This window comes from Telopea speciosissima, chromosome 6 (genome assembly GCF_018873765.1).
Source record: "Telopea speciosissima isolate NSW1024214 ecotype Mountain lineage chromosome 6, Tspe_v1, whole genome shotgun sequence".
Taxonomy (NCBI): Eukaryota; Viridiplantae; Streptophyta; class Magnoliopsida; order Proteales; family Proteaceae; genus Telopea; species Telopea speciosissima.
The window spans coordinates 13,227,143-13,299,231 of record NC_057921.1 but is presented as its reverse complement, the minus strand read 5'-3'; the positions used below and the strand labels follow the sequence as shown (position 1 = coordinate 13,299,231).

Sequence of the window (72,089 nt, the reverse complement as noted above, 5' to 3'; positions counted from 1 at the left end):
ATTTTTTAAGAATCATGTTTGGCCAGACCCATAAGTTGGGCAACACTAAATTGATAATTTTGAGAAGGGAATAGTCTCTCTGAACGTAAGGTATAAGAAACACTCACCCCCATTTGTGTTTTTTTTAATAATTTATTCTCTCAAGAAAATGAATTAAAAATAAATCCATGTATGTAGTTATTACCGACACCTCATGGTTAGAGAACTCAATCCCTTTTGAGATACAATTGTTTGTTGTTTAAGTTTAAAAATTACCGCAAGCGTACGGGTCAATCGTAGCTACGGGTCGAACACGAGGAGATATACGCCACTCTATTTAACTAACTTAAAAGTAATGCAAAGTGAACCAAATTAAAGTGTTAAATTAAACTAATGAAAATTAATGCAACCTAACTCATAAGCATCTAACAAAATTAAGGGATTAAATTGGCGTCCTAACACATTAGCATCTAACCTATCAAACTAACGTAAATTGAAAGGAATAAAAATGCAGCCACACATAATAACCACAAAAAAAATGAATAAGAGAATAAAAGTGCATCCACAAACCACAACCATATAAAAATAAAATAAAAGAAATAGAGGGAGAAGAAGAAGAAGATAGAGAGAGATAGAGGAGAGGGAGAATGAGATTAAGGGTTTAGAGAATGAAAACCTGGATGTGCTTGAACCGGACTGAAATTGCTTCCTCTTCTAAATCTTCAAGTCTTGTCATCAACTTAGAAACTTAGACTAGAAAGCTTGAAACTAAACTAGAATTATTACAACCATATTGAAGACATAAAGTTAAAGCATGAATCAAAAGCATCACAACCATGAAATTGAAAGCATGAAATCAAACTAGAGCTTAGAAAGTCAAAAACTAGAAGAAGAGAAGAAGAAATTTCACTAATTAATTGAAATAAAAACTACACTAAAAACTGAATTAAAATTGAATTAGAAACTAACTAAAAACTGAACTAAAAACTAACTTCTTACAACCCAAAGGGCAAGGGGTATTTATAGGGGAAGAGAGGAGAAGAGAGAAGAGGGAAGTGTAGGAGAAATATTCCCTAAGAAAAGAGAATATTCTCTTCTCCTTCCTCCTTTACATTGCCTTGAATCCCAAGAAAAAGGAAAAAAATAGAAAGAGGGAGAAAAAAGAATCCTAGATACATAAACCTTCTATTTATTAAAAAGTAATTTTGTAATTCTAACTTTTGCTTCCTTTTCTTTGTAGATATCTTCTCCAAGCAATGAGATCAAGGTATCTTTGACTTTTCAACTTTCCATAGGTGAGAGAATATCTTTCAAAATAAATCTATCCCAAGTAGAATTCCAAAAGTGCCCTTGGAAAGTTGGAGGAGAGAGAGAGAAAGAGTAATGACTAGGATTTCCACTCAATCAAATAACACAATGCCCATAATGTCCTCAAGTAAAATCGTGGAGCACTGGGTGTAGCCCAATAAAAATCGTGGATAGTAATGGGCCTTCAAAAATAATGGAATCTAGTGGCGTCCCTCCATGTGGGTAGCAGTCCTTCTCTCTCTTCAAAAATGAGAAATTACCATAACGGTCCTGTACTTGCAGTAGATCTCCACCATTGCTTAGAAATATCTTCTATAATGTCAAAAATGTCCTTGGGCTGTGGTAGAATGACTATGGGCTTGCACTACAGCTCCTTTCTGACCCATTATCCTTTCTTGGGCTGAAAAGAATAATCAACTGCATGGAGGCCTAAACAAATGCGTACTTACGTTCTGCAATGTCCATCTTACTCCAAATTTAATCCTCTTTACAACCATGGAAAGAAAAATGGCAACTTTACGTGTAACTTGGGACATGCAGCTCCCAATAGTCTAGAATAGCCCAAAATAACCCAAAACCTGAAAAGCACAAGAAATCACCAAAGTAACTCTGTCCAATGTGGTAAAATGTATGCTTTATGCCCTAAGATTTCACACATAAATGTGCTCATCAGATTCCCCCACACTTGAATGTTACTTGTCCTCAAGTAAAGCAAAAGAAAAACTAACCTAGAATGCAAAAAATCCTAACTCACTTTCGTAGGAATCACGGTTGCACTTAACATGTGCAACAAGCCTTTGAATCCCTAGGTTACCCCTAGTGGATGAGTTGTGTCTCGTGGGTGTTTGCAATGAATATACACCCAAAATTCAATTGTAAATGAATACTGTAAATTTTAATCATGGCATAAGTAGGACAGTGCACATAATCCCAAAAAGTGCTCAACTAAAGATCAAGGAGCCAAAGGTTGCCCCACACTTGAATTTTATCACCCCACATCAATTCAAGTAATAAGCATACATCAACATTAAGGGATCTCCTCATATTTTCTGAACACTACTCACCTTCAGATAAACCACTCATAATATCAATGGAACCAAAGATTTAGGCTTTGAGTATTTTTTACCACACTTTCTTTTCAGGCATTAAGGCAAAAACTTTTTTTTCTCAACAACAAACTCTATTTCTACTCCACTACTATTCTCTGAATGACGTGGTGGATCATACACTAGACACCCAAATACTTGGTAGCTTCGCTTTTTGCATATATCTGTAAAGACTTTGAGACATTGATGCAAGAGTTTTTTGAGTTTCCTTCCAAGGAATTTCGATCAAGTCACCCTGCTTCATGAAGCACAGTGCTCTGTCTAGTCCCAAGGAATTCCACTTTCCTTTCTTTTTCTTTTTTTTTTTTCCATTTACTTTCACTTTCATGCCTTGCCTTGCCACAAACAAATTGGTCTCAACTACTAGCAAAAAAATCAAAGGGTCCATAAAACACATAGAGGAATCTAGCCATCAAATGAAATAATGCTCATATTTTTCAATTCAATCCCTCTCACCGGATACAAACCAACTACCGTCCTTGAAAAGGGATTTTTTATTATTTCGCATGCTAGGGCACCTAATTCCCTCTTTCTCTTGCTTCGCAATCAAAGAACATATGCACAACACCAAACTACTGCCACAATCAAAATTTACCAATTAAGCCCAACATCCCCCCCCCCACACTTAATTCATGCAGTATCCTCAATGCATGCATAAAAGAAAGAATAAAGACAAAGGAGGAGATGAAGGGGCTTACCAGATATAATCAACAAAGAGAATCATGAAGAGTCATGAGCTCTACAAAAAGTGCTAGGAGCAGCAACAAAAATCTCAATCCATGGCCAGTAAATGGAGAAATCGCTTTAGAACCAGAAAATACTTGACCATGAATTTTAGTAAAGTAAGAAATAATATGGAAGTTAAGCACAACTGAGACATATCCAATAGAAAAATCTGTCCTCATGGGACAGTGGAAAATGAAGGCATTAAAACTTAGGCCATAAATCCGTCCCTTCTCTCCCGTTTACAATGTAGAACACCTATCATTCTTTGAAAAACCAACCAAAAATGGAGCACAATAAGCATCAAAAGGATCATAAATATCAGTATCCTCATCAAAATAATCATAAAAAATGGGAGGTTTACTCAAATCAATCCTAGCAATACAACTATCCGCTCTTTGCATAACTTGGTTTGCCAAATAAGGATCATGGAAATATGCTTCAAAAGCATCACGACTAACATTGTCCTCCTCAATAAAATCATCAAACCTAGGAGGTTTGGACAAATCAACATGTGAGATAATGGAATCCTCAAAATGACAATCATCTGGGTTTTCCAAAGAGAGAGGGGGAGATCGAATTTCTTAGGTTTCTATGCTATCATGAAAATCAAATTCCAAATCAATAAAAACACTAGGCTCACTAAAATCAGAAATTTCAGGCAAAATGTGGACTTCCCTAGGTAGCTCATCAAACCTCGCTTCACTAATATTTTTAGGAGACTCAATCTCAACAAAGAAATCAGCTTAAAAATCATTGTGTTGGGAGTGACTCTTATTAACCTCAAACTGGGGTGGTGGACTTTCAACATCATTAAACTAGGGATGAGGTGGTTCATTCAGAACAGGAATCTGGTAACATAGACTAGGCTCGGGCTGACTAGGTAATGTACCCATTTCCTCCTCCTGTAACATGGTGATCAGTTGAGAGAGTTGCTTATCCATTCTATCCATAGTCCTTTCTAGCTCATTCATTCTTGTGGAAAGCATTGGAGGGTTGGGCATTGGAGGATCAAACTGACCATGACATTGGAAATTTGGTGGTCTAGCTTGGTTATTCCATTGATCCCATGAGAAATCGGGATGATCACTCCACCCCTGATTGTAAGTGGCAAAAGAATTGTATTGAAATTGAGGACTCACATTCTCATCACCATAGCTACCCCCATAAAGATTAGGGCATCCTTCCATAACATGGATTGTCTAGGGATGCGACCAATCAAAATTTCTCGAAAGCCCATAGTTGGGTTGAGGAGAAAAATTGTACTGGGGTGGTGAAAAATTGTTCTCTATCTCACTACTTTGGGCTTCCCTAGCTTGTTTAAACATTTCCTCCAAAGTCATGGTTGCCTTAGCATAGTTCCATCTTTCACTCAAAGTCATATGTGGAAGTGTATCTCCCATTATTCTAAACTAACTACCTATCCCAAATTGAGGTCTCCCTTAGAAAAATTAAAGAAAAAATAAAAGACTAAAAAAAATTCACTAAAAACATGAGGAAATAAATAGACAGTTGGTGCATTGCCCTCAAAAGTCGAAACAATGGTTCCAAAGCTGTAAGGTTGTCATATAGGTTGACAGCAAGGGAACCCGTATAGTCTTCAAGGGCCACCTACGGGTGACTCCAATTGGATTCTAATGTAGGGTGGAGGACTACTATACGTTTTTGTCTCCAAAATCTCTCACTATGTCGCTTTCCTGTTATCAAGAGTGGTCACCTCCAAATATAAGTCACATGCCAAACCACCCAACCAAGTCAAGATGTAGCGTCATAGGTGGCCAAATCCTATGAGGGACACCAAAAGAGGTTGGGGTTGAGCATAAGACGGACTTTAGATTGGGCTCACAATCTTTGAAACAGAAGAGAAACAAGATGAGGTTTTCAAAAACTGATCTCTTTTTTTTTTTTTTTTTTTTTTTTTTTAAGAAAAGGAAAAGAGAATAAACTAAGCACTCCGAATTACTTAAAAATCAGAAAAATAAAGTGGACTTTAATCTGCCCGGCAACGGCGCCAAAAACTTGTTTGAGTTTAAAAATTATTGCAAGCGTACGGGTCAATCGTAGCTACGGGTTGAACACGAGGAGATATACGCCACTCTATTTAACTAACTTTAAAGTAATGCAAAGTGAACCAAATTAAAGTGTTACATTAAACTAATGAAAATTAATGCAACCTAACTCATAAGCATCTAACAAAATTAAAAGATTAAATTGGCATCCTAACACATTAGCAGCTAACCTATCAAACTAACACAAATTGAAAGGAATAAAAATGCGGCCACACATAATAACCACATAAAAAGGAATAAGGGAATAAAAGTGCATCCACAAACCACAATCATATAAAAAAAAAATAAAAGAAATAGAGGGAGAAGAAGAAGAAGATAAAGAGAGATAGAGGAGAGGGAGAATGAGATTCAGGGTTTAGATAATGAAAACTTGGATGTGCTTGAACCGGACTGAAATTACTTCCTCTTCTAAATCTCCAAGTCTTGTCATCAACTTAGAAACTTAGACTAGAAAGCTTGAAACTAAACTAGAATTGTTACAACCATATTGAAGACATAAAATTAAAGCATGAATCAAAAGCATCACAACCATGAAATTGAAAGCATGAAATCAAACTAGAACTTAGAAAGTTAAAAACTAGAAGAAGAGGAAGAAGAAATTTCACTAATTAATTGAACTAAAAACTACACTAAAAACTGAACTAAAAACTAACTTCTTACAACCCAAAGGGCAAGGGGTATTTATAGGGGAAGAGAGGAGAACAGAGAAGAGGGAAGTGTAGGAGAAATATTCCCTAAGAAAATAGAATATTCTCTTCTCCTTCCTCTTTTATATTGCCTTGAATCCCAAGAAAAAAGAAAAAAAATAGAAAGAGTGAGAGAAAAGAATCATAGATACATAAACCTTCTATTTATTAAAAAGTAACTTTCTAATTCTAACTTGTGCTTCCTTTTCTTTGTAGATATCTTCTCCAAGCAATGAGATCAAGGCATCATTGAATTTTCAACTTTCCATAGGTGAGAGAATATCTTTCAAAATAAATCTATCCCAAGTAGAATTCCAAAAGTGCCCTTGGAAAGTTGGAGGAGAGAGAGAAAGGGTGATGACTAGGATTTCCACTCAATCAAATAACACAATGCCCATCATGTCCTCAAGTAAAATCGTGGAGCACTGGGTGCAGCCCAATAAAAATTGTGGACAGTAATGGGCCTTCAAAAATAATGGAATCTAGTGGCAGTGTGGGTCCCTCCATGTGGGTAGCAGTCCTTCTCTCTCATCAAAAATGAGAAATTATCGTAACGGTCCTGTACTTGTAGTAGATCTCCACCATTGCTTAGAAATATCTTCTATAATGTCAAAAATGTCCTTGGGCAGTGGTAGAATGACTATGGGCTTGCACTACAGCTCCTTTCTGACCCATTATCCTTTCTTGGGCTGAAAAGAATAATCAACTGCATGGAGGCCTAAACAAATGCATACTTGCGTTCCGTCACGTCCATCTTGCTCCAAATTTAATCCTCTTTACAGCCATGGAAAGAATAATGGCAACTTTACGTATAACTTCGGAGATGCAGGTCCCGATAGTCCAAAATAGCCCAAAATAGCCCAAAACCTGAAAAGCACAAGAAAGCACCAAAGTAACTCTGTCCAATGTGGTAAAATGTATGCTTTATGCCCTAAGATTTCACACATAAATGTGCTCATCATTTGTGATAATATTGTCAAGTTCAACCAAAACAAAAAGTCTGTTAATCAAAACCCCAAACGCCCATCCTGCTTTGCTCAGCTCCCTATTATAGTGCCCTACACATATTGAAATGGGATGTCTAAGTTAAATTGTTAAGAGGAATAGAAGAAAATATTGAAATAGATAATGTCTAAGATAATTACGACTATAGTACAGGATAACCACAAACAGAACAACAAAAAACTCAATTACAAACCATTACCAAGAGAATCAAAAAGTCAAAAAGAGAATGGAGGATGAAACTATCAATTATTATATGATTCAACAAATAATCAAATTCATAGAATGCAACAGTACAAAGCACCAATGAGTTAACATTCCTCAATTTTTCCTCAAACAGGGTAAAATTTCACATGTTAACCTGGTAGATGACAAAAGGTGTTTCTTATTTAAGTTTCAGCTATTCTCTCACTTTAAGTTGTGTTTGGTTGTCTAGAGATGGATAGAAACGAAAAAAGTAACTAGAAAAGAAAAGAAGTAAAAAAGAGATCAAAACGAAAGATTCTTGGTGTTTGGTTGCCAACAGAAAAGAAAAGAAAATATATGGGAAATTACTCCCCCCCTCCCCTCGATGTGCCTGAATGACAAAATCCACCCCTGGGTATTGGGTAATAACTCTCCCCTCCCCTGAACTCAAAAGATTCTATGAACCGTACCCATTCCGTCATAAATGACCGTTAAGTGATGACATCACCCTAAATATATTCATTTAAATACCAAAATTCCCTTATGTTTATGATATTTCAATAATACCCCCTAATAATAACAAAAGAGAAAAATAGAGAACTTCAGGAACTTCTTCTTCCTTCATTCAAAGGATCCTATCCCCTTTCATTTCTTTTCCCAATTTCTTATGGAACGATGGTACAAACATTTGGATTTTGGACTTTCCTCTCCTTACATTTCCAGTAAAACCCTAAAACAGATCATCATCCTCATCGACCACCGACCGCCCAACCACAAATAAAAACCCAAGGACAATGATACTGCGGAGAACACACAACTTTCAAGATCTGGGTCCGTTAGGAAATTGCATAGATATTGCTCTATCTCTTTCTTCAGTTAATTCCCCTCTCTCTGGTCTCAGTACTATTTTGTTTTTGAGAATGTTACAACTGTCCAGCTCCAACGGTTAGAAGACAAAGTCCAGCGTCCAACTCAGCTCCAACGGTTGGTAGGAGAAACGGGTCCAGCTCCAATTCTTTTAATGTAATAGTAGTTTATGTTTTTATCCAATATTATTAGCCTAGAATCTCTCCATTAAGTTAGTTCCCAATTGTTTGTTCTTTTCTTTATTTAAAGAGGAAGTAGCAAAGTTGTAATGAAGTTAAATTTTATCAACAAAGAGTCGTTACTCGCTGGAGGTTGAGGTCCCTCGAAGCAACTCTCATCTCTGTCATTTCTTCTATCCTTTCTCACCATCACTCACCTCTAGTAATTCCATCTCTTCAACGATTGGTCCAAGCAAGAAGACCCTGGCTACACCAAAGTGGTATCAGAGCCTAGACATGGAACAAAGAGTCGAAGAAATTGAAAAAACAATGGACTCACTGTCCACGGGTTAGCAAGACGTCATGCGGAAAATAGATGAACTTTTCAAACAACTCAATGCTCGAATAGATCAAATAGCAGCTTGCCCAATAAGAGAAACTGGAGAAAATTCTCATGGACCAGCAATGTTACATCCGCACCCGGATTTGCTAATTAATTATAGTTTCTCTTTCTTGTGACGTGTAGAAACTGCTGCCGTGTACGCTGGTGAACTATTTTCACTTGTGGTCAAACCCAGCTACAAGATCATTGACTAATACATGGGTCTACCTGTCGAAGAGAGGTTCCTCAACTGGCTATGGGGGAGATTTGTCGATGGCGATTTCCTCGACCTTCCTCCTAGCAAGAGTCCCCAGAGTGAAGAGTACCGGAAGGCGTTTCTTGTGTCCCCACACTTAGACACCTCATTCGGCAATAAGTTTAGCATCGCGGTCGGGAAACTCTTAGGAATCACGAAGGACACGTCATGACGGTCGAGGGGTAACATACTTCTTTGATATATGTTAGTGTACCCTCCCCTCTGTGGCCTTGCAGTGTGGGCCAAAGCCCAATAAATTTCCCTAAGGTTCTGCCCTTTACAACAACGACAGAGTCACGAACGGAGTTACAAGACTGCTTCCGTCCGTGAGTCCATCCATACTATTTTAGGCTTTTGGGTGTTTTCCTCATATGGGACCCACACCCCGTGCCCCGAGCATCCTACCTAAGCACCCAGACAAGGTGGACCCCACCCTTGATCTCCTTGAATTGTGCATGTGCTATATAAGTGGACCCACTTGCCTATGGTGACACTTAATGAAGTTTTAACTCTTAAGCCCCCAAGCCAAACTGGCCCTAAGTGGGAGCTTAGCTATAAAGGCACAACCTAGTCATTTATGGCTTTTTCATTTCTCCTACCAACCCAAAGCCGTGAAAGCTTGGAGAGCATTGAAGACATTGAAGAAGGTGATTAGAGGGAGTGGCTGGAGGTGGAACCCCTCTATTGGCTCATCATTTAGGTGAGTACTCTTCCCCTCTCCCCCCTTCTTTCCATTTCAAACTTGGGGGATCCCTTTGGAATCGATTCTAACCGAGTGTTTCCTTTTGGAAACCCAATACCCCTCTTTGGTTCCCTAATTATAGACCTACTTCTCTCTCCCCTGATTCCTTTCATGGTTGAATGGCTTGAGCTACTGCTCAATGTCTTAAGACTTAAGTTCTAGGGTTTGGGAAACCCAGGAGATGATTCTAAACCACTTGAAATCCTCTAAGGCCCATGTTAGGCTAGGTGCTTTGGACCCTAACGAAGCTTGGGACTCACCTCCCCAAGCCTAGGAACCCTATGGTCTCAGGAATGGAAGGCTAGAGATGGAAATCTTTCCAAATCTCAAAAAGAGATTCGACAAATCCAACATAGTGGTTTCATCCGTTGATCCGTTCGGTATAACCTGGTTGACTAGTTGGAACAGAGCCAGGAACGGATTCACTTAAGTGGTTCCGTCCGTAGTTCCATTCGCTCTTGGGAATGTCTCAGGGTCCGAATGGATGCACGAATGGATTCACTCGGAAGTTCCATCTGTGAATCTGTCCCATCTATTTTTCATAGCATTCTTGGGCAGAACCAAGAACGGACTCACCTAGTTGCCTCCGTCCCTGCGTCTGTCCGTACTGTCTTGACTTAGACTTTAAACTAATTGTCTGGACCCATCATGGGACCCGCCTATACTCTTCTAACATTGTTCTCACGTATCCCCAGACTTTATAACTTGTACGAGAGTACGTGCACCGAGGCAAATCTTATCAAACACCCCGAGCAACAATCAAGCAAACCGTGAGTAGGTTTTGGGTGATGTTTGGGCTTATGATTGCGCTTATGCTTGCATCCATTCTTAACATGTTGCATCCTTGCATATAAACTATATTGGATATGAATTGATGCAATGTGGATATGTACTTTACATGATTGTATCGGGTTACGGTGTCGGGTACACCGGTGCCAGAACCCCATAATGTTTATGAGAATTATTGATTGTCATCCTGCCCTGTATGTGCCATGCAGTGTTGGTACTCGGGTACTAGATGGAATGGAATGTTGATGCACCCAGAATACCTCTTGGGATGATAGGACTTGCATGTAGTATACTTGCTACTATGATTTATTTTCCCATGCTACGACCCTTACCAACAAGGGTATAGGTGTTGGGTGATCGGGGCTCCTTATTGCCTGTGGGGGAGGGGTGATAACTGAGGTTACATTGTGACAATAAGTTAAGTGACCATCAGTGTCTCCCGAGTTATCATAGTAGGATATACCCCTGACTTAGATTGTTTGCTAGGTGGAAAATCTATTTAACATTACATGCATCATGGACTATGTGTGATTGTGTGTTTTTGCATTCCCCTTCCCCTCACTGGCTCAGTGGAGCTAACCCCCTGTGTACACACTCTTTTATATTTTGATGCAGATGGTGAATATCTAACTGGTCTAGAGGCCCAATCAGTAGACTACGATGCTATTGGCACGGAGGAACCTGAGGTTGTGTCAGGAGAACACGACGAAGGTTGCCCCTGTGATGATTGTGCTTATGGGCCGTGATATTGTTGGGGTCAATCCCCTCTTTTGATTATTTTGGAGCGATATGCCCGTTATGAACATTTATCTGTAATTACTTTATATTCTTTTGAGTAGTTACGTCATGGTCAGTTGGCAAACAGTGCTAAACTATTATTGTATCATCTAGCCAGCTGAACATATAGTAACTGCTATTTATGTTGCTTACGCTTACATTTACTCTGTTTTGAATGGAATATTTCTTCCTTTTTATAAATTGAAATTATTATGTTTGTCCTTGATTATTGAATATGGGCTGGGACACTGTGTCATTGATCCTGGTAGGAAGGAGGATGATGCATGTCATCCTAGTCACCCCTTGACTGTGCTTTATTCCTAAGATTGGGATGGGGGCGTGACAAGCAAGGTCGTATGGAAGCTATTCTCCACAAGGTGGCTCTACTCGTTCTTACACCCCCAAAATGGTGAAGCTGGACTTCCCTTGTTTTAATGGCGACGAAGACCCAACAAGTTGGCTTTGCAGGGCAGAACAATTTTTTCAGTTGCATGCAACAATGGACGACGAGAGAGTGTCACTAGCATCTTTCCATCTTGAAGGAGAAGCCCAATTGTGGTTTCAACTACTGAAACAAGAAAAGGCTTCCATCTCTTGGGATGAATTTAAAGAAGGGCTCCTCTCCCGTTACGGTCCAAATCAGTTCTTTGATTATTTCGGCGAGCTCACCAAACTACAACAAACGGGGTCGGTACGCGACTATCAAACTCAATTTGAGAAGTTGTTGTCCAAAGTAGGGCACCTACCTCAAGCCCGTCAAGTCAGTTGCTTCGTGAATGGATTGCACGAGAGTGTGAGAACGAAAGTACAAACAAATCAATCCACATCTCTATCTGGGGCGATTAGCATCGCACGTCTCTACGAGGCCAGAATCCAATCTCAGAAGAAGGTAACTCCACCCACCCCCACGACCCGCTTCCTGCTCTAAGGAAGATGTCATCCTTGGAACGCCAAGAAAGAAGGAGTAAAGGTCTGTGTTACAACTGTAATGAGAAGTAGAACCCAAGCCATCGTTACAAAAAACTATTTATGATTGAAGCTTGCACGGAGGAAATTGATGGTGATGGTAATGGAGAATGAAGAAGAAGTCTACACACCAGAAACACCGGCGATTTCTCTTCACGCAATTTTTGGAATTCTTGCACCAGAAACAATGAAGGTCAAAGGACGCCTCGGACATGTGGAAACCCTTATCCTCATTGATTCAGGGAGTACACATAATTTCGCTAGTGAAAAACTAGCACGAAGAGTGGGCTTAGAACCTCATCTTGAAGGGCGTTTAGAGGTGGTTGTTGCCTCTAGAGAACGACTTACAAGCACCGGGAAATGATCTAATGTCAAAATAAGTTTGCAAGGTGTTTTACTTGATGTTGATTTCTTTTTACTTCCATTAGAAGGTTATGATATAGTTTTGGGAGCACAGTGGTTAAAAACACTGGGATCCATTACGTGGGATTTTTCAAAACTACTAATGAGCTTTCAAATAAAGGGAAAAGAAATTAATCTCCAAGGTATGTATGTACCTGAGAATCGGTTAGTTGAAGGTACTGATCTACGACGTGTTGCACGGAAGACAACACATGGAGTTTTACTTCAGATGAGATGCTTCGATTCCCGGTTGCACACATCAGAAAAATCCACCATCCCACATCAAATCCAGCATTTGTTGAACAAGTTTCAAGACACTACCATGGAACCCAAGGGCATTCCTCCAAAACGTGAATCAGATCAAACCATCCCTCTCATGAGTGAGTATGGTCCGGTATCGGTCAAGCCATACAGGTATCCTTATTTTCAAAAATCTGCAATTGAGAAAATTGTAAATGAAATGCTTTCGACAGGGATTATACGTCCTAGTTGCAGCCCATATTCTTCTCCGGTGATCTTAGTCAAGAACCACGATGGGTCTTGGAGAATGTGTGTGGATTACAGGGCATTGAATAAAATTACAATCCAAGATAAATTCCCAATTCCTGTAGTCGACGAGCTCTTGGACGAGTTGCATGGAGCTAAATTCTTTTCGAAGTTGGCTTTAAGGTCTGGATATCATCATAATAGAATGCATCAAGCTGAAATTGAGAAAACAGCTTTTAGAACCCATCACCATCACGGCCATTATGAGTTCCTCGTCATGCCATTCGGATTCACTAATGCGTCATCAACATTTCAAGCTCTCATGAACAAGGTATTACAAATTCATCTACGAAAATTTATTCTTGTATTTTTTTTATGATATTTTGGTTTACATTCAATCATGGGCTGATCACATGAACCATCTGAAGATTACTTTTTCGATTTTATGACTACACCAATTATTTGTAAAATTAGAAAAATGTCAATTTGGTCAAACTAAGGTCAATTATTTAGGCCATGTAATTTCGGAAGATGGGGTTGTTGTGGATCCAGACAAGGTAATAGCCATGATGGATTGGCCAAAGCCCACCACACCCAAAGCATTGCATGGATTTCTTAGTTTGACAGGCTACTACAGAAAATTCATCAAGGATTACGGCAAGATAGCAGGGCCACTCACCAAATTACTTAAGAAGGATTCTTTTGGATGGAATCAACTTGCAGAAGAAGCATTCCACAAATTAAAGAAGATGCTGACTCAAGCTCCTGTTTTAGCACTCCCTGATTTCTCCAACGATTTCATCATAGAATTGTTGGTCAAACAACGGTTCAGGGATCAAACCATGGTTCCCTAGGGAGACCAAGATATTTATCTTTAAGGTTTTGCACGCCCTGGGTTAGCCCATGGGTGCCCCATTTTAATTTTAGAGTTTCCCATGGTCGCCCATGGGAACCCTGGTGCATCCCTATTAGGGTTTCTCCTTCGCTATTGCATTCCATAAAATTAATTATCACAATAGGGATGGAGAAATTCGTCTTTATTCCATCACATGGCAAGAGGGATCCATCCCATACTCGAATGCGCAGCGGAAATTAATCGATTCGAGTTTCTTTCGCATCCCATAAATATTAATAATCAATGGACAGAAGGAATTAATAAAGATCTGCTAACCTGGTGAGCCTCAAGTGTTGCTCCTCCAATAGACAGTGGTTCTTCCTCCAATGAGCGCTCCAAGCAAACAGATCTGAACCTCCAATGGTGCTACCAAGGTTCTACACGCCAATCCCTGATGCCCTCAAACTCCTCAGCACAGATCTAGGGTTTCACAAACCCTAACTCTCAAACACAGGTGAGAGAAGCAAGAAGAAGAAAAGAGATCACAAGAGGGAGAGAGAGAAACCAAAAATGTAGGAGAGAGAGTGTCTGCTCCAAAAACGTGGAGAGCTTCCTCTTCTGCGTTTTATGGTCCCCTATTTATAATAATAGGGTTTAATTAAATCCTAGATAGATTTAATAGAGCCCTAGTGAGAGTCTGACTCTCTCTCTCTCAGTCTGGCAGTTTTGTTTAAACTCAAAGTGCTACACAGGTGAAGAAGCAGAATCTAATAGGGAAAGTATTAATTAGATTCTTTATTTAATTATTAATGGATAATTACAATTAGCACCAAATCCATTAATTAAATAAAGAGCCAATTAAATTAGCAAATTCCAAATAACTCCCTATATGATAACAATTTATCATATACAACCCCCCCCCACTAATCAACACCGTCATTATGGAATCTAGGGCATGTACACATGTACTGCCAAACCCCAATCCATAGTACATGTCCATATAAGAGCGTCTGTGCATCCGATCGGGTCCCGCAAAACTCGATAAAACACTTTATTTGAAATAACTATAAATAATGTATCATTTTATGTAAAATAAATTTTGCAAAACCATTTTCAAAACGGTACTGGATCCAGATTCTGATCCGACCATGCACAGACAGTCTCTATCTTGGTGTTCCCCAATCGGGCAGTGGTGACCGTGTTGGATAACTCCTTCACTCACAAAGTGTTCACGCATTCCCGAACACCGGCTTTGACTTGCTTGAGTCTCAGTCATTGATGAACCAAAGAATGCGATCACACTTTGCGGTGACGTGGTTCCCTCAGTATGTGTGTGTCGGTGACACATGTCTATCCCTTCCTACATCTGGCAGAATATATGAGGGAATCGACAAAGTAGATTCTTCGCCAATGCACACATCAAACATGTGAGCACTCGCATTCGTACCCTGACATCACATGTCTAGGCATACCCAATGCGACAACCATATGATAAGGGTGCCCAGCCCAAACCCTAGTCGTGACTACCATTTTAAGTATAACTTACGGACACATAATGCTCAAAAAGTTTATATTGCATGTGACAATATTAAACTAAAATGTATAAAAGTTCAATACAAAGGTGAACCGGGTTGAACCGGACCAAACCGGGTTTGATGGACACACACTTGTCCAACAATCTCCCACTTGTACATCAAAGCCAATTCCCCATACATTTTAAACCCATGCCCTCCATGTGTTTCTCAAACACTCCTGGTGACAAACCCTTTGTCATGGCATCAGACACATTTTCAGTTGTGTCCACTTTGGAGATACTCATGTCACCCTACTGGATAATCTCTCTGATGATGTGATACTTCCATTGCACGTGCTTGTTCCTCTGATGAGCCCTAGGCTCCTTAGCTTGTGCAATGGCCCCTCTGTTGTCACATAACAGGGGAATAGAGCCCTTGACAAGATCAGGGACTACCTCCAAATCTGATAGGAATTTTCTCAGCCAAACACCTTCTTTTGCTGCATCACAAGCTGCAAGGTATTCTGCTTCGGTAGTAGAATCGACTGTAGACTTTTGTTTCGCACTCCGCCACACAATGGCACCTCCACCCATTAGATATACCATCCCGAACGTGGATTTTTTGTCATCCTTGTCAGTTTGGAAATCCAAATCTGTGTATCCCATTACTGACAACTTATCAGATCCAAAAACCAAGAAATATTCCTTAGTCCTTCTCAAGTACTTGAGGATATTCTTGACAGCACTCCAATGCTCGCGTCCAGGGTTAGATTGATAACGACTTACCATGCCTACTGCATAGCAAATATTCGGCCTCGTACACAACATGGCGTACATAAGACTCCCTACTACTGAGGCATAGGGAATCCTCTTCATCTCTTCAATGTCTGTCTGAGACTGAGGACACTGAGATCTGGAAAGACTGACTCCATGTTCCCCTCTTGGAGTTCTCCATACTAAATCTGGCCAGGACTTTGTCTATATAGGTAGCCTGTGACAAGCCTAGCATCCTTTTCTGGCAATCTCTTACGAGTTTGATCCTAAGGATATAGCTAGCTTCACCAAGGTCTTTCATCGAAAACGTTGTGGATAACCACTATTTTACTGATGAAAGGAATCCTATATCGTTACCAATCAGCAATATGTCATCTACGTATAAAACAAGAAAACATACTGCCCTCCCATTGATCTTCTTGTGAACGCATGGTTCATCCATGTTTTGATCAAAACCAAATGATTTGATTGATTGATCAAACCTGATGTTCCAGCTCCTGGAAGCCTGCTTTAGCCCATAAATGGACCTCTGCAATTTGCACACCTTTCTTTCTTCCTCCAAGGAAGAGAACCCCTCTGGCTATTCCATGTAGATTTTCTCTTGAAGGAACCCATTTAGAAATGCAGTCTGCACATCCATCCGCCAGATCTCATAATCAAAGTGTGCTGCGATAGCCAATAAAATCCTAATGGATTTCATCATCGCTACTGGTGAAAAGGTTTCCTCATAGTCTATACCCTCTTTCTGGGTATAATCCTTTGCCACCAGTCTCGCTTTGAATCTCTCGACCTTTCCATCTGTGCCCTTCTTCCTCTTGAAGATCCATTTACATCCAATCGGTTTGACGCCAAGTGGTGGATCGACTAGAGTCCAGACCTTGTTGGAATGCATCGAATCGATTTCAGAGCGCATTGCTTCCAGCCACCTAGTGGCATCAACATCCTTTAGAGCCTCAGAGTATGTCATCGGATCATCATCCAATTCAACCGATACCATGTGGAACTCTTCCACTTGTTTCCTCTTCGGTTAGAAGAGTTAGCCTGGTGGGTGGTCTAATAGTCCTCCCACTGCGTCGAGGTTCCTTAGGTGTTGGTATTTCAGCGGTATGTCAGTTGGTCTCACTTCTGGAAGTGACGTTTCTGAGCCATCTGATAGCTCTTTTATGACTACTGGTTCGGCCCTCTGGGTCATCATTTCTTCCTCTAAAAATGTGACATGTTTACTTACAATGACCTTTTGGTCAACTGGGTCATAGAAATAATAGCCTATCGTGCCTTTGGGGTAGCCTAAGAAATAGCATCTCGAAGTCCTGGATTCTAACTTGTTTGTCTGTTGCTTTCGTACATGTGCTATGCAACCCCATACCCTAAGGTGTTGAATACTGGGCTTTCGCCCTTTCCACAACTCAAAGGGTGTCTTGGCTACAGACTTAGATGGAACCCTATTCAAGATATATATCGCCGTCTCTAAAGCATACCCCCAGAAAGAAAGAGGCAGCTCACTATAAGTGAGCATCATCCTGACCATATCCAATAGGGTCCGATTGTGTCGTTCGGATACACCATTTTATTGTGGTGTGCCTAGATTAGTTAGCTGACTAACTATCCCTTGGGATATGAGATGTTCTTTAAACTCATCCGATAGATACTCCCCTCCACGATCTGATCGTAAGGACTTGACGCGTTTATCGAGCTGTCTTTTGACCTCGGCTTGGAATTCTTTGAATTTACCAAAGGCTTCCGATTTCCTATGCATCAAGTATATGTAACCATATCTAGAGTAATCATCGGTGAACGTGATAAAGTACTCATACCCATATCTTGCTTGTATGTTTATGGGTCCACACACGTCAGTGTGTATCAACTCCAACAGATCTGTGGCTCTAGCACCTTTATTGCTAAAGGATTTCTTGGTCATTTTGCCCTGAAGGCATGACTCACAGGTGGGGAATGGTTCCACCCTCAGACTCTCTAAGGGCTCATCCCTCACCAATCTACTGATTCGGTCCACATTAATGTGACTCAATCTTAAATGCCACAGATATGTTGAGTTCACTGGAGCTGCTTTCCGTTTCAAATCAACATTTGAAACAACATTCGTTCTAATAGGGCAATCTAGAAAATACAAACCACTTTGCATATATTAGGATGCCACAAAGGAATTATTAAAACGAATAATCAATTTAGAATTAAAGGAAAAACTATATCTGTCCAAAACAAGTTTTGAAACTGAAATTATCTTCCTCTTGAAAGAGGGTACATAATAGCAATCCTTTAAAACTAAACTAGCAGAACTATAATTTAAAATAAAAGTTTCCACAGCCAACGCCATGGTCTCAGCTCCAGTGCCCATCCGAAGACGCACTTCATTTCTTTCCAGGTTCTTTGTCTCCTTGAACCCCTGCAAATCATTGCAAATGTGAACAGTGGATCCACTATCCACCAACCAAGAATTGGTCGGTTCAAAAGACAAATTAGACTCATAAAGAACGTGAGCATCACATGTACCTTCTTTAGCAGCCTCTGTTTCATCCGGCTTCTTGTCTTCCAAAGTTTCCAGGTAAGCACGACAGTTTCTTTTCCAGTGACCCTCCTTCTTGCAATAGAAGCACTTGCCTTTGCCTTTATTGCCAGACTTCCAACCCTTGGCTTTCAGGGTCTTGCCCTTACTTCCCTTTTTCTTCTTCTTCCCATTTGAAGAAGGCTTTGCCTTAGTTGCATTGACCTCAGCCTTGCCCTTTTTCAAGGACGCTTCAGCCTCTACCAGTGCATTAGCAAGCTCGGTGAGCTCCATCTCCTTCTCGGACATCTTGTAGGACATCCTAAAAGGTGCGTAGGCAGAAGTGAGTGACGCTAAGATCACATCAGTCTTGTATCGCAGGCTGAAATCAATCCCCATGGATTCTAGTTTTTCAAATAGATTGATCATTTTCATTACATGATCCATCACTGGAGTCCCCTGAGACATCTTGGAGTTATGGATTTGACTCACCGCATCAGAATGTGCGTGTGTCAACTGCCTGTTGAACAATTCAGCAAGCTTATCCATTTTACCCCCAGCAGTGCGTATATCCTTGACTGAGTCTACAACTGATTTTTCCAACGATCCTAGGATATAGAGTGATGCCTTGGAATCCCTCATAAGGAACCCTTGCATCTCTTCATTTGCCTCAAAATCGTTCGGGTCAGGTTGAGGAGGAACTTGTTCATCTAGAATCGTATGCGATCCTTCAGATCGGGAGCAACTTAATGCTCCGGTACCAATCGACATAGTTTGTACCATTAAGTTTGTATTCGCTAATGAGTGTTAACAGGTTGGAATTAACGGCAGCCATCGTATATTAATCTACACATGCACAAGTAAATAACCACATGCTAATTAATGACCATTGAAAATAATAAATTGAGCACACACACATCAATGGTCTTTTATGATTTGGGTTTCTCTCATAACCCAAAAGATGAATTGGATACTTACAACCCTTGCATGTATAACTTACCCTGTCGGGAGTCATTATACATACCATGGTAGTGTGGACTAAGCTGTCAGCCCCATGGGCTTCCAATATTTTCGGCCACCTGGGTGTCATGTCCAGATCCTGTCGGCTGACATACACCCAAGTCATGTACTTACCTATTGCATTAGTTAGAATCATGGAATCATGAAAGATGGCCCACTGTCGCAGTGCCCTCTCACTATCCATACCCTAACGTATCTAGATGAAGGTAAATATAGATAAATGCGTGACAGAGGTCCTGACAATGTCCTGTCGGCTTATGCGGGGTCATGTCACACATTTTCTACATTTATCTTCAATAGGAGGCCATGGACATGTCTACCGATTAAGACTAGTCCATATCATACATGTATTGTGAATAAAGAGGGATTAATTAACTCTCACATACATGGATAGATTTAAACAACATAATTAATCAACATTAATTAAAAGTGATTATGGGATGGCGGCATTTTTATTAGAAGCAATTAAAGAACCCTCCCAATAAAAATAAAACTAATAACTTTGGATGCATTTATCATGCCATGGATGCCACGCCTCGATCATCTCCTCCTCCCGATCACGTCTTCAAAGTAGGTAACTTGCATCTCCATAAGCTTCAAGCGCCACATGTGGATCACCATCTACATGCCATGGGAGTCCTAACTCCTCTAAAATTACAATGGAAACCTAGAAAAATTCTATACACTTTTCTTTCCATAATAATAAAGAAACCCCGCATGGAGAAACCAACCCACCATTTGGGTTGCCCATGGGGTGGAGTACATTTGTTTATAAAAAAGAAAGGGGGAGAGAGAGAAAGAGAGAGAAGCATCACATTCACCCATAACCCCATGTATCACATACATAAACAATCCATCCATTTATTAGAATGTCATTCCCATAATCACATCATAATATAATTTCATGCATGGGCATTAAAGCAAATGAACCAAAAATTAAAACATGGATTCCTTCAAGTATTGAACCACCACATCGCATGTGATATCATGTATCCAAGCCCATAAAATTAAAATCGCATTTTAATTGCAAGTGGATAAAGAGGGAATCTCTTCACCCATCATCATCCTCCAAAAACAAAACAAAATAATAAAATTCTGTTTTGAAAAATCTGTTTTTTTTTTTTTTTTTTTTTTTTTTTTGTTAAACTGGAGGGAAAACAAGGGGGGTGCATGCATCCCACTTGCGCAGGCTGCAGGCACTCCCTGCGCAGCCCATAGGCACAGGGCCCACGGACAGCAGCCTTGGGCTGCAGGCCCGCAGCCCGCAAGCTTGTTGCCCGCAGGCAGCAGCCCACAAGGGGATGCGCACAAGGGTAGGTTCATGGGGAAGGGCATGCGCAGAGGCTTGGCAGCGAGCCCCCCCCCCCCACATATAGAATATGATTAAAAAATTTTAAAATTAAAAATTAGTAATCACAACCTAATTGGATACATGTTTCAATAATTGGAATAAATAAAACAAACCAAATCCATCATCACATGGGTAGGTTGTTACACTAACAACCTTGTAACTACCCATGTGCACATGGGAAGGTTGTTACAACAACCATATTCTAACCACCCATGTGCCAACTTGCATCACATTCATCATAATTATATTAAACTATTAATTATCTAATATTCATGGGTGGGAAAGGTGGCTCTGATACCACACTGTTGGTCAAACAACGATCCAGGGATCAAACCATGGTTCCCTAGGGAGACCAAGATATTTATCTTTAAGGTTTTGCACGCCCTGGGTTAGCCCATGGTGTCCCATGGGTGCCCCATTTTAATTTTAGGGTTTCCCATGGTCGCCCATGGGAACCCTGGTGCATCCCTATTAGGGTTTCTCCTTCCCTATTGCATTTTATAAAATTAATTATCACAATAGGGACGGAGAAATTCGTCTCTAGTCCATCACATGGCAAGAGGGATCCATCCCATACTCAAATGCGCAGCGGAAATTAATTGATTCGAGTTTCTTTTGCATCCCATAAATATTAATAATCAATGAACAGAAGGAATTAATAAAGAACTGCTAACCTGGTGAGCCTCAAGTGTTGCTCCTCCAATAGACAGTGGTTCTTCCTCCAATGAGCGCTCCAAGCAAACAGATCTGAACCTCCAATGGTGCTACCAAGGTTCTACACGCCAATCCCAGATGCCCTCAAACTCCTCAGCACAGATCTAGGGTTTCACAAACCCTAACTCTCAAACACAGGTGAGAGAAGCAAGAAGAAGAAAAGAGATCACAAGAGGGAGAGAGAGAAACCAAAAATGTAGGAGAGAGAGTGTCTGCTCCAAAAACGTGGAGAGCTTCCTCTTCTGAGTTTTATGGTCCCCTATTTATAATAATAGGGTTTAATTAAATCCTAGATAGATTTAATAGAGCCCTAGTGAGAGTCTGACTCTCTCTCTCTCAGTCTGGCAGTTCTGTTTAAACTCAAAGTGCTACACAGGTGAAGAAGCAGAATCTAATAGGGAAAGTATTAATTAGATTCTTTATTTAATTATTAATGGATAATTACAATTAGCACCAAATCCATTAATTAAATAAAGAGCCAATTAAATTAGCAAATTCCAAATAACTCCCTATATGATAACAATTTATCATATACAACCCCCCCCCCACTAATCAACACTGTCATTATGGAATCTAGGGCATGTACACATGTACTGCCAAACCCCAATCCATAGTACATGTCCATATAAGAGCGTCTGTGCATCCGATCGGGTCCCGCAAAACTCGATAAAACACTTTATTTGAAATAACTATAAATAATGTATCATTTTATGTAAAATAAATTTTGCAAAACCATTTCCAAAATGGTACTGGATCCAGATTCTGATCCGACCATGCACAGACAGTCTCTATCTTGGTGTTCCCCAATCGGGCAGTGGTGACCGTGTTGGATAACTCCTTCACTCACAAAGTGTTCACGCATTCCCAGAACACCGGCTTTGACTTGCTTGAGTCTCAGTCATTGATGAACCAAAGAATGCGATCACACTTTGCAGTGATAGGGTTCCCTCAGGTACAGGGTGTCGGTGACACATGTCTATCCCTTCCTACATCTGGCAGTGATACATGAGGGAATCGACAAAATAGATTCTTCGTCAATGCACACATCAAACATGTGAGCACTCGCATTCGTACCCTGACATCACATGTCTAGGCATACCCAATGCAACAACCATATGATAAGGGTGCCCAGCCCAAACCCTAGTCGTGACTACCATTTTAAGTATAACTTACGGACACATAATGCTCAAAAATTTTATATCGCATGTGACAATATTAAACTAAAATGAATAAATGTTCAATACAAAGGAGAACCGGGTTTGATGGACACACACTTGTCCAACAAGAATATGATGCGTCCAGATCAAGTATTGGTGCTGTTCTATTTCAGGAGCGACCCATTGCTTTTTACAGCCATGCAAGGTACGTAGAAATATTTTACTTTCTACTTATGAAAAAGAAATATTGGCTCTAGTTCTTGCTGTGCAGAAATGGCGACCTTACCTTCTAGGATGGAAATTCGTGATGTGCACTGACCATCAAAGTCTCAAGTTTTTATGGTCCCAGAAGATCGTCACTTCAGCCTATTGAGAGATATCGGATAGTTATATCCCTTCCTTTCTTGTCCATACACATGTGATCATAAGAACTTACCTTGTGAAGCACAATCTCCATTCACAAGGTAACATAATATTTGATTGATATGCAATCTCATCTCACAGGGCAACACAATATCCGATTGGTACACAATCCCTTTGCATAGGGTGATAGAATATTTGATTGTAACCACATTATTTCTTTCCTAGATTGGAATAGCTAGGATTCTATTCTTTGTAACATGTATATATACTCCACATTGGGAGAAGATAATTCAAGGATATAAATTACATCTATTATGGTATCCAAAGCCTAGACACTCCAACGAGTTCTCTCTTCTCCCTTTTTCATTTTTTTTTCATCCATTCAATGGGGGACGGCCAAAACAGCCCACTCTCCACGGCTCACTCCTCCCCCTCTCTTACTACTCCTACCACCGGTTCTGGTCCCTCCCTTCATAATGCACATCACTACATTTTTTGAAGTTAAACTCCAAAATTTTTCTCTTTTGGCAAACCCAAATTGAGCCCTTTCTCAATGGGCAAGATTTATTTGGTTACCATGATGGCACTACGCCATGTCCCACTGAAGTTTCTGCAGCAGCATCCTGGCGACGCCAAGACTCCATGATCCGCAGTTCTCTTATAGCCTCTCTATCTGAGAAGGTCTTTCCCCTCATTCTTGGCAAACAAATTAGCCGAGAGATATGGCAGACTCTTACTACAGCATTTTCTTCTCCATCAGAAAGTCACATTATGTCTCTTACCATGGCGCTCCAAGAAATAAAGCAAACTAATGATGAACCTGTGTCTCAGTTCCTACAATGGGCTAAATCTATTGCAGCCGAATTGAATGTTGCTGGTCACTCTCTTCGACCTAGTACTTTTAATCTCCATATTTATAAGGGCCTTAAACTTGAATTTCAGGCTATGGTCTCATCTCTGTTGACAAGGACTGATCCCCATCCCATATCTTATGATGATTTCATGCAATGTTACTAAGCCATGAGTTTTTGCATGGCACATCACTGAACAAGTCTCTGGTGGCTGACTCTCCAACCAGCGGATCCTCTCCTTCGGCCAACAATGTGCAACGCTCCTCCTCTCCTGGCCCTAACAACTCATCACCATCTACTCGTGGTGGTCGTAGTGGTAGGGGGTGGAGGGGTCGTGGAGGTCGTGGTCGAGGATTCCCAAATGCTCAACCTGGTTGTTTTTGGTGTTCTATTTGCCGACGAACAAACCACTCAACTAATCGGTGTTATTATCGCCAACAGCTTGCATTTCCACCACCCAATCAGCCTTCTTTTTCTAACTTACCTATGGCTAACTACACATTCCCCACCCACTCAGCCTACACAGCCCAACCATCCACCTACCATCATCCTAATCCACCATTATTGCCCAACCCATCTTCTTCGTTTCTACCTTGGTACCCGGACACCGGTGCGAGTCATCACGTCACGCCTGATCTGAATTCTCTATCACATTATGATGAGTATAATGGTCAGGATCAATTGCATGTTGGTAATGGTAATGGTTTAGAAATTTCTCATATTGGTTCCTCTTTATTGCCTTCGACCAATTCTAGGATTTTCACTCTGCAAAACGTTTTACATGTTCCATCTATATCTAAATCTCTTCTTTCTGTTCATAAATTTTGTCTTGACAATAATGTGTTTTTTGAATTTCACCCTTCTCACTTTCTTGTAAAGGATCAGGTCACCAAGGCAACCCTTCTTTCGGTCCAAGTAAAGGTGGTCTATATGAGCTTCGCTCATCTTCCAGTTCTCCTAATGCTCATCATGCCGTTCCCAGTTCCCTTGATTTTTGGCATTGTCGCCTAGGACATCCACATGAGCAACTTTTACGTCTTATGTTAAAAACAAATAGTTTATTTTCTTGTTCATCACGTTTTAATATTTGTAAAGCCTGTCAACTTGGAAAGGCCAGTCGTTTATCTTTATCTCCTACGCATCATAAAAGTTTATTTTCATTAGATCTGATTTTTAGCGATGTTTGGGGACCTTCCCCCACGGTTTCGAGTGATGGACATAGATTTTATGTTATTTTCGGAGATGATAACACCAAGTTTATATGGTTTTATCCCTTGGTATGGAAATCGGATGTTTTTGAGATTTTTCTTAAATTTCAAGCCCATGTTGAACGGCTATTTGATAGGAAAATTAAATCCGTCCAAACTGATTGGGGTGGAGAGTTTAGGACATTATCGGCATATTTTTCAAAAATTGAAATTTCACATTGTATCTCTGCCCCACATACTCATGAGCAGCAGGGCTTCGTTGAACGTCGCCACAGGCACATCGTTGAAACAGGGCTCTCTCTCTTGGCTCATGGGTCTGTTCCTAGCACCTATTGGCATTTTACGTTTGACACAGCTGTTTATTTAATTAATAGAATGCCTACATCTGTTTCTCTTGGGATAACTCCATACCAATTGGTTTTTCATAAAAATCCTGATTATTCATTTCTAAAAGTTTTTGGTTGTCTTTGTTTTCCTTTCTTATGACCATTTAATCAACATAAGATGGATTTTATATCTGCTCCATGTGTGTTCCTAGGCTATAGTCCCTCTCATTTTGGGTACTGTTGTCTCAATCTTTCTACCCAGTGCATTATTATTTCTAGGCATGTTCGTTTTGATGAGGGAAAATTTCCTTTCTCTACCTCTATTCTTGGACCACTGCCTTCCATGCCCAGTTCCTCAATCCCATGGGCTTCAGCCCCTCTTCGGATTCCTTCTATGCCAAACCCATTACCAACTGTGCAACTATAGGCACCACAATCACCGGTGGGGGGTAACACCCCGATCATGAGTCCTACAATAGCTCCAAGCCCGCAGGCCGTACCTAGCCCACAATCCATGCATCCGCCACCTCTAGGTCCTTCCCTAGACACACCACCTCTTCGCACTCATCCTTTACATGAACTATACCCACCCAACACCATACCTCATGCCTTAAATGCAGTAACTGTTGCTACTGAACCGACTTGTTTTTCGTAGGCAAATAAAATACCAAAATGGCGGGTTGCGATGTCCGAGGAATTCAATGCTCTAATTCGGAATGGGACGTGGTCCCTTGCTCCACAAACTCCGGGGATGAATATTATCGGTTGTAAATGGGTCTATCGAATCAAAAGAAAAGCCGATGGATCTCTTGAGCGCTATAAAGCGCGTCTGGTAGCTAAAGGCTTTTATCAGCAGCATGGGCTCGATTACTGTGAGACCTTTAGCCCTGTAATCAAGCCCACCACAATCAGACTTGTCCTATCCATTGCTATATCCCAAGGCTGGTCTATGAGACAGCTAGATGTGAGTAATGCTTTTCTTCATGGCATTTTATCTGAGGAAGTTTACATGACGCAACCTCCGGGGTTCGTTGATCAGTCTCACCCAAATTCGGTCTGCAAGTTGCATAAGGCGCTGTATGGCTTGAAACAGGCACCCAGGGCTTGGTTCGCCCGTCTATCAGCATTTCTTGGTACCCTTGGTTTTCATGGCTCCAAGACAAACACCTCATTGTTTATTCATCACACGGGTGATCGCACATGCTATATTCTCATTTATGTCGACGACATAATTATCACAGGCATTGACAACATCATGATCGCCTCGATCTTGCATCAGCTCTCTAATGAGTTTTCGATCAAAGATCTAGGTCCGTTACATTTTTTCTTGGGAATTGAAGTTGTTAAAAATTCTCGAGGAATTGTTCTAACACAGTCCCGGTATATTTCTGATTTACTAAAGCGAACCGGGATGATAGACTGTAAATTGGTCAAGACACCTATGGCTACTATAGTTAAACCATCAGATACAGGGGGTGCACCTTTCTCTGACCCTACCAAATACAGGTTAGTTGTTGGGGCCTTGCAATATATCACTTTTACTCGGCCCGATGTCAGTTTTTCTATTAATAAGGCTTATCAATTTATGCATGCTCCTACGAAGGATCACTGGCAGCTTGTAAAATGAATCCTTCGTTACCTACGCAGCAGTCAATTACATGGTCTTCTCATTGAACGCTCCCCTCAAAAATTTCTTCAAGCGTTCTCTGATGCTGATTGGGCCGGTGACAGTGTGGATCGCAAATCCACAGGAGGGTATGCTATTTTTCTTGGGCCCAATTTGATCTCATGGACCTCGAGAAAACAAAGACCTGTGGCCCGTTCCAGCACAGAGGCTGAATATAAGGCCCTAGTAGATGCCTCGGCCCAACTAGTGTGGTTGGAATCCCTGATGCGTGAAATTGGTTATCCCCTGGCTGGCCCACCGATTTTGTGGTGTGATAATATTGGTGCCACTTATTTGTCTGCCAATCCTGTCTTCCATGCGCTCACGAAGCACATAGAAATTGATTTCCATTTTGTGCGAGATCGTGGATCACACAAACAATTGTAGGTTCAGTTCATCTCTACCCATGATCAGCTCGCAAATACACTGACCAAGCCACTTGCTTCGGCGTGCTTCATTTTCTTAAGGGACAAGCTGAAGATTCAGCCTACCGATTCTCCACCTTGAGGGGGTGTATTGAGAGATATCGGATAGTTATATCCCTTCCTTTCTTGTCCATGCACATGTGATCATAAGAACTTACCTTGTGAAGCACAATCTCCATTCACAAGGTAACATAATATTTGATTGATATGCAATCTCATCTCACAGGGCAACACAATATCTGATTGGTACACAATCCCTTTGCATAGAGGGTGATAGAATATTTGATTGTAACCATATTATTCCTTTTCTAGACTGGAATAGCTAGGATTCTATTCTTTATAACATGTATATATACTCCACATTGGGAGAAGATAATTCAAGGATATACATTACATCTATTATAGCCCAACAACGTTGTCTCTACAAGCTAATGGGTTTTGACTTTACAATTGAATACAATAGCAGTAAAGATAATGTTGTTGCTGATGCATTGTCACGAAGACATGAAAAGGCAAATACCCAAGGAGAAATTGCAGCACTTCACTACCCATTCCTCATTGGGTGGATGCAATCAAGGAAGAAATTCATACTAATCCTACTTTTCAAAGGTTGGTTGAATTAGTGAAGATTGGAGAGGTTGTGGGACCATGGAAGTAGCATAATGGGATTCTATTTTTTAAAGGAAGGATATATATTATAGAAGATTATGCTCTTATAAAGGACATTATCAACGAATTTCATGGAAGCACCCATGAAGGTTTCTTGATATCCCTTCATAGAATACGGTTCATATTCTATTGGAAGGGGATGAAGCAGCATATTAAGTAGCATATTCGGAGCTATGATGTGTGTCAACGCCATAAAGGGGAGAACACAAGTCCATTAGGTCTGTTACAACCCTTACCAACACCAAGTTTGATATGGGAAGACATATCTATGGATTTCATACGTACATGGGTTGCCCAATCCTAAGGGTAAAACTACAATATTGGTTGTCGTTGATAGGCTATTAAAATATACACATTTCACTGCCACTGCCCTTTCACATCCTTATACTGCTACAAGTGAGGCCCAAGCATCCTTTGACCAGTTTTTTTGTCTACATGGCATGCCAAGATTCATAGTCTGTGATCGTGACCCAACCTTCACTAGTATTTTCTGGCAAGAACAGTTTCATTTAAATATAATGAGAGAAAGATCACCTACCTTCCTTTCTCCGATCTTGGATCTATGAGGTGAACCTAGGTTCTAGTGACCCTAGGGAGGCTTAGACACCCCCTCCATGACCCTGAGGTGCTAAGGTGCTCCAAGCTTCAAGATGAAGCAGAAGCCCTTTGAAATCTCAAAAAAGATTGCCAGCGGACGCACGATCGGATCCACCAATCATGGTACCGTCCGTCAATCCGCCCACTATAATTCCTGTGATTTGACCTGAACGGATGATGGGACGAACTCAAGTCTGTTGCATCGGCCCTTGGGTCAGTTCACTCTCGGGTATGTCTCAGGGATCGATCGGATGCAGGGGCGGACTAAGGAAACACATCCGCCCATGGGTCCGCTCACTCTCGGGAGTGTCTCAAAAATCGAACGGATGCACGACCAGATCCAAGTAAGAAGTTCCGTCCGTAGATCCGCTCCCTCTGTTTTACCTTTGGCCTGAACGGAGTCAGGGATGGACTCACCTCTACTGCAACCGCCTGTGAGTCCGCTCGTGCTGTCTTGGTTAAAACTTGATTTTAACCTTGGGGGCCTAGCATGAGACCCTTCTATACATGCTTTAATGATTGTTTTTGTATGTTTAGGCTACCCAACTCGATGGATAGCTGGTGCACTGGTGAGATTCATGTCAACCATGTCGGGTGACACCCATGTTCGGTGAGTGGGTTCTGGGTGACTGTGTTGGGTTTGAATATATATATTTGACAATCTTAAGCATGGTGAGCATTGCATTATTATTCAACTATGAACTGTTACGAATGTGATAATATTCTCACCATTGTATCGGACTATGGTACTAGGTGGTGCTGGAACCCCAATTTATTTAATTATGAAAATTGTTATATGCCATCCTAATCTGTATGTGTCGGGCCGTGCTGGTACCCGGGTACTAGATGGAATGGGACGTTGATGTACCCGAAATACCTCTCAGGATGATAGGACTTGCATATAGTGTATCTGTAGCTAGGATGTCTGTTCTCTTATGCTACGACCCTTGCCAACAGGGGTTTACGTGTTGGATAGTCTGAGCACCTGTGGTCTGTGGTGGTGGGAGAAGCCAGGACAGGGGTAGTAATGACTATCAGGGTCTGCCATTTAGTGACCGGATGGTTTCTACCAGCGTAGGCTCCCGTGTGATAATTGAGGTTTCACTGGGGCGATAAGTTAAGTGACCCTCAGTGTCTCCCGAGTTATCACAGTAGCATACACTTGACGGGTAAAATTTGTGTGTTAGGTGGAAAATGAAACTAACGTTAGCATGCATCATTCTGATATTGAAACTATTTGTGTGTATGCTTGTGTATTCCCCTTTGCTCCCTCACTAGCTAGTGTAGCTAACCCCGTTGCGCAACCCTTTTTATTTGATATGCAGGTGACCTCTTGACGAGCACCGTTAGATGCAAATCAAGTGGAGCCGGTGGCTGTGACTTAGATGTAGTTGTACACCCAAGAATGGTGCCTAGTGGCGATTATTTATTATTTAATTACTGTATTCATTCCACAATCATGTATAAATTATATGTTTAGTTATAAGGAGAGAGTGAATGGTTACAAACATTGAAATCGTACCATGTGTTATCATTAGAGAACCGATGCTCTATAATTTCACATGATTTGATTTAATTTCGATTTCGCTAACTATGTGATTGGAACGATTTATTCCATTTGGGTACTTTCCGTACTATTATCACAATTGATGATAGGGTGGACTGTGGCTTGGGACACTGTATCTGTGATCATGGTAGGTATTGGGGTGATGTGTGTTGTCCTAGTCACCCCCTATGTGGCAAAATATCTTAAATCGGGATGGAGGCATGATAGAGTGGTATCAGAGCAATGATGCTCTGCACCGACCACAGTCTAACATAACCTCTTGATTTACTCTCAACAAATTAAGTTCTAAATTAAAAAGCTCAAGAACATAAATGATTGTTTGCAAACATAAGAAGAAAACTGATTGTGGTGAAACAAGAACCTAGAAAATAATAGGCAACATGGAACCTAGGACTTGGAACATAGGCTGTCAAATAATAGTCATATTTATATTTTGTTGGGTTTTGAATAAGTAATAGAAGAGCAGTTATGTATAATGATCCACAATGAACAATAATGAATTAAACATAATCCACCCACAATTATTAACCCTGATTCAAACAAGAGAGAGAATTAAGTAAACATATATATATATATATATTTAAAACTAATTTCAACTTTAAATTGTTCCAAATCTTTTCTTGAAAGCAACTATGTTCTCTCAATTCAACACCTGAAACTTTATCTTATCCAACCCAAAATATACAAATCCAACCATAATTGTTCCAAATTCTCTACTTGGGCATGACTATGCCCTTTCCAATCCAAAACACAAGATTCCATCTGCTCGAACTCAAAACCTGTGATTCTATCCGTCCCAAATCAAAGTACTTACATCCACTATTTCCAAAAATTCCCAAAAGTTCACCAAACAACTAATCAAAAGAAAGAGAAAAGAGAAAAGCAGGGAGACTAAAAAGGAAAATAGTTCCAAGCATCCACCCAAAGAAAAAAAATAAGAACTGGTCAAAGCAACTTCAAAATTGCTGGAAGAAAGCTAGAATAATCATCTGCATCGTCGCCACCTCCACGACCAATGAAGGTGTTGATGTCATCTACCCCTCTCTCTATGCCCTCTACGCGCCGAGCCTAGTTGGAGAGTTGCTTCCTGACCTCATTAAAGCCATCCACCATCCTCAGGTTCAGTCACTTGATAGCCATCAAGATATCACCTCCTCCCCCTGGTGCACCTGAAGACCTTGCTCCAAATGGCGCAGAACCCATGAACTCAATATCATCATCACTGTCATCATCATCATCTCTAGGCTTTCTACCCTCCCTGTACTTAACCTACTCTCCAGCACTGTCATAATCATAGTACAAATTCATCTTCTGTAGTGCATTGAACCTAATAGGCCCCTCAGTACTTGTTTCTTTGGGCTCACGGTCAAGATCAACCCCAAAGAATAAGAAGATTCGAGTGAGCAGCCTACCATAGGGCAAAGTGTTGTTGCGGGTAGGATTCAGTACTGCACAAGCCATATGCTGCATAACCACATGAGGCAGGTAAATAGGTTGGCCAGTATACAAAGAATGAGCTAGAACTGCAAACATCAAAGGAGGCAGTGTGCCGTGTGCCTTAGAAGGAGCCAGATTAGTCTTGGCAATGACTATGAGAACCCCCTGAGAAGGAGGAAACTTGGAAAGGTCTTCATTCTCCTCATACTTGTCATTTGTTAGAACCTTGAATAATTTCCAACTCTCCTCTAGATGCAGGCACTTGTCAGGATGACTGTCTGTAGGATAGTAAACACTTTCGCCCTCTAAAGACACATCGAGGAGAATCCCCAACTCCGCTGCAGTAAAACCTATGACAACTCCCTTCACATAGGAAGTTAGCTTGAAATCATCATCGTCCTCCTTGACTAGTACCAGATTTGAGTAGAATTCCCTAACCAAGGTGGGGTAATAGAGCTCTGGCTGGATCAACATGCTGCTCTACTTCAACCGATCGAATCTGGCACCCACCTTGTACGCCAGAAGCTCCTCTACTGTCACATCTCTCTCTACTAGAATTTTCCTGTTAAAAAGGTGCTTTCTCGGTCTTTTGCGAGGCAAAACGCTTCACATTATAAGTTGTGGGGATAGAAGGCACGATGGCAAGGTCCCTCTTTCTCTTAGGAGCCATGGCTAGTTACCTACACACAAGGCACCATCCAAAGAAGGACAACCAATGTGAGCCAAATTGGAATAATGAGTCATGATTGGCAAATAAAATTTAGAGAAGTAGAATACCCAAGTGATATGGAAATGGTTTGAAGAGAAGGCTATACATGATGAGAAGATTAAAAAATAATAATATATATAATGTAGAACATGGATACCATTGGAGATATGTTGAGAAGAAAAGAAACAAGATCAATTCACACATGAAGTCTACCTGTGATCCCTAGTGCTTAAATGTGAAAAATGAGATCAATATAAATGATATATGAGCCCTTGGCCACCATACATCCCAATGAATGCCAAATAAGTAAGTAATTGAGTGAAATACCCCAACAAGAGACAAGAACTAATTGTTTGAGGAAAAATGGGATAAACACCAAGAATTTTGCAAATAATCCCATAAATAAGAGATGCATTTGAGGATACATCAAGGAAATGAATTATTTGAAGAATAGAGGATAGATTCCAAGGATTCTGTCAACCAACATGTAATAAGAGAATATGCTTGAGGATAAGACAATGGGATAATATCTATGAAATTGAGATGCATACAATGGATTAAACATGAATTTGAAGAGTTTTCCAAAGTATTTAGTAATTAAAGATTTTACCCAACTAAAACCTAGAAATAATCCAAGAAATTCAACTACACATGGCAACCATGGCAAACAATCTCTAAAATGGTTGTGAAGACTTTTAAAATTAGTAAAAAAAATGCAATAAACAAGCAAGGATCCAACTATATAGTGCCATTGATCAATTAGGGCTTAATTTAAACCCAAAAACCTTAGCCTAAACTAATTTTGGCATGAACTTGGTGTATATGGCCATGAAAATGCAAACAAAATCAAAGCATGATTACAAACTTGGAATGATTCATCCCAAATCCAAGGAAAAGAGATAGGAATGTGAAGAGACACAAGTAAAAACCCCACAAATGGGGAGAAGAGAGGATGGAAAGAGAAATGCGAAGAGAGTCATAACTTGGGAGTGTGAGGAGTGAACTTTGAGGCTTGAACCACCTAGACACCACCCAAACTAGGGCAAGAAGGATTGGGGCAAAAATCCCTTAGAGCGGTTTCTCTCCCACGGTTATGTCCCTCTCTTTTGGAGCCGAGAGTTTTAAAACTCGCGGCTCTATTTTATGAAAATTCTGTGAACGAACAAACGAACGAACGGATCCACTTATCGTGATTCCTCTTGTTAATCCGCTCCGCATAAAATCATAAAACTTTGCTTTTAAAACTGTGCGGATCAACGAACGGATCCACATCCATGAGTCCGTCCGCAGATCCGTTCGACTCAAACCCTCTCGGCCATTAAGTCTCCTGAGAACAGACGAACGAAAGGATTCGTGGTCCACATCCGCCCGTTAGTCCGCCCTGCCTATCTTGTGGAGGAGCCACGAACGGACCCAGAGTGCTGATACTGCTCGTGAGTCCGCCCAATTTCTTTTAGGATTTTGAGCCCAGATTTTTTGGACCTTTTGACCATACCTATATGTGTTGATCGTGTGCCTATACCCTAGATTGGACACCCCTGTTGTATGACCCAATTATGGGGACCATCTAAGTCTAGTTAAATGCCTTGAAATTGAATGGGATTAGAACTTGTAACCGACTGGGCCAGCCAATGAGAAATGGCAGGCATTGGCAACTGTTGTGACTCCCCTCCTATGTGAAAGAAGGAGAGTTACCTTTGAGGATGAAAATCCTTAGACCCCATTAGTAAGTGAACCAGGAGTGATTAATAAGACCAAACCTATGTGGCGTAGAAACCCTTAGTAGGGTGTATAAAACCTAAACTCGTAGCCAGGCCAGAAGAAGGAAAACACTAGGCTGGTTTAGAATAACTTAGTTTGAGTGACCAATTGGGACCACGTGTACTTGGAGGTCATTCATGACACCTCACGGACTAGCGACAATTATATTTGAACTTTACTTGGTTCATCCAAACCTTGTTTAGACTCATAGAGAAAATCCTAAGTCGTGATGTGACACCTAAAATGACTTAGTATACCGTACCCAAGATTAGCCTACCTTTTTGGTTTGACATATATTACAAATATGTCCATAGGGATATGAATGTAATTATTAAACTTATATTTATGTATATGTGTGGATTGAAAATAAAATAAAATATATATATATCCCTTAGAACCTTAGACTTGTGTGGTTAGACTAATTTCTCTAGCACTACAATTGTGACCTTACCTTGACTTGAATATATTGGTTAGTTGAGTCCCGACTGTAGTTAAATTAGTTGTGGATCAATAGGTAAAGGAATTTAACAATGACCGGGTAGGTTAGTTAATGGAACCTGCTTAAAGGAGTTGACTCAGACTAAAACTATTTGAAGGTTGTGTGGTTCTCGAAAGATGACTGATATGGACTTTCCCCTGTGGAATGATTATGTATTAGGTTTATAAGATTATGAAAGCTGAAACTGAAGGATGTAACAAGACCTTCTCAAACAACAGACATGAATGGAGTAATGGGTCACCAAATGCGTTCCCACCGTACTAGGAGTGAACAATAGAAGATTCCATCAATATTCCAAATCATTTTAAAGTTGGGTTAGGTAATGAGATGACCTGAAGTGATAGCATTCAGAATGTGAACCCTTTGTTGGGGACTGGACAGGTTAGGTCCTGTAACCTAAGTATAACCATAGTGGTAGTGACCCAAGAGTGATATCACCTGATCTGGAAGATCTAAGGAACTTTCTATTTCTGGTGGCTTAGTTTAGTGTGTGAGGCCTTATATTACTTCTGGAATATTGTAACCATCGGCCCTTAACCCAATGGAGCCTAGGGTTATTATGAACCACACCTCCTGTGATAATATGACCCTATAGGGAAGAGAAATTGTAGAACCTCTTGTGGTAATATGACCCTATAGGGAAGAGAAATTGTAGAACCTTACTTGTTGTGTTGTGTGGGCACTGTCTTATCTTGACCTAACCCTTGATTTAGTTCATGTACTGGGTAATTAGAGGTATTGTTGTTCAACAAGCCCTCACCTTTGAGACCTTAGGTGCCTCTAATTTCAGAAACAAAATTTTTATAAGGCTGGGAGGATGTTACACCCGCACCCCAAATATACCCAAATACCCCAGGGCAAATTAGACCTTACCAAAGGGTAATGCCTAGGTAGCAATGGTTAACATTTATGACCTTGAACTTAAAATATTATTATAATTGTCCCCTCAAAGTCCTGGAAGTGTGGGTCAAAGCCCCGCAACTTTTCTTGAAGTTTGGGTCCTAACAGCAGCATCGGAGTCATGAACAGACTCACTCGAACTGAATCCGCTCAAGGATCCACCCGTGCTGTTACTTGCTCTTTTGGTAATTTTTCCTATGAGACCCACACCCCCGTGTCCCAGACACCCTAATTAGACCCTTGGACCATATGGACCCTTACCACCATTAATTGTTTAAATGGGCCATGAAAGTGGGCCCACAAAGCATAACTTAAATGAATAATGGATTTTAATACCTTAACTTAAACCAAATGAGCCTTAGTGGACAAATAGGTCCTATGAATTTAGGGTGCAACCTAAACATGATCTAACTAACTAAATGGACCTAATGGTTATGACTTGGGCCAAACATGACCTAAGACCAAACTAAAACCCATTTAAAGCCTAAAGGGTTAAATGTATTCTAAGGACACCTAACCAAACATGACCTAAGGCCCTTTCCTACCATTACAAGATAAGTGAATCCTATATTCTGTTATCTCTCCCCCTCCCAAGCAAACCATGGAGGAGAAGAGACAAGAGAAGGACGAGAAGGAGGAAGGAAGAAGAAGAAGTAGAAGTAAGAGAGGAATGAGAGGGGAAGGGAAGAGGATGGAAGCCATGCCAAGATGGTTGGCTGCCCCACATCTCCTCCTCTTGCTGTCCAGACAAAGGGAGAAGAAGAAGGTGAAGGAGAAGACATGGAGAGGATGGTTGGAAGGAAGGAGGTCAAAAAGGTTCACCTAGCCTTGTTCTTGCTGCCTCCATTGAAGGTAAGACCTCAAACCCTTGGCACTTCTCTTTCTCATTTCCATTTTGATGAATTCCTTGAGCTTGAGCTAACCTAGGGTTCTATTTGGGATTCAAGGTGATGCTTGACCCTATTTGGGAGCTCTAATGGTGCTAACCTAGCTCTAGAAATGGTTCTTATGAGCTACTTTACAGCCATTGCTGCTTAACTTTGGTTTTGGGCCTTCAAACCTAACCCTTGGACCAAATTGAGACCAAACCTTTGTAGGATCTTGGATCCATGAGGTGAGCCTAGGTTCTAGTGACCCTAGGGAGGCTTAGACACCCCCTCCATGACCCTGAGGTGCTGAGGTGCTCCAAGCTTCAAGCTGGAGCAGAAGCCCTTTGAAATCTCAAAAAAGATTACTGGCGGACGCACGATCGGATCCACCAATCGTGGTACCGTTCGTCAGTCCACTCAGTGTAATTCCTGTGATTTGACCTGACCGGATGATGGAACAGACTCAAGTCTGTTGCATCCGCCCGTGGGTCAGTTCACTCTTGGGTATGTCTCAGGGATCAACCGGATGCAGAGACGGATTAAGGAAACACATTCGCCCGTGGGTCCGCTCGCTCTCGGGAGTGTCTCAGAAGTTGAACGGATGCACGACTGGATCCAAGTAAGAAGTTCTATCCATGGATCCGCTCCCTCTGTTTTACCTTTTGGCCTGAACGGAGTCAGGGACAGACTCACCTCTATTGCAACCGTCCGTGAGTTCGCTCTTGCTGTCTTGGTTGAAACTTGATTTTAACCTTGGGGGCCTAGCATGAGACCCTTCTATACATGCTTTAATGATTGCTTTTGCATGTTTAGGCTACCCAACTCAATGGATAGCTGGTACACCGGTGAGATTCATGTCAACCACGCGGGTGACACCCGTGTTCGGTGAGTGGGTTCTAGGTGACTTTGTTGGGTTTGAATATATATATTTGACAATCTTAAGCATGCTATTATATAATTATAAACATGGTGCGCATTGCATTATTATTCAAATGTGAACTGTTATAAATGTGATAATATTCTCACCATTGTATCGGGCTATAGTGCTAGGTGTGCCAGTATCGGAACCCCAATTTATTTAATTATAAAAACTGTTATATGCCATCCTGATCTGTATATGTCATGCCATGCTGGTACCCGGGTACTAGATGGAATGGGACATTGATGCACCTGGAATACCTCTCGGGACGATAGGACTTGTATATAGTGTATCTGTAGCTAGGATGCCTGTTCCCTTATACTACGAACCTTGTCAACAGGGGTTTACGTGTTGGATAGTCTGAGCACCTGTGATCTGTGGAGGTAGGAGAGGCTAGGACAGGGATAGTGATGACTATCAGGATCTGCCATTGGGTGACCGGATGGTTTCTACCGGCATAGGCTCCCGTGTGATAATTGAGGTTTCACCGGGGCGATAAGTTAAGTGACCCTCAGTGTCTCTCGAGTTATCACAGTAGCATACACTTAACCGATAGAATTTATGTGCTAGGTGGAAAATGAATCTAACGTTAGCATGTCTTATTCTGATATTGAAATTGTTTGTGTGTATGTGTATGCATTCCCCTTTACTCCCTCACTAGCTAGTGTAGCTAACCCCATTGCGCAATCCATTTTAGTTGATATGCAAGTAACCTCTTGACGAGCACCGTTGGATGCGAATTAAATGGAGTCAGTGGATATGACTTGGATGTAGTTGTACACCCAAGAATGGTGTCATAGTGGCGATTATTTATTATTTAATTCCTATATTCATTCCACAACCATGTATAAATTATATATTTAATTATAAGGCGAGAGTGAATGGTTACACACATTGAAATTGTACTATGTGTTATTATTAGAGAACCTATGCTCTATAATTTCACATGATTTGATTTAATTTCGCTTCCTCTAACTCTATGATTAGAACGATTTATTCCATTGGGGTACGTTCCTTCTTGTTATCATAATTGATGACAGGGTGGACTGTGGCTCAGGACACTGTATCTGTGATCTTGGTAGGTATTGGGATGATGTGTGTTGTCCCAGTCACCCCCTATGTGGCAAAATATCTTACATCGGGATGGGGGCGTGACACCAATACTCCAAGCCGCTTCAAGAGATGGTTCTCACGTATTTTGAAGGTCCCTTACTAATAGGGCCCCTCCAAATATCTTGGGCTTCCATAAAAAATTGGAGTGTCCAAAAAAAGGTATTTGAGGAAATTTGATCCAAGACTTACAAGAGGGTTCAAGGATGGAAGCATTGGCTGCTTTATTAGGCAGGCAAGGAGGTTTTGATTAAATCTATGGCATCTTCTATGTCTGTCTATGCAACTTCTCACTTTGTCCTCCCTGCCTCTCACCATGATTCTATAAGGAAAGCAGTGTCAAATTTCTACTGGGGTCAAAAAGAGGATGAACGAAAAATGCAATGGGTTTCTTGGACTCGCCTGTGTCGCTCCAAAGAAAAAGGGGGGCTTGGCTTTAGGGATCCCATTGTCCATAATCGAGCCCTTCTCTCTAAAGTGGCTTGGAGACTTTGGGAGAATGCTGACTCTCTTTGGGCAAAAATGATGAAAGCAATATATTTTCCTTGCTCTGATTTTCTGGAGGCCTCTATTAGTAACAAGCTCTCATGGGAATGGAGAAGTGTATTGGCAGGTAGAAAGGTTCTACAGAGTGGTCTCATCTGGCATGCTAGCATTGGTGAGCAAATCAGTATTTAGGGGTGCAATTGGATTTTGGACCACCCAAACTTCAAAATCCAAGGCCCAAAACCTCCTCTTTGTCCCCTTGACAAGGTGAACGACTTGATCGATACCCTTAACAGAACTTGGAAGATGGATGCTCTTACCTAATGGCTCAACCTCTCTGATCGAAATGCTATCCAGAAGATCCACATTAGCTTGATTCCGAGGGAGGACTCAAGGGTTTGGGGAAGAGCCAGTAATGACCTTTTTTTGATAAAGACTGCTTATCACCTACTTTCCAACCAGAGAGATCTCCAATCTACAACTGAAGCTTCATCATCTCGAGTTCCGGATTGGCAGAGTATTCATCCTAAAGCTTGGAAATCAATATGGAATTGCAACACTCTCCCAAAAGTTAGGACTTTCTTATGGAAATTCTATGCTCAAGCCCTTGCAATCGATGAAAATCTATTGAAGCGGAAGATTCCAGTGGATCCTAGTGGCAGTAGATGTGGGTTTACAGTAGAATCCTGCACCACTTTCTCTTTGAGTGCCCCTTTACTAGAGCCGTGTGGTTTGGATGTGATCTTTCCTTCGTCGTCTCACTTGTAAGCTCCTCACGCCTAGATGGAATTCTTCAAAAATGGGAGCAATTAAACTTTTCTAGTACGAAGGAAAGCGGGGAGGGTCTTTACTATTTCTCCTTCATCTGCTGGTCCCTATGGCTCACAAGGGACGACCTGGTCTTCAATAAAATATCTTGGACTCCTATCGAGGTGTTCTCCAAAGCCTGCAAAGCTTTCTGGGAATTTACCTTTATTATTGGTGGAGATCGTGCAGCTGACCCTTCGGGTGTTACTCCACCATAGCATTGCCTTCGCAGATGGAATCCTCCATGTCCCAGTAGTATAAAAATCAACAGTGATGCTGCCCTCCCAGTTGATTCCTCATCGAGGGGTCTGGGCATTGTCTTTCAAGATCATCATGGGACTCCTATCTTAGCAATTTATATCCCTTCAACCTTCCATGAGGCACTCTTGGGAGAAGCTCTTGCAGTTCTTGAAGGAATTATTACTGCACTTGACTCTAATCATTCTCAGGTGATCATCGAATCTGACAACATGGACCTCATCTCCTTTCTCTCAGGATTGACAGGCATCCTCCTACAGTGCTGGTTGGTGTCTTGGAGGATATCCAATATATGGCTACCCAAATGCCTTGTTGTTCCTACTCTCACATTTCTAGAGATGCGAATGTTGTCACTCATACTCTAGCCTGGAAGGCCCTGTCTTTGGGAAGTAAGACATTTTAACCACTTTACTCTCCTTGGCTTCTATACCTTTGTAATCTGGATGCTTTGGGTTTTTCTTGCCCTTCTTTGCAATAAAGTTTTTTCTCACCCAAAAACAAAAAAGAAGATAGTTTTATAAACGATAAATCAATAGTGATTAATCATGTAATTTATTTTTGGATAAATTATAGATCACCCCCTAATTTTTAATCGAAACTCAGATCACCCCTGATTTATGAAAAAACTCAAATATCCCTCTCTACATTAACGGTGTTGTTACTCTACTGTTAGTTATTGATGTGAAAGGACTATTTTACCCTTATACTAAAACATTAGAATTAAATTTACAATACTACCCTTCATCTTCAACTTAAACGATCCCACCCCTTTTATGCAACTCTGCTGGCAGCATCGCCATCGTTGCCGCCGTCGGCGCACTTCGTGGGGAAACAGTGAAGATTCAAAGAAACTTGCAACTCTTCTCCTTTTTCTTCTCTCCGTGAACTCCCTCCTCTGTTCTTTCTCCCCAAATCAGAATCCTCCTTACAGCTTAGCTCAAGCTGAAGAGAGAAGGGAGAGAGAAAGAGGCAATGGTATCGGTGAACATTGTGACTTACGGAACTAGGGAACTGGGTACTCTGTCCAAGTTGCTATTGAGACATTGCGGACAAAACTGAAAACCCTGAAGGACACTTCCCTCTGATCTAATACGATAGATTCCCCAATCCCCAATTCCAAGAGATTCTATTTCTAATCTGGGTTATTTCCACCGTATAACTGAAAACCTAAACCCAAAAAACCGCCCCTGGGTTTCTAATTTCCCTTCTCATTCATTAATAAAACAATCTATAAATATATCCAATCATCCAGATCTTTACTCCCATTTCACAAACCACAACCATAAATTTTCACATTCCCCCGCTAAAACGATCCCCCCAATTTCAAAGAAATTAATCATCCAAACCCTCTCAAAGCCATTTCTCGCTTGACTCTCTCAAATACCCATCTCGTCCATCTTCATTAATTTTTATTCTCTGTTAACCATCTTCTTTGATCTACTTTCTCCTTGTTTTGATCATTGATTAGATCTTAGTTGATCATCAATGGAAACCAAGATTGTTACTATTGATTCATACAAGCCCGCCTGCAACGGCGTGGGCAGTATCCCTTCCTCTGGCGTTTCCATCGTCCAAAACTCGGTGGTGCCGTCTTTGGTAGCTTCTTCCGCCACAACCATCACTTGCTGGCTGTGGAGCTTCTTCACGGCGACGATGTGCCCGTCGGAGAGCTGGCCGATGTAAAAGGGGTTTATTTAAGAAGAAGTTGAAAATGAAGGTGATGTTTGAGTTGCAGGTCATATGAGGAAGAGGATTGACTTGGGGGTTTTTAAATTGAGGGTAAAATAATAATTCTATACTGATTAAAGGTAATTTAAGGATTTAAATTTATTTAATTGATTGACATCATCACTTAACAGTATAAAACTAATATTAAGAACTAATTTATCATTTTGGAGTTTAAATCAAAAGGTGATTTGAGTTTAAAAAAAATTCAAAGGGCGATCTGAGTTTCGATTGAAAAATAAGAGGTGATCTGTAATGTACCGTTTTTTATAATTCTCCTCTTTCTAAACCCTCTCCCAAGAAAAAACCCAATAAAACCCCTATTTTGTCCTTTTCTTCCTTAGGTTTGGTTTGGATTTGGGCTGTTCGATGTCAGCAAGGCCTCAGTGCTTTCATCTCTGCCGACTGAGAGTGGGGCCTTGGGTTTAGGGTTGGGTTACTTGCGAACTTTAAGCACCGATTATTGTACACGAGCCAGCCGTTACGCTAAGGAGTCTCTCTCTCTCTCTGACTGTCTCTGGTCCTCTCCTTGGCTGGCTGATTGCCAGATTCTTGTATTTACTCTGAGGCTCTGAGCACTCGCCGATGACCGACAAGGCAACCGCTCTAATCCAAACAGATGGTGCTTACGTTGAAAAGGCCGTTTCTTTGGTCCTCTGGCTTTATCGTCCAACAGAAGAAGTCTTGAACCGAAACGAATAGCTCAGAATTACAGTCCAAACTCCAAACTTGAAAGCCTCGGACATATCTCTACTTTTCTACAACCATTTCTTATGGAGGAGCAGCAAGAACCAACTGCTCCTAACACTGATCATGATCATTCTAAACAAACCTCTCTCTGTGAAGAGTGCAAATTAAACACACCAAAGTACAGATGCCCAGGTTGCTCTATTCGATCTTGTAGTCTTCCCTGCGTCAAATCCCACAAGCAACGCACTGGTTGTACGGGCAAGAGACTCAGAACTCAAGTTGTCCCTCTCTCCCTATTTGATGACAATCTCCTCATCTCTGGTCTCTCTCTCTCTCTCTCTCTCTCTCTCTATCTTTCTCTCTACTTCAATCTGAAATATCATTAATTTATTATTGACATTTTTGGAAATTCTTTCATGGGTAGACTACAATTTCTTAGAAGAAGCAAAGGGGGCTGCTGAATCTGCTCAGAGAATGCGATATGGGAAGTTCGGGAGTTTCCATTTCAAATTGCCTTTCAAGCTTAAGATACTCAGGAATGCTGCAGGTCGCCGTAAGACGCGGCTTCTTCTTCTCCCTAGAGGAATGTCCAATAGAGAGAAAAACCAGTCGCGATATGTCCAAAAGTTAGTGCTTTTGTCTGCTATATTCTTATTCTTGCTTGATAAATAGTATTTCTATCCATATTCGATGATATATGAAATATCCAAGTGTAATCTCTAGTCTGGCATATGTTATCTTATTTTATAAATTCAGACGACAAAAACTGTGATGATTCTAGCTTGATTTTTGACTCACGAATATCAATAGCAGTTTATCCATTTGTGCTTATTGGTTTGATACTAACAAACAATGGATTTTTTTTGGTTTGCTAGGTTTCAGGCCTTTTAAAGTGTTGCCAACTTGTTTATCTTCTGTGTCATATACTAGTTGGGAGGTGAACAAGCCTGTCTTATGATAATTTAATAACTGACTGTTTATATAATAAATGCTACCAATGAATTTGGAGGACATTTATCAGCTTTAGAACCTACTATTAAGACCTCATGACCAATCAAATTCCACAAACATGGGTAGGAAATAACAAATTCAGGAGCAAATAAGCAGCAAATCATGGTCATTCAGGAGGAAGTTCAGATGGTAAAGGTTGGGAAAGTTAAGCTTTTCAAACTCCTAAGACAAGTGTTTTTCCTTCAAGACCCCGAGTATCCTAAGCACTCAAAAAGAAAAAGAAAATATATGAAGTGTTACTCTATTTTCAAACAAAGCCATTGGATGGCAACCTTTCCTTCTCTACTGAAGAGATTTTTTCTGACCCCATTGGGTCCTATCACTTTGGCAAGGAGAAAGTACATTATATTTTTACTTGGAATTAGTCAATGTTATTAAAAAAAAAACATTGTTATGTTGCATGGATCCAATTACAACAATATAAGTAGATCTCTAGAAAGGTTTATTCATACGAAAAGAAAGAGACAACCCTCTACAAGCTTCTATGTTGTAAAGATGTTTCAGTTATAGGGTTCTAGTTTGTTAACAGTGCTAAATTCATAACATTTTATACCAAAGATCTGGGCTCAAATCCCATTTTTCGCTCCCAATAGCTAACAATTTGATGGTTTATCCATCCTAAAATAAATTAATAAGGTGGCTCTACTTGAATCAATTCAGAAAGTGGCCTACTTGAATTAGTTCAGATTTTATTTCCTACCTCCTAATGATACTTTTCCCTAGCGATGTATTGGTGGCTCTTTCCGGCATCCACCACCACTGATCCAATTGAGCTTGAATTACAGTTGGGCCAATTTTGTCTGGTTTTCTTTTCGAACCCAGGCAGCCCTTTGGCTAATTGCTTGCATTGACCTTGAATCCTATTTGAACATATGCATAGAAATATTATCTTCAAATGATTGCATTAGTATAGTAACAAAAATATAATGTAGTGCTTAGAATCTAATGCCTGTCATAGGTTGAATAAATCCCATCCATAACTTTGTTGTTGCTTTACTTCTTTACCAAGTGATGCCGAATTGTCAAGATAAGAAGCCAGTCTTGATACCTATTAACAATGAGACAAGAAAAAGTTGAGTTCATAACTTTGACTTTTCAGAGGGGGAAAAAAAGTCCCCCGCCACTTAGAAAACTCCTAGTCACACCAAGCATGACACTAACTTGACTTTAAAGGTAGCTCTTAACACTCCGGATACCCATGTTACCAATTGATAAACCCACTCACACCTCACTGATTGGGTTTGAGCCAAACAAAACAGGAGCTGCATTGGTGGGGAACCCAGGGTTGTAACACCTGTTGGGACTCATGAAGATGTTGCCTACTAATTCAGGCCCTATAGCTCACAGGTCTAGGATAATTGGACTATTCTATGTAAATATGTTTCTCATTCCATGGGAGTAGCAGTGACTTCTTAGGTTCCCAATTTTAACTTTTCTTCTTATTTCAGAGTTCTTATCTTCCAGTCTAAGTCATGCTTAAAGTGTGTTATTCTGCTTCCCAAACTGTTTCTTTATGTAGGCCCAACTAGCAAGTTTTGAAAGAAAAGAAAAAATTTGAGATAAACTATCTTTGATAAAGCAGAAACTCAATAATATCCACTGTGATACAGCTCAATAACTGATATGTCATATATCTCTGTTGTCATATATCTCTTAGAATATTTGTGGGATTTGCTGGAACCCATGAACTAGGTTAAATAACACATAGGATATGTATTTTGTGCCTGTTGATAATTGATACATCATGCAAGCCAATAAACTACCACCCTTAACTAACACATTTTTCATATTTTACCTATTGAGTCAAAATCCAATAAAACAGGGCATGAAAGGACTCACAACAAAAGCATAGTTGGATTCAAACCCTGTCTTTGATCCCTAATGAAGGGCCATTGGCATTAAAATCATTCTGAGGAAAGAAAAGCAGTCAGACTCTGTATAAAATGAGAAGGAAAAATGATAATGCCTGAGAAGAAAGAAAGTTCCTGCCAGGGATCTGATATTTTGCCAGCCCCTTAAATCTAAGCAAGGATTGAGATCTGATTAGCTTAGGCAATGATTAAAGATCTGATCTTTCTTGGTCAACCTCCTAATTCTAGAGGATAATATGAGGGTTAATCATCTGTATCCCTGCACTTCATCTGGTTTTCACCTTAATCTTCTTTTTGCTACGAGGAAGCTAGTTTTCAATAACGATGAAGAGCAACCAAAGCCATAACTCAGATCCAGAAAAAGGTTTAACGGAAATCAACATGGACAGAACCATGGGCCCATTACTTTGTAGCTTTACTGATTGATGAAGGTGAGTTATTCCTCCTCTTTGGCAACAGGTTCTGGTATTGTTATAACCTTTTCAAATAGGAGGAAGAAGTGAAGACAGAAATGAAATGTACCATGCAAAGAAGAGAGAGTGCTATAAAAAAATTGAAATGAAAATTTGAAAAGAAGGACGAGTATTTTCGCATGGTTGCAGGGAAGTCACAATGATTGAGGAGATAAAGAAAAAGGTATGAATTGTAGATTAAATAATTAATATATTTAAGAGGGGTATAGAGGAGAAAAAAATGTCCAGGCTAAATACAGAACTCATGGAGAAATGAGAAACATCAAAATCTAACAAAATTGATGAATGGAAGAATCGATGAAAACCAAAACCATTCCTTTTTATATAGTGTATAGATTCAAGTGTTGCATATCAACTACTAGCCTTCGTAGATGGTTTCAAAAACAAAAAAAAAAAAGGGCATACCTAGTGCACAAGGCTCCCGCCACTGTGGGGTCTAGAGAAGGTCATAATGTACGCAACCTTGTTTTCGCAGAGAAGCTGCTTCCAGAGTCTAGACTCGAACCTGTGACCACTTGGTCACAATGGAGAAACCTTTACCATTGCACCAAGGCCCGCCCTTATTTTTTTAACTCAAAGCTTAAACAGTTTAAGGTTCAAATTATGCTGAATACAATGTTTTATATAGGTATTGGCAAGACCCCTATGTCCCTACATGTGTTTGACTTAAGAAAAAGAATTCCTAATATGACTCTATTTACAATTTAGTAACTCCCATGAGTATGTAACAATTAAACTCTAAGTAGATATATTAATCTAATAAAACTTTCTAGCACGGAAATCCTGTCACAGACCAACACCTACTCAGTAAACTGGTAATAAACTTTCCCAATAAAACACAAAGTAGCAGGATCTTGGTCTCAGTGAATAGGTAACTCTATCAACTTTGAAACGCCATCAATATCATGCAAAAGGATGTGTCTTAACCTTGTAGAATAGCCCCCACAGAGATGTGTCAGAAATAACTCATATCTTTTTTTGGTAAAAAGAAGACTCAAAATTTAAGAGAAAAATATGTTGTGCACAGAAGGTAAGCTCCATTATATTGGGCCTTCTGAAGAAGAAAGATCTTTGTTTGAAGCTTGAGAGTTGAGATGCTCCTGCATCAGTTTCTGGTTCAAGTGCCTGCCAGAGCTGACATTAATTATGTGAACTTCAGGGTGAGTGGAAAGAATTATGGGCAAATTAAAGCTGGTTTGGTTATTGCGACGTGTGGACTTCTTGTGTGAATTGCTTTATTTCATACTATTATTGGATCCCCTTTTATAACAAGGTACAACTAAAGCAAGTTGATCATTTTTTGCTCTCTTTCTCCCCCCCCCCTTCTCTTCTTTTGGAGGGTTTGTTATCAATATTGATCTGAATTTAAGATACAAGGTTTCTGCAGTTACAATTGAGAAGATACTTTTTGGAACACCAACAAAGAACTCTTTAAACCTACTAGCACAATTATGGCTGATGTGAAGTGAAATTTCACTCTTAACTTTTTGTTGGAAGAACCGTGGGTTAGAAAAGAGAGAATGATAGAAAATTATATCTTATATTCATTGATAGGTAAGCCCCTCTATTAGGGGAAAATACAAAGGGACTGAAATAGGCGGCGTGGGACTAAAACCCACATAGCCGACTATAGACATAATTACCCCTAACTAACTGTCTCTATAAGAGCAGTGACTTAAACCTAATAACATAGGAATTCAATTACCCCAAAAGGACCAGAATACCCCTACGGTATTCTGGATTACATAGTCCAACATTCCCCCTCAAGCTGGATTATACAAATAAGTAAAGAGAAGCTCCAACTTGAACTAATAAGAAAAAAACTCCATAATAATGCTAACACTCCCCCTCAAGTTGGCGCATATAAGGTACTAAAGCCCAACTTGAACAAAATGGGAAGAAACTAAGTTGTAGCAAAGTTCAACTTGACAGATGAATGAAGCTCCCAAACAAACCTTCAAGAACTTGAAAAATAGATCTTCAAAACCTGGGCAGACTTGATCAGCAAACTTTCACCAATCTTTAACAGCTATCCAGTGATGAATCTCTGACTGATAATCTTGAAGATAAGCAACTGGGGCAGCAAGCAGCGGAAACAAATAAATCAAGCAGCAGAAATGATCAACCCAACTGTAGAACCTCATATAGGCAGGCAATAACCAAACATCTTTAATACTTTGATACTTTAATCTCCCCCTTACGGCAAACTCAACCCAATAACAATGGTGGAAACTCTGATCTTCTATGTTTTGCACCAAGTGTTCCTGCAAGTTTTGCTTTCTGCAATGGCTGCAGGTGTAGTGTACATAATCCCCCCCTCACATGTAGTAGTACATGTGGACAAATAATGGAGAGGATGTAAGAAATAGTGTAAAAGTATATTATTCTAGAATGTTCCAAAAGGTGCTAAGGGTAATGGAAAAGGAAGAAATGGCTATGTAGAGAATCCCATAAACTTCCGAAGTGGTTATGGGTATATGCCAAAGGTATTGTATGGGAGGTGGTGAAGTGAAAAAAAGCTGTGGGATAAAGAACCATGGACAAAAACAATGCAACACTATAATCATCAACCTTCTTTAATCGATCAAACTAATTCCAAAAACACCAATCTCCAATGATCAGATCTGAATTATTAAAAACAGGTCTGATTTTTAGAAAGAGAAGGCACCATTCTTCAAAACTTGATCGAGCTTCACACAAGGAAGAACTAGTGTACAAAATTCCAAACTATAAACTCCCATATGCTAAATAGAACTAATGAAGATATCCGGGCAGAATTGATGTAATAAGCTTCAACAAAAAACTTGGATCAGATCTGAATTAGTGACCAATGCTAGGATCAAGCTCCCAAAGTATGCTGGATATGAACCAGTAGAAAAGCTTCACACAACTGAATAGGTTCGTAGTTGCAACCAACATAGTTGTCATGGCGACGCCATGGCGTCCTGGCGCTGGAGAGGGTTGCATGGCGACCTACGCCATGGCGACCCTCTTTGATTTCTTCTTCCTGCCTCTCTTTCCCTCTTCGATTTCTTCTTCCTGTCTTCGATTTCTTCTTCCCTCTTCGATTTCTTCTTTCCCTCTTCAATCTCTTTCGATTTCTTCTTCCTGTCTTCTTTCCCTCTTCGATTTCTTTCGATTTCTTCTTTCCCTCTTCGATTTCTGAATTTTCTTCTTAAAACTTGAGAAACAATAGAGAAAAAATAAAACATGGCTTGAGTATACATCTATTAACACATTAAAAATAGAGAAAATAAAAAATAAAACATGGTCGACATGCTCGCCATGGCAACGCCATGGCGGGTGACATGTCGATATATCGACGTGACACCCCTCCACCGACTTGGATCGCTATGATGCCGTGACAACTATGGCAACCAATAACCATGGAACACGCTGTTGTAATCCCAAATAAGCTGATCTCCAGGGTAGTAGATACGAGTCTTCAATAATGAAAGAAATTCGATCTCCAATAGTAGGATGCTCAATCTCAATAATAGGGCAGCAGTAGTCCACATAAAGGTAGCAGTAACATGTCAATCAATCATGCTTATAGAAGCCAATCAATAGAACCAGCAAGGTATGTAGTAAAGCTCAATAGAACAGCAAGTATTAGATAAATAACTCAGCAGATCCATAGGTAGTTGAAGCAGCCAGCCATATAGGAACAAATAAAAGAATAGGTTGATAAATGATGAAATCGAGCCATAAGTGTGAACCGGAATTTGTTCAAAATAATTCGATGAATGATGCTGAAACTTGGGTTGAATACTCTTCTAATATGTATAAGACCCTCCTCAAAAAATTAGCTTGATAGGACAATCCTAACCCTAAAATCGATTTTTGTCAAGGTTTTGGAAAACCCTGAAATTGAGATCGATTAGGGGAGGGGGACTTCAAAAATCTGTTGATGCTTGTGAAAGTGTGATGATTTCTTGGCATAGATGTTGTCCACAACTACTGGAATGGATCTCCAATACGAACACCCAATCTCTTGTAGGATTTGAGACTTGATCTTCAAGTGGGAGAAACACCAAAAAGTACAGAAAAAATAGGGCAGCAGCTATCTTAGGTAAAATTCTTTTTTAAGATATGAATAATTGAAGTAGATTGCCTCTCTTGATGGTAGAAACACCTTCAAAACTCTAGAAGCAGCAGGTAACCCTAACCCAAAAAATCGATTAATGCTAAGGTTTTGGAAAACCCTGAAAAATAGAGATCGATTGGGGAGGGGTCTTCTAAAAAACTTGGATAGGTGCAAGATTGAGGTCGAGTGGTCCTGGTAATGGAAGTAATCAACCCTCCAAAAATCAGCAAAAGCTGAAACCTGTAACCCTAATTTTGATTGGACTCAAGGTATTGTCAAGGTTTTTAGCAGGTAACCAAATTAGCAAGTTAAGAAAGTTTTTGCTGTAGAAACAAATTCAGCCATCAGAAAGGGTCCAAACCTAGGTCAAATAGGGTTTGTAGTAGTAGGGAATCACCCCCAAAAAATCAGTTGCATCTGAAAAGGGAAACCCTAAAATCGATTGGAGTCAGGGTTTTGAACAAGTTGAGATCGATTAGGGTATGGAGGCTGGATAGGTTAATGAAAGATGGAGAAAAAGAAAAAAGGGAAGGAGGACATGGGAGGGTAGAAAGGGGTTGCAAAAGGATGCATAGGAGTCTCCAGCAAGGGAGGATCAACCATCTTTAGTGATAGAAATTAGATCTCCAAAAAATTTTGGAAAGTCCCAAATCGCAAAGATGGTTCCAGCAGAATTTTAATGAAAAAAAATCGAATGGAGGAGGGCAGCAACTAAATCATTGGTTAAGGTTTTCACCTCATTAGTACTGCCCCCCTTACATGGATAAGAAGAAGAAAACCGGAGGAAGGAGAAGCCGAGAAAGAGAGAAGAAGGGAGAAGTCGATTGATTGAAGAAGATTTTGTTCTTTCTTTCTAACCTAGATCAGACCAGCTCTGATACCATGTTGGAAGAACCGTGGGTTAGAAAAGAGAGAATGAGAGAAAATTATATCTTATATTCATTGGTAGGTAAGCCCCTCTATTTATAATAGAGGGGAAAATACAAAGGGACTGAAATAGGCGATGTGGGACTAAAACCCACATAGCCGACTGTAGACATAATTACCCCTAACTAACTGTCTCTATAAGAACAGTGACTTAGACCTAATAACATAGGAATTAAACTATCCCAAAAGGACCAGAATACCCCCACCGTATTTTGGATTACATATTCCAACACTCCTCAAGCTGGATTATACAAATAAGTAAAGAGAAGCTCCAGCTTAATTTAATAAGAAAAAAACTCCATAATAATGCTAACACTTTTTGCCCCTCATGTTTCATTTGTGGAAGAGAACTTTAAGTTCTGTTGGTCTCATGAACTTCAAGACACTTCATTTCAAAACTGTCACTAATAGTCGTTTCTGGCATCTTATCTTCCAGGAAGGATTCCATTTTCTGGACGATTGAGTGGCGTTTTCAGTCAACAGATGTTATACTAATCGATCATGGGTAAGCTGTGAAACCAATCCTTGTGGAAAAGCTTCTTAACATATCTGATTGGAAAAAGGTTCTGATTGGCACACCCATACATTGGCATACCTAGTTGTGCCATGTGGCAATTCTGACCGTCGGATATCTAGGGAATGGTCTACTTCGGCCATGTGTCAAATTTCAGCCTCAAATTGAATCATTTCCCCCCCCCCCCCCCATGTAATGGCATACCTTTCCATGTATATCCATGCACCCTCTTAACATTCCTGGATACATCAATGATTTGTTTTTCCATTGGCCAACTCCGTTCACGATGAAACATGAGTTGTGAGCAGGTGACCTTTGGCTCTGCCTGCCCAACAAATTTCAGCACCATCTGAACTGCCATGTGGCAGAATTAGGTCCCTGTCCAGCTGTCTTGTATGGGCCTGCCCACTTATAAATCCTGCTTCGTGATGAAGAGGCAAGCGATGGGGTTATATATTGAGATTGATGTCTCTGGTGTTATTGCAGGGTAGATGAAAACACAAATCTCTGCTCCGTAATTGAGAAACATCTTCAGCCTGGACCTTGGAATCATCAGTTAAGGCCATTCTGTGACAAGTTAGATCATCTCAGGTTCTTCATCAGGAAAAACCCAAAGGTATTCATTGGTAGGCCTTATGGAATATGTGATTGTTTTCTAGTATCTAACATTTTAATGGTTCCTGCATAGGACTGTCTAATCTGCAGAATCAACCTTAATCAGATTACAGTACTATGCTTCCTATTTTTCTTCCTAGGCTCTTCATCAGGACCTTGCTGCATAACGGAAAGATTTGGTAGTTTGGATGAATGTAAATCAGTAAATGTTAATCAATCTCTCATCAGGGATCCTCCTGGTGAGACAGTCAATCTCCCATGTCCCTGCTAAACATTTGCTTAATTGCTTATGTGCTTTTGGTATCCTGTCCTTAAGGGCTTCATTGGATGAGTAATTTTGATATGTCCATTTTGAATATATTTAATGTCACCTCTTTAATACCTATTTAAGCGCCCCCCCCCCCCCTCCGCCCCTCCTTTTTTTTTTCCTTCTTTTGCAGGGCCTTAAATCGCCTTTCCGTGAGTTGGACATAAAGGGCCCACTAAGGCAACAGTTGGCGAATATAATCATCATTGAGTACCCTATTGTTCATGTTTTGCTCCCTTCAGATAGCATTGACTTTGAAATTAGCAGAGATGCAAATGTATTTCCTCAGAAGTCGGAGCATAGGCTATCTCCAAATGATGAACAAGCAAGCCCACAAGGTGTGCTCTTCAGGGAGGAGGAAATAGTAGATGATGACATCTGTGATCCGCGGATTGTAGATCTTATGGAGTATGTGAATCCTGAGCCTCTGGATAATTTCCAAGCTGTTGATAGGAAAATTGATAGACAAGTTCTTTCCTCAGATGCACAGTTGAACGGAGTTTCTAAAGATATAACACCCTGGTTGAAGAATGAATCACAAACCTGTAAAGCAGAAGACAAAGGTACATTTTTGAGTTCCAGTTCAAAGGAAATAGGAGTTGCTGGAAATGTGGGCTTTGATTTTGACCAGGATCTAAAGGATGTTTATTCAGGACTTATAGAGCAAGCTAACCCTGATGGCTTTCTTGACCTGGATGGTGGGTCTATCAATGAAGGGTTTCTAGGGGAGATAAGAGATTGCCTTGGTTTTAGTGAAGATTTATCAGTGGAAGATGAATTAGAAGACGGGGAGATTTTGGGGTTCTGAAAAATTGACAATATTTTCCAAGGTGAGTGAAACTACAGGTCAGCAACTACAAGTTTGGTTGTAGTGTTTTCATTGATGTTGAACACAAAATCATGGTTGTGTAGTCTCCCTCTACTGATTAATTTTCTTCAGGTGCAGATTTTTAGCTACGACAAGTATGACATTAGTTTCACCCACCTAAAGGATGTTTTGAGGCTTTTTTTTTTTTTTTTTTTTATAAGATACAAGGTTTCTGCAGTCACAATTGAAAAGATACTTTTTGGAGATAATATCGATCTTAATTTAAGATACAGGGTTTCTGGAGTCACAATTGAGAAGATATTTTTTGGAGAGACAAACAAAGAAAACTTTAAACCTTTTCCAACTGATCCCCCCCCCCCAATCATTATGCCTGCCTGCTCCAATTCCTTCAATTCCTCACATAGGAGCGGAAATGACCACCCTATCCCCTCCCCAAACACACTGCCCAAGGTGGGTTAGGATGGTCATTTTTGCTCTTATGTGAGGAATTAGAAGAAATTGGAGCGGGCAACGAATTGGAGGTGATAATTATTCCTTCTCTCCCCCCCCCCCCCCCAAAAAAAATTATTGTCTCCATTTATATGCCCCTCCATTTTCTCCATTACATCTAATAGGGGGGAGTGGACACCACCCGGGCAGTATGTTCGGGTAGGGTGGTCATTTTTGCCCCCTATTAGATGTAATGGAGGGAATAGAGGAAATGGAGGGACAGATAAATGGAGACATAGATCCTTCCACACCTCCCCCCCCCCCCCCCCCCTTATTTTTTCTGAACTTGTGCTCGGATGTGTTGGTAACACTTGTTCTTTTTAAGTTTTTTTTTCCCTGTTTTTGTTCTAATAATAGGCTGTAGAAATGCTTGTGAATAAAAAAAGAAACAAAATCACATTTGGAAGGTACTTTAAATACTTCTGGCATTTCGACGCCACCTATTTTTTTAGATTTAAGGACTTTTTAAGTTCACTATGAAATTATTGTTAGACAACGGTATTGGCCAATTTGCAGTTCTGTATATCTAAATTTCTCGAATTTGATTATGTTAATTTTATTTAAAAAAGTTTACGAAATATCCCTTGAAAATGGGCCGATACTCAGATCAACCCATCATATTTGAAAATAGGAAAATTTACGAAACGCCTCATTGATATTTTAGCTTTGTAGTAAAACTTAAGAATTAAATTTACAATACTACATTTTCCTTCATTTTTAACCTAAAATATCCATCCGTTTCCTGCAACTTCGCTGGCATCACCTCCACCGGCCGACATCAATTAGCGCCGGACCCACACCGAAAAGCTACAACACGAGAAGGCCACAAACAATGTCACTCCGATCTTTATTCGTACTCGCATTAATTGTCTTCTTCACCCTGTTTCTGCAACTAAGAGCGTTGCAACCGCCTCAAGAACCTTAAAGTCTCTCATTCGATCTTTCTGAAGTTAATAATGCATCGCCATTGCCATCTCCCAATTCAACGACCTCGAATGCTTCTCTGGTACCGGCACTATTTGTTATCGGAGATTCAACCGTCGATTGCGGCACGAACAACTATCTGGGGACTTTTGCTCGTGCTAATTTCTTACCGTATGGAAGGGATTTCGACACTCACAAGCCCACTGGGAGGTTCTGTAGTGGAAGTATCCCTGTAGATTTTCTTGGTAGCGTTCAACCTTCTTGGTTTCTTTTTCTCTCTTTTTTTTTTTTAACTTACATCTCTTACTACACTTGTAAGATTTTAGATCGAATTTTTATATTTCTTTTTTATGTTTTTTCTTCATTTATTGATTGAATTCCAGAAATAGATCGATAAATTTTGATTGCAGGATTTGTATGTTTTTCCAATGAGTTCTGACACGGTATTTGTTTTTCTTGTTAATTTTGGTTAGCATTGCGTCTTGGCCTCCCATTTGTTCCTGCGTTCCTCGGGGAGAGTGGGACAGTTTGAGGATATGATCCATGGAGTGAATTTTGCACACGATCGGTCATCGATGACTCTGAAACAGAAATAGAGACAAAACAAAAAGAAACAAAGAGGGAGGACGACGAAGGAAAGAGTATTGGGGGTTTGTGAAAGGCCAAAGAAAGAGCATGGCTGGACTGAAAGGCGGAGATTAAGTTGCAGGTCTGTGAGGAATAAGATGGATATTGGGGGTTTTAGATTTAAGGGCAAAATAGTAACTCTACACTAGTTAAGGGTAGTTTAGGAATTTAAATTTAACAATGTAAAACTAACCGTAGGGACTAATGTGAGTATAGAGCTCTAATGTAGGGGATGATCTGGGTATTTTCAAATAAGAGGGGGTGATTCGAGTATTGGTCCATTTTCAAGGGGTGTTTCATAAATTTTCCATGAAAATACTTAGATCACCCCCTCTACACTAATGGTGTTAGTCTGCTGTCAGTTATTGGTTAAAAATACTATTTTACCCTTATATTAAATCATTAGAATTAAATTTACAATACTACCCTTTCTTCCATCTTCAACCTAAAATAGCCCACTGCCTCTGCTTTCCCAGGTAGCATCGCCGTTGTCGCCTAAAGCTTCGTTCTCTCCATCTGAAGTTTTACTTGTTCATTGGTGGAGCGAGAGAAGGCAAGACAAGAGCTTTGAGATCGATATAGTCTATATATCTCCCTTAAGAATTAAGATTTCAAAGTCCGGTTCATTGATCGAAGGGGATGATGAAGCAGGAGAGCTCATACAGAGATCCAATGTCCGCTGTAGACCAGATCTCTTGCTTTTTTCTGGGTGTCTCCCCCCGATTGAGAATGAAGTTGTTATTGATCAAAGATGAACTGATGAAGGTTTGATGACTTTGTAACAAGACTAAAGCCTCCCCAGAAAGATATCACAACCTAAACTATTGATAGTGAACCAGCGGACAAAAAAGAGGAGCACACGGACCATAACCAATAACAAGAACCCATTCATCATAAGCAAACCCTAACCATATGAACACCATAAAACATCACTAGAAACCCTTGTTTCTCTAGCTTGAGTAACGATCACCTCCGCCACCACTTCCATAGCCACGGTCACCACCACCACCGCCCTCGCGGCGTCCATAACCACCACCACCTTCACCTCCGTAGCCACCGGCGCCACCGCTGTGATAACCACCTCCACCCTCGCCCCCGCCACCCCTGGTCTGGGCTTGGTTGACAGTTGTTGCGTCAAGAAATTGCTGAGGGTTCCTGCGAGTGCCGTCACCTACAAGTGAACCAAGGGGTCAACAGAGAGAACCGGTGTGGTTCCGACCTAGGGCTCTCCGATGCCAAAGTTAGATCTCCTGAGCAAACAGATGAATGTAGAATTCAATATGAGTTCTTTTTCCTCTCTTCCTGAGGGTGGTGTACCTTTCCTTTTATAGTGGAGTATGACGATATGGAGAGTCCCAATTTGATGGCGAGTGTGTCGTTGAGTGGATAGAGGCCCTGGGTAGCAGGGCTCAATCCTGATTGGCCATCTCCCCGCTGGAGGGAGTGTCCTGGTGGTATCAAGATCTTTAGTGGATAGATACTCGCGTGTGGTGATAACGTTATTAGTGCTTGAATCTGTCTGGGTGACGTGACTTCTAAGCGGTGGCCCAGAGTCCTGGTGGTGGCATAAGTCTGCAGTGACACTATTGGGTCATAGACGAGCGGCCTCGGGGTCCGTGTACATCACGTCTGCGTCCACGATGCCGTGCCTGGGTGTGAGACTACGCCTGGGTGAGAGGCCGTGCCTGGGTGAGGCCGCGCCTAGGTGCAGACCGCTCCCGGGTGGGACCCCCTGTTGGTTCTCCTTGGTTCTGGAACAGGTCGCTTTATGACACGTGGCAGCCGTTGACTGGTTCGGTGAATCTTGGATGTATCAATAGTAATATTCCTACCATCAAGATCCTGTCCGTTCATCCCTTCAATAGCAGCCCTCATCGATTGCTCATCGTGGAAAGTCACGAAACCAAAACCTCTGGATCTCCCAGTCTCACGATCGTTGATGATCTTTGATTCAATAATGTCGTCGTATTGACTGAAAGCCCTCTCTAAGGCTTGATCATCGGCCACCCACGCAAGGCCACCAACCAAGCAACGGAACTCAACATCTATAGATGCCATTGCTGAAGAAGAGAATTGGAACAACGAACAAGAAAAAAAAAAAGCAAAGAAACCGAACAAGAGCGGAAGAACAAGAGGAGGATCAAAATCTACCTCAGAAAGCACCAATAAAATTGAAAGCAAATGGAAGGAAAATTATTAGTTTTCCCTGATTTATTTTCTGGGTTCTTCTTCTTGGATATACCACCATTACAGTCTATTACAGTACAGTTTCTCTTTATTGGAGAGCAAAAGATGGTTTCTTTTTTCCCATTCGGTTTAGCAATTTGGGGAAGAAGGAGAGGGAATATAACTCTCCGATTCCTTATTTTAATTTAGAAAAAAAAAGAGTACATGTTGAATAGTAATTATACTCTTCTCAAAGGTAGTTTAGGGTTTTCAAAAAATTTAACTAGTTGACTTCATCAGTTAACTAATGGTAGGGTCTAATTTGAGTATAGGGTTCTAATATAGGGGGTGATTTGAGTATTTTCAAATATGAGGGGGTGGTCTAAGAATCGACCCATTTTCAGGGGGTGTTTTGTAAATTTCCCTTCTATTTATATAGACAAGAAATGACCAAATCATCAGCTGTGACAATCATCTTTGGTAATGAAGACTAGTTGTGGCACTTTTGGTCTCTGTCAAATCACTGATTGCCATCAAATTAAGCTCCACACATTCTTAGAGGATTCCATTGTTTATTTTTTTGTGTAGTTAAAAAGAACTTTTTTGTTTTAAATATCTCACGATGTCTCATTGGAAGGCAATTATTTTTTACAGGAACTGATTATAACAATTCAATTTTATGAGAGAATAAAGCTTCAAGATGATTTTAATATTAGAGAGCTTCCAACACACAGAGGAGACTCTTTTGGAGTGCTACCAATGCTGCCTAAATTGCCTAGTGATATAGATTTTAGGGCCTTTCTCAAGTAATAACAACAAGCTTATCTTAATGTCTGAAAAAATAAGCTTTATCTTAAATGAGAAAATTTATTCGTAACAATCTTATCTTAATGCCTAAAAAAATAAGCTTTAAGTTAAATGAGAAAATTTATTTGTAACTTTCATGGTAACCATGGCTTTGATTCTACCATGTGGAAGCATGATGTGGCAAATTCGACGTTGGGTATATACAGAATGGCATAGCTTGATCACATAGTGTGTAATTTAAGTCACACTATGATGGATACTGATATGGTACGAATTGAAGAAAAAGAGCTATTGCAAAGTGACTATTTTAGATATCTGGGTCAATCATAAATAAAGAAGGTTACATAGAGGATGATGTTTCACAAAGAATTAAAGTGGAATGGATGAAGTGGAGAGGTGCGTTGGAGTGCTGTGTGACTGACAGATTCCTTTAAGGCTTAAAGGAAAGTTTTATAGGACTATTGTTCGACCGATCATGTATGGGGCAGAATGTTGGGCAATTAAGAAGTGTTATATTGATAAGCTTTGTGCAGTAGAAATGAGGATGTTAAGATGAATGTGTGGAAAAACAAGGAAGGATAAAGTTAGGAATGAACATATAAGAGTGGACTTGGGAGTTGCCCGATCAATGACAAGCTCCGAGAGAGTCGTTTAAGATGGTATGGTTATATTCAGCGGAGGCCTAGGAATGTCCCAGTAAGGAGGAGTGACACAATTTCGATTGAAGGAGCAGTGAGAAGAAGTGACACGATTCCGATTGAAGGAGCTAAAATGACAATAGGAGAAGTGGTGAGGAAGGACATGCAAAGTCTAGGTCTTGTACTAAGTATGACTTCGAACAGAGCCTATTGGAGGGCAAGGATCCATGTCGCAGGCCCCATTTAGTTGAGATGCTCCCGATGTGTTGGCTTGTTCCTCTTTCCTCTCACTATCTTTCATTTGCTTTTTTTCTTTTCTCGTTTCTCATCTCTTTCCCTATCCTTCTTTTCCCATCTTTTCTTTTTCTTTTTTGGTTAGAACTCTGTTTTCCCTACTTTGTTTTGTTTGGATCTTTCGATTACCCTATTTGAAGAGCGAGTGCTCATATCCTAGGTTAAGCTGTTACTCTGTCTGCATACGGGTAACGAAAAACTCTATTTTTAAAGTCGTTATTCCATTTGTGTATGGATAGTGAAAGGTCCATCCACAAGCCGTGATTCTATTTGTGAGGATCCGTTTTCCGACACTCTATGCAATGCACGCAGAGGGGTAAGTCGCTCCTCGGTTAGACAGAGAAGGAATGCGTCTTCTTAGGGGTAAATGATTATCAAGATTTATCAGGGAATAGGGGTCATACAATAATATGAAATGGAGTCGCCACCTAAGGTTAGGGCTTAGGACCCATTGGTGTAGCCCTGGAAGGGCTACGAGACTTCAGTTGCTTTGGTCAAAGATTCAGGGTAAGTGGTCAGGTTACGAGAGTGGGAAGGTGTTAGGCACCCATCTTGGTAAACCGGTCTTTCTATTAGATGCTTGTTTTCGAATATTCTTCCTTTATGAATGTCATTCCCAACTGTATGGGTAAATAATGATGCGCGAACTACATGAATGAAATTAAACTAATTTACAGTATCTAGTGTACACTATACGATAATATTTGAAAGTCTACATTGTACCAAAATCAAAAGTTAATGGGGGAAATCTATACCTGTACACTTTAAACCAATGCTATTATGCAAGACAGACGGTGTCCCCCAGCTTACGTGAAGGTAAAAGATTTGCTTTGTCCTTCGTAGGACAGAGTAACGGTTCACGAGTATTGAATCCTAAGATCTCGGGCAGAATAATGGCATTTCAAGGTTTCAAAAATCAGATGCTTGAATATTGTGCAGAGTGGCTAGGCCATGGGAGATTCTCGGGACTAGGACAAAGTTGAAGAAGCTAGATTAGGATAATCACAGCTTCAGACAAGGAAATAAGGCTTGAAGGCTCGCAATCGGGTTAGGGAAGGGCCCCGGAACAAGGAAATTAGGAAAAACTGGAAAACTGGAGCTCTGAGGATGCTCCCTCTCCCAAAAACTTCGAATGTTTCAAATGAGAAGGTGAGGGGGGCGCATGGCGGGGCTGCAAAAAATGGAAAAAAGGGGATAAATGGTATCTGGACGCCCACGAGGCAGCCTAGTAGGGTCATAGAGCAACTATGGCACCGCACAGTAGGGAGGAATAAGTGGGCCCAGCACTGCATGGTAAGGTCACACAGGCCACGGCGCCGCGTGGCAGGACTACCAAGCGCCGCCTTGAGCCTTCGTGCAGCACTGCCATGTGGGGCCATTGTTACATCCACACTCAGATTTGCTATTACTTATAATTTCTCTCTCTTGTGACGTGTAGATTCTGCTATCGTGTACGCTAGTGAGCTATTTTCACTTGTGGTCAAACCTAGCCACAAGATTGTTGACCAGTTCACGGGCCTGCTTGTGGAGGAGAGGTTCCTTAACCGGCAGTGGGGAAGATTTATCGATGGTGATTTCGTCGACTATCCTCCTAGCACGAGTCCCCAGAGTGAAGTGTATCGAAAGGCGTTCCCTGTGTCCCCACACCTAGACACCTCCTTCGACGATGAGTTTTGACTCTTAAAGCCCAAGCCAAACAGGCCCTAAGTGTGGATTAATTATAAAGGCAAAGCTTGGCCATTAAAACTCAGTTACTTCTCCTATCTACCCAAAAATGTTGGAGACTTGTAGCATTGAAGGCTTTGGAGAGGAGAAGCTTGGAGGGAGCTGTGGAGGTGGAAGCCACCCATTAGTTCATCCTTGAGGTGAATGTTCTCACCTTTCTCCTTCTCTTTTCCATTTTTGAGATTGGGGTTCCCTTTAGGATCGATCCTCAACCTAGGGTTTCCCTTGGGAACCCAATAAGCTCTAATGGATACTTAATTGAGACTCACTTCCCATTCCCCTTGCTGCCTTCATGGCTTTGATGACCCAAATTGTTGTTCAAAGCATTGAAGACCTAGATTAAGTTTAGGAAAAACCTTGGAGTTGGATCCAATCCCTTGAATCCTCTAAGTTCTATGATGGGATACATGTTTTAGACCCCCAATGAAGGATTTGGCTCACCTCCCTAACCCTAGGACCCCTATGGTTCCATGGATGAAAGGCTAGAAGTGGAAATCTTCTCAGATTTTAAAGGAAAGTCGACAGATCCACGAGCGGATCCACTATCTTGTTTCCGCCCATTAGTCCGTCCGGTATAACCTAGTTGTTTAGCTTGGGCGAAGCCACGAGCGGACTCACTTGGTAAATCCGCCCATAGCTCAATTCTCTCTCGGGAATGTCTTAGGGTTTGGACAGATGCAAGAGCAGATTCAGATTACACATCCGCCTATGAGTCCGTTCCATATATCTTCAGAGTTTAGCCTGGACGGACTAGGAGCAGACTCACCTGGCTGCCTTCGTTCCTACATCTGCCCTTGCTGTCTTGATCTAAACTTCAAACAAATTGTTGGGACCCCTCATGGGACCCACCTATACCCTTCTGACATTGTTCTCACACATCCTCAAACTTCATAACTGGTACAGGAATGCATGCACCAAGGTAAATCTTACTGAACACACCGAACGACAAGCAAGCAAACTGTGAGTGGGCTTTGGGTGATGGTTGGGCTTGATATATAATATATAACTATATAGATTACATAATGGTTTTTATACTTGCATTCATCCTTATCATGTTGCATCTTTGTATATAAAACCATGTTGGATACGAATTGATGAAATGTGGATACGTTGTATTAGGTTACGGTGTTGGATATGTCGGTGTCGAAACCCTAAAAATTCTTATTATATTCATTGCTTGTCATCCTGGTCTGTATGCGCCGTACCGTGCTGGTATCTGGGAACTAGATGGAATGGGATGTTGATGCACCCGAAATACCTCTTAGGACGATAGGACTTGCATGTAGTATACCTGTGGCTAGAACTTTTATTCCCTCATGCTACGACCCTTACCAACAGGGGTTTATGTGTTGGATAGTCTAAGCACCTGTTGTCTGTGGAGGTGGGAGAGGTCAGGGGTAGTGATGGCTATCGAGGTCTACAACTGGGTTGTCTGATGGCTTTTACCAGCATAGGCTTCCTCATGATTATTGAGGTTTCACTGGGGTGATAAGTCAAGTGACCCTCAATGTCTCCCGAGTTATCACAGTAGCATATACCATGACTTAGACTGTTTGTTAAGTGAAAAATATATTTAACATTACATGCACTTAGACTATGTGTGATTGTGTGTTTGTGCATTCCCCTTCCCCTCACTAGCTCAGTGGAGCTAACCCCCTGTGTACACAAATTTTTACATTTTGACGCAGATTGTGGCTATTTAGTTGGCTTAGAAGCTCAGCCGACAGATTATGACAGTATGGGCACAGAGGAACCTGAGTTTGTGATAGATGAACACGGCGACAGTTGCCCTTGTGATGATTGTGCTTACAAGCACTGATGTTGTTGGGGATTGTCCCTATTTTTTATTCTTTTGGGGCTTTGTGCCCATTATGAACATGTTTTGTAATAACTTATCATTATTTTGAGTAGTTACGTCATGGTTAGTTGGTAGTCAATGTTAAACTATTACTGTATCACCTAGCCAGTTGAACATATTGTAACTATTATATAAATATTGCTTCCGTTCATGTTGACTCTGATGTTTAATGGAATATTCCTCTCTTTTTATGCAAATGTAATCATTTGGGTGGGTCCTTGGTTGTTGACTATGGCTTAGGACACTATGTCGTTGATTTTGGTAGGAATTGGGGTGACGCGTGTCATCCTAATCACCCTCTTGACTGTGTTTATTCCTAGCTTGGGATAGAGGCGTGATAGCATGGTATCAGAGCGTGATGCTCTGCACCAAACATGGTCTACCAAGGGTCTTAATTTACTTTACACATTAAGGTCTCAATTAAAAGCCTTCAACTGACATAATTGGAATGTGTGCAAAACATAGGGAGAAAACTAGTTGGGGTGGAATCTGGGAATCATGGCAAAATAATTGGGACAACATTAGAATTAAAGAGTTAATATATAGCTATGTAAGTTCCATGTAAATCCAGCTGTCTGTCTACTCAACCTCCTGTGGAGGCGACTAAACCATACACAAACCCAAAAAGAGAATTTCCAAAATTGCAACTGGAAGAACCATAATCACATTCCAAAAAAAAAAAAAAAAAGAAGGAAAAGACAAAGAAAAAGCCAAATTAGAGTATTGTTCTGAAACATCCAGCTAAACCACAAAAACAACAAACAGAGAAAATTAGAAAGTAACTCCAATAGCCCCGGGGTCTAGTCTCTCATCTCATCATCGCTGCCCCCATCTTCTTCACCGTTGCCTTCATAATACAGGTAGGCATTGATGTCATAAATGTCCTTCTCCACCCTTTCGAAGCAATGATTGTATGAAGCAAACTGTCCATGGATGCCTTCTGCACCCACCTCCTCACCATCCTCTAGGATTAGTGGCTCCCCATCACAAACAGGACCTGTTCCATGTTATTAACCATGATGAAGGGCAGACTTACTTGGACCCCTTGATGCAGACAATAGCCTAGAGTTGCAGACATGAGAGAGGGCTCAGAGTTGTGCCCCTTAACAGGAACAAGATTGGTCTTGGCCATCATGGTCAAAATTCGCTGTGACTTACCAAATGTAGTCATATTCATCCGGTATGTGTACTTGTCATTGGTCATGGTGGAGTACAGATGTTTATACTCTACCTTAGACACACAAGTCAAAGGATCCCTCCCTAGTGGATGGTGAACCCGGTCTCCAACGGAATTGACCCCAAGAATGACCCCCAACTCTACCTCATTGAAACATATCCTGACTCCCTTCGCAAAGGAATTAATTTGAAGCCTCCCTGCTTTCTCTTGAATAACTAACATGTAGGAGTAGAAGTGCCCAATCAATTTTGGGTAGTAGTACCTAGGCAAGGTTAGCATGTTGAACTGCCCCAAATTCTCAAATCTTAGCCCCAATTTGAAGGCAATTAGCTCCTCTACTATGACATCCTTTCCCACCTCAATCTTCCTGTTATGAAGCTTCCGAGTGTATAGTCTTTCTGCTTCAATAGACACAAAGAAGTTGGCATCATTGTGGGCTAGGGCTGGAGCTGGTGTTGGTGCTGCTACTGGTGCAGGAGCCTTGTTTCCCCTAGTCTTGGGAGCCATTTCACTTTAGAATTGCCTACACGCACAAACAAAAGAAAAGGGGGACAATCTGACTGCTTAGTCACTCCAACTCCAACAAAAATATAGAGATTTAAGAGTAAAACATAGCAAACAATTGATCCACATTCATTAGGACATTAAAAGAGAATTGGTGGGAAAATAGCTCTCTTGAACTTGGGTTCAAGGAAGAAAATCCCAATAGACCCTCTATAAAATTTAATATAATAATAAGGATCAAACACAAATTATGCAAGCGGCATGCCTTTAGGAGAAATTAAAAGAGGAGCAATATATACCCAAAGCATAAAATAAATCCCCTCTTAAAATACCAAGAATTTGGGATTTCCTCCAAACTCCCATTTAGAAACTTGGAATGATACTAAACAAGTAAGAACACCTTTAAATTACAACAAATTCAGAGAATGTATGAAGAATTAAAGTGTATTTCCTAGTACAAAACCAATTACCCTAAAAATAGTAGGAAAATTTTGGTTTTGGCAAGGGTTTAACCAACCCTAGCGCTAATCGATAGGTGTAAACATGGTAAGACATGTTCATCAATAGATTCGAAGTTAAGGAAATAAGAAAAACAAGATTTCAACATCCTTCAAGCAATCAAACACAATGCCATGGAAAAAGGAAAGAAAAACCTAACTAAAAACCCTAGAGAAGGGCTAAGAACAAATTCAAGAAACCAAAGATGGGAAAGGACCTCATACCTTGAAGTAAGAAGTTTAAATTTAAGGGTGAAGGAGTCTAAAATCCACAAGTATAAGGTGTAAAATCTTGAACAGATGAAGTCAAAGCCTCCCCTACTCTATGCCTCCGCCTCTCCCAAACAAGTCAAAGTGCAAATGAAATGCGCGATTGGTATTCTTATCAAAAGTTTTTGAACGGATGCATGACCAGACTCACTATCGTGACTCCACCCGTGAATCCGTTGAGTATAAAAAACTAATTTTTTATTTGTTGAACTGCACGGATGCACAAACGGAACCACGATCCAATGATCTGTCCGTAGTTCCGTTCGGCTCAGTCTTTTGGGCCAAAATGAACACCTACGAATGGGCTTACGTTCCACATCTGTCCGTTAGTCTGTTCAGTCTAATTTTGCGATGGAGTCACGAACGGACTTAGAAGATTAGATCCGTCTGTGAATCTGCCCATGTTCTAAGGAGCCATTGGCGTATATTTTTGGCTCAGCCTCACTCTTAGGGCCCTAGTTTCTCTTGTGTGTTGGTACACACACTTTGTATAGAATTTTGTGCTTGTTCCCTCGTAGTCCCTTACCTTGCATTTATGTCCCTTGTCCTTGTGCTAACATGTGAAGCATCTTAATTATATCAGGTGCTAAATCATGGTCAATACTCGTAACCAGAATCGTTCACCTCCTAGGGATGATGCCGATGATGTCTCTCAAGAAGGTTTGCGTACACCGCCTCCAGTGAACACTAATGTAGATGTTGCCGCACTCTTAGGGAACATCCTACAAGATATGCAAAGGGAACATCGGGAATCCCAGGATGAGCAGTGCACATTCATGCAGAATGTGACTGCCCAGCTTCAGAATGTTAGTCGAGAAGGACCAAGAGTGCCACCTCTGGTGCACGAATTCCCTAATCCCACCACGAATACCACTCCTATCATTCCTCCTCCTGGGCCAACTGCAAATGAAGTTCCTATAGTACAAGTATTCCAAAATCCACCTCCTCCTTCTCTGGCTGCCTTACCAGTCAGAAATGTGGCGCTAGAGTGGGCCAATGCATCCAAACTTTCTGAGAAGTTCCAAAAGCATCGTCTTCCTACTTTTTATAAGTTAATCTATGACTCTATGTTCCCGGCTACCTGGATATGGGATCTAGAAAGGATCTTTAAGGTACTACCGTGTAGTGACCTTGAGAAGATTTGATGTGCCACTTTCAAATTTCAAGGTGACACTAATGCATAGTGGCGTTCCTCAAAGGAACATTTTTGGGCCACGTACCCAAATTCAACTTGGGTTCAATTTACAGAAGCCTTTCTCGAGAATTACTTCCCAAGGAATTTTCGAGAGAAGAAGGAAATCGAATTCATGAGCCTCAGTCAGGGATCCAAGTCGATCCTTGAATATCAACATATCTTTGAGGAGTATTTCTACTTTGCTCCGACACACTTGAAGACTAAGGAAGTGAAAGCAAGAAGGTTTGAAAGAGGGCTTAGAGCCAACTTGAGTACTTCTGTGGTACTACACAAGTACCTTACTTATGCGAAAGTGGTTCAAGCTGCCAAGTTGATAGAAGATCTATAGAGGGAGAACTATAGGGCCATACAAGTTGGCAAGAGGCCATTGTCATCACATGACTCTAGGGGACCTAATAAGTTCCAGAGGAGAGGGGCTTACACGAATGTAGCTCCAATTCAATCCCATAGACCTAATGTGACCCAGGTGCCTAAAGCCACATCTGCTCCTTATTATGGGCCCTAGACTCTTGTTTGTTATAATTGCAAAGAATCCGGTCATATGGTCAAGGATTGCCCACAACCTCAACAACCAGGTTCATGGCCAGCTGTGACTTCCAAGGTGCCCCAAGTAAAGACTGTTGTTCGCCCACTTATTACTCCTTCAGCAAGTAAGACTCAGGGGCGAGTTTATTCTATCACTCATGAAGAAGCCCAGTCTGACCCTGGTGTCATCATAGGTATTGTACTCAACCACCTTAGTAAAATTCTTTATGTTGAGTTTATCATGTTTGGCTATTTGGTGTTTGTCAAGCATGATTTCTATGTGCTCCTTGCCTGCATATGTGTTATTTGACTCGGGAGCGTCGCACTCTTTTATATCACCTTCCTTTGCCAAGAAATTACCAATTGAATCAGCCAGTATGGAACAAAAGTTGATAGTTTGTACGCCGACTGGAAGCAAGGTCAAGCTTGACCAAGCCTTCAACTCTTGCCCTGTTCGAGTAAGCGACCATGGACTTGAGGCCATTTTGATAATCCTAGATATAAGAGACTTTGATATCATCCTGGGAATGGATTGGTTGTCCACTCACGGAGCTAGCCTGATCTACGCAGAGAGGAAGATACTCTTCAAGTTAGAGGAAGGCAATGAATTTGTGTTCAAGGGAAACAAAAGTAAGAAGCCTGGAAAGACAATCATTTTGGCTCTCCAAGTACAGAAGCTCTTAGCTCAAGGTTGTCAATGCTACTTAGCCTCTGTGTTGGACACTGAAGCTAAGATTACACCTATGGAAGAGATAAGTGTAGTAAGAGATCTTCTTGACATTTTTCCGAAAGATCTCACACGGTTACCACCAGACCGGGAAACAGAATTTATGATTGACTTGGTGTCCGGTGCTGCTTCAATGTCTAAGGTGCCTTGTAGAATGACCCCAACAGAATTGAAAGAACTTCAAGAGTAGCTTAATGATCTATTGAAGAAGGGCTTCATTAGGCCAAGTGTTTCCCCATGGGATGCACCTATTTTGTTTGTAAAGAAGAAGGATGGTAGTATGCATATGTGCATTGATTACCGTGAACTCAACAAGCTTACGATTAAGAATCGATACCCGCTGCCTAGGATCGATGATATATTCGACCAATTGCAAGGTGCAAGGGTATTTTCCAATATTGATCTCCGCTCGGGGTATCATCAATTACAGATTAGAGGTAGTGACATCAGCAAGACCGCGTTCAGATCGCGATATGGACACTACGAGTTTTTGGTTATGTCCTTTGGGCTGATCAATGCCCCGACAGCTTTTATGGAATTAATGAATAGGGTGTTTCATGATGTATTGGATAAGTACGTCATCGTGTTTATTGACAACATCCTGGTCTACTCTAAGAGCGAAGAAGAGCATGCCGACCACCTTCGCTTTGTGTTGTAGTGCTTGAGAGCAAAACAACTGTACATTAAGTTCAGCAAGTGCAATTTTTGGTTACAGCAAGTGGCTTTCTTAGGTCATTAGGTTTCTGCTAAGGGTATTGAAGTCGACCCCGGCAAGGTACAGTCCATAGTTGATTAGGAGACACCCAAGAATGTGGTAAATATTTATAGTTTCCTCAGTCTAGCCGACTATTATAGGAGATTTATCAAGAATTTTTCAAAGATCTCTGCTCCTATGACTCGACTGACCCAGAAGGCAGTGAAGTTCGAGTGGTTAGACGACTAGGAGAGGAACTTTCAGGATTTGAAGCAACTGCTGATTTTGGCTCTGGTACTTACCATTCCAAATGGTATTAGAGGGATGGTAGTTTATTGTGATGCTTTAAAGATGGGCCTCGGCTGTGTTTTGATGCAAAATGAAAAAGTGGTAGTCTGTGCTTCTCGTCAATTGAAGGATTATGAGAGGAATTATCCAACTCATGACTTAGAGTTGGCGGTTGTGGTCTTTGCCCTGAAGATCTACAGACACTGTCTGTATGGAGAGAAGAGTGAGATCTACAGTGATCATAAAGCCTCAAATATTTCTTTACTCAGAAGGAATTCAACATGAGACAGAGGCGTTGGTTGGAACTCATGAAGGCCTATGATTGTACTATCCATTACCACCCGGGTAAGGCAAATATTATGGTGGATGTTCTTAGTCGAAAGTCCCAGACCTTATCCATCGCATCCTTGGCTATCAGTAAGGAACTTGTTGAAGAAGCTAGAAGGATGGATTTGGAATTGTTGGTAGAGGGTGTTACTCTATCTCTAGCAGCCTTATCTATGCAATCAACCTTAGTGGAAAGAGTTCAGTCAGCTTAGGCTTCAGATGAGCACTTTTAGGAGATCATTGAAGCTATCCAGAGTGACACACAGTGAGATCTGGATTTCACATTGACATATAGTGGCGTTCTCATGTTTAGAGACCGGCTATGTATTCCTAAAGACAATCAGCTAAGGAAGGAAGTGTCGTTAGAAGCACATGATTCTCCCTATGCAATTCACCCAGGTAGTACTAAAATGCACAAGGACCTGAAAGGACACTACTGGTGGAGTGGAATAAAGAGGGATGTAGTTGAATTCGTGGCCCGGTGCCTCACTTGTCAGCAAGTAAAGGCAAATAGACAATGGCCCCATGGCCTTCTACAATCATTGCCTGTGCCAGAATAGAAGTGGGAACATGTCACCATGGACTTCGTCACTGGATTGCCTCGTACACCTAGAGGTGTTGATGCTCTATGGGTTATTGTGGATAGATTGACAAAGCTAGCTCATTTCATCCCAATCAAGGTCACCTATTCTATGGATAAGCTGGGCCGCTTGTACATTGATAGCATAGTTCGCCTGCACGAAGTTTCAGTTAACATTATCTCGGATTGGGATCCCAGGTTTACATCCAAGTTTTGGGATGGATTCCAGAGAGCTATGGGTACCCTATTGAGCTTTAGCATTGCCTTCCATCCAGACCGACAGACAGTCCGAGAGGACAATACAGATATTGGAAGACATGCTCCGGGCTTATGCCATTGATATGCATTGCAATTGGGATGAGCATATCTAGCTTATCGAATTCGCCTACAACAACAGTTACCAAGCTACTATCGGAATGGATCCATTTGAAGCTCAGTATGGGAAGAAGTGTCGTACTCCATTGTACTGGGATGAGGTAGGTGAGCGGCGTATCCTTGGGCCAGAATTGATCCATGCAACCTATGAGAAGGTGGACTTGATCCACGAGTGAATCAAGGCTGCCCAATCTAGGTAGAAGGGCTATGCAAACCAAAGGCGGAAGGATCTAGAGTTCCTTATTGGTGACAAGGTATTCCCCAAGGTGTCGCCTACCAAGGGAGTGATGTGGTTCAGCAAAAAGGGCAAGCTAAGCCTGAGATATATTGGGCCCTATGAAATTCTTAAGAAGATTGGACCGATGGCTTATCGATTGGAGCTCCCACCATCTTTGGATGGCGCGCACGATGTCTTCCACGTGTCTATATTACGAAAGTACGTGCATGATCCCAATCATGTTCTATCTCAAGAACCACCAGGGTTGGCAGCGAATATGTCTTACAAAGAACAACCTGAGAAGATCTTGGACAGCAAAGTGGTGAATCTCCGTAATAGACCTATTCACTATGTGAAAGTGAAATGGTGCAACCACCTAGAAGAGGAAGCGTCCTGGGAAGCCAAGGTGGAAATGCGAGCAAAGTACCCTACCCTTGGATTCTTACAAGGTAAGACAAATTTTGAGGATAAAATTTTTGTAAGGTGGGGAGGATTTTACATCCGTGCCCAAATTTGCTATTAAATATAATTTCTCTCTCTTATAACATGTAGATTCTGCTACCGTGTACGCTACTGAGCTATTTTCACTTGTGGTCAAACCTAGGCACAAGATTGTTGACCAATTCATGGGCCTGCCTCTGGAGAAGAGGTTCCATAACCGACAGTGTGGAAGATTTATCGATGGTGATTTCGTCGACTATCCTCCTAGCATGAGTGCCTAGAGTGAAGTGTTCCGGAAGGCGTTCCCTATGTCCCCACACCTAGACACCTCCTTCGGCAACGAGCTTAGCATCGTGATCAGAAAACTCTTTGGGATCACAAAGGACACATCGTAACGGTCTAGGGGTAAGATACTACCTTTATGGATGTTAGTATACCTTCCCCTCGTTGGCCTTAAAGTGTGGGCCGAAGCCCAATCAATTTCCTTAGGATTCTGTCCTTTACAGCAGTAACGGATGCACGAACAGACTCATAAAGACCACATCCGTCCGTTAGTCCGCCCATGCTGTTTAAGGCTTTTGGGTGTTTTTCTTGTGTGGGACCCACACCCCGTGCCCCGAGCATCCTATCTAGGCACCTAGACAAGGTAGGCCCCACCCTTGGTCTCCTTGGCTTGAGTGTATGCCATATAGGTGGACCCATTTGCCTAGTTGGCTTTTAAATGAGTTTTGACTCTTAAAGCCCAAGCTAAACAGGTCCTAAGTGGGGATTAATTATAAAGGCAAAGCTTGGCCATTAAGACTCAATTACTTCTCCTACCTACCAAAAACATTGGAGACTTGGAGCATTAAAGGCTTTGGAGAGGAGAAACTTGGAGGGAGCTGTGGAGGTGGAAGCCACCCATTAGTCCATTCTTGAGGTGAATGTTCTCACCTTTCTCCCTCTCTTTTCCATTTCGGGATTCGGGATCCCCTTAGGATCGATCCTCAGCCTAGGGTTTCCCTTGGGAACCCAATAATCTCTAATGGATACTCAATTTGAGACTCACTTCCCTTTCCCCTTGCTGCCTTCATGTCTTTGATGACCCAAATTGTTGTTCAAAGCATTGAAGACCTCGATTAAGTTTGGGAAAAACCTTGGAGTTGGATCCAATCCCTTGAATCCACTAAGCTCTATGATGGGATACATGTTTTGGACCCCTAACGAAGGATTTGGCTCACCTCCCTAACCCTAGGACCCCTATGGTTCCATGGATGAAAGGCTGGAGGTGGAAATCTTCTTAGATTTTAAATGAAAGTTAACGGATCCACGAGCGGATCCACTATCGTGTTTTCGCCTATTAGTCCATCCAGTATATCCTAGCTGTTTAGTCTGGGCAAAGCCAGAAGTAGACTCACTTGGTAAATCTGCCTGTAGCTCAGTTCACTCTCGGGAATGTCTCAGGGTTTGGACGGATGCACGAGCGAATTCACGTTCCACATCCGCCCATGAGTCCGTTCCATATATTTTAAGAGTTTGGC

The 72,089-nt window shown here is 41.0% G+C and overlaps 2 protein-coding genes across 2 annotated transcripts; one reads left to right on the top strand and one right to left on the bottom strand.

The window, feature by feature from the left end:
- The first annotated feature begins 42,640 nt into the window (after positions 1–42,640).
- LOC122663685 (box C/D snoRNA protein 1-like) lies at positions 42,641–53,388 on the top strand. The gene is made up of 5 exons (XM_043859306.1): positions 42,641–42,911; positions 43,015–43,216; positions 51,396–51,464; positions 51,960–52,089; positions 52,529–53,388. The coding sequence occupies exons 1-5, from the start codon at positions 42,674–42,676 to the stop codon at positions 53,201–53,203; spliced, it is 1,314 nt and encodes a 437-aa protein (XP_043715241.1). The 5' UTR covers positions 42,641–42,673; the 3' UTR covers positions 53,204–53,388.
- A 2,674-nt stretch (positions 53,389–56,062) lies between these two features.
- Positions 56,063–57,346, bottom strand: LOC122663686 (glycine-rich RNA-binding protein GRP1A-like). The gene is made up of 2 exons (XM_043859307.1): positions 57,087–57,346; positions 56,063–56,392 (listed from the first exon to the last, which is right to left on the bottom strand). Exons 1-2 carry the CDS (start codon positions 57,320–57,322, stop codon positions 56,215–56,217), a joined length of 414 nt encoding a protein of 137 aa, XP_043715242.1. The 5' UTR covers positions 57,323–57,346; the 3' UTR covers positions 56,063–56,214.
- Positions 57,347–72,089: the final 14,743 nt, after the last annotated feature.

Bases quoted from the DNA above. Each gene is read 5' to 3' on its own strand.
- LOC122663685 (XM_043859306.1), top strand. From the start codon at position 42,674: ATGGAGGAGCAGCAAGAACCAACTGCTCCTAACACTGATCATGATCAT. The intron at 42,912-43,014 runs GTCTCTCTCTCT...TTTCATGGGTAG, and splicing joins TGACAATCTCCTCATCTCTG to ACTACAATTTCTTAGAAGAA. The intron at 51,465-51,959 runs GTAAGCTGTGAA...GTGTTATTGCAG, and splicing joins GTTATACTAATCGATCATGG to GGTAGATGAAAACACAAATC.
- LOC122663686 (XM_043859307.1), bottom strand. From the start codon at position 57,322: ATGGCATCTATAGATGTTGAGTTCCGTTGCTTGGTTGGTGGCCTTGCG. The intron at 56,393-57,086 runs TACTATTGATAC...TCTTGACGCAAC, and splicing joins GATCTTGATGGTAGGAATAT to AACTGTCAACCAAGCCCAGA.